The sequence below is a fragment of the Lactuca virosa genome, chromosome 9 (assembly GCF_052849685.1).
Source record: "Lactuca virosa cultivar CGN04683 chromosome 9, Lactuca_virosa_CGN04683_v6, whole genome shotgun sequence".
NCBI classification, from domain to species: Eukaryota; Viridiplantae; Streptophyta; class Magnoliopsida; order Asterales; family Asteraceae; genus Lactuca; species Lactuca virosa.
Window position 1 is genome coordinate 247,633,454 of NC_136434.1, and position 72,089 is coordinate 247,705,542.

The 72,089-nt window shown below is 36.1% G+C and overlaps 1 protein-coding gene and 1 pseudogene across 1 annotated transcript; one reads left to right on the forward strand and one right to left on the reverse strand.

Moving 5' to 3' along the window:
* Window positions 1–24,490: 24,490 nt before the first annotated feature.
* LOC145140449 (acetolactate synthase small subunit 1, chloroplastic-like) lies at window positions 24,491–33,387 on the reverse strand (annotated as a pseudogene).
* A 9,625-nt stretch (window positions 33,388–43,012) lies between these two features.
* On the forward strand, window positions 43,013–43,797 carry LOC145140451 (uncharacterized). Its single transcript, XM_079073940.1, has 2 exons — window positions 43,013–43,262; window positions 43,331–43,797. The coding sequence occupies exons 1-2, from the start codon at window positions 43,013–43,015 to the stop codon at window positions 43,795–43,797; spliced, it is 717 nt and encodes a 238-aa protein (XP_078930066.1).
* The last annotated feature ends 28,292 nt before the right edge of the window (window positions 43,798–72,089 follow it).

A 72,089-nucleotide genomic window follows, 5' to 3' on the forward strand; every position in this document is an offset into this window, starting at 1 on the left:
AGAATTACCACTCGTCCAACAGGTCAAGTTCAAGCACAGAGGCTAAGGACAAATACGGTTAACCTATCACTACTAAGTGTATACACAAGAGTAGTATATAATTAAGATTCTGCGGACTAAGAATGTGTGCTTCTGCCCTATCTCCTGTTCCTTGTTTGGTTGTGGACCTGGGGCATAGTCGCACATCCGAACGTCTTACTAATCTTAATTATATACGACTTGTATACACGAGGTGATGATAGATGGACCAGGTATGAATCCTATCATGAACTTCAGGGCAAACTTGCCCAGGACTAAGAGTGGATATTCTGCTATTCAGAGAGGCTCAACCCCTGAATCGCACTCAGAAAGCTAATTTCGGGACGAAATTCCATCTAACGGGGGGATGATGTCACAACCCGAAAATTTTATTCTTATAAAGTCAACTTTGGTAAAACTTACTTCTTCCATTATCTTAAATTAGATGGATTATTGGTTTATAAGTTTTGAAGCCTTGTCACTAAGTGTGTTATAGTTTGGAAGGGAAAAGCCTTAGGAATCGAGAATCCTCGCATGGACCACAAAACCCTCGCGGCCATGAACCTCCGAAGCCGTGAACACTGAGCCGTGATCTTCGGACAGTGAACTCCTCGGCCGCAAACACCCCCTTATATATATGAGATGGATTCATTTTTCATTCATTTCTCTTCTTCTGGCCATGATCCTCCCATTCTCTCTCAAGTATCATCCTCAAGAAACACTCTTTTCTTCCCTTAAACACCCCTTTTCTTTTGTATCTTCTTGGAATACAACAAAGGGCCTTCAAACACTTGCCAAACGACAAGATCTTCAAGTGTTCTTCACACCTTTGGGTCGTGAACCCCTCATAGGGTCGTGAACCCTTCAACATGGGCCATGAACACTCATGTGTTCTTGGGCCATGATCAGTCCTTATGGCCGTGAACACCATTTCAGCTTCCTAACTTGCTTCTAACACTCCTTTGGTGAGTTATTCTTGCATCCTAGGTTGTTTCCCAATCTCCTTTGTAGTTAGATTCACTAATTTCATGCCTATATGTATCATTATATGTCATTTAGGACTCGTTTGTGCTTCGGGACTTCATTCGTGGAACTTATCATCCTATATCAAATCTTCAATTGAATCACCCACATAAGGTGAGTTCATACCCCCATATCTTTTCCAACTTTTTAATGTTTTTAGCGGGGGGGGGTGGGGGGGGGGATACAAGTTTAACATAAGAAATCTTGTGTTGAAAAATATAAATTGCTTAATATGTCTTTCTTACCTTTAAAATGCATTGAGGACATGAAACTTGATAAAGCTAGCAAATAAACTTAGAAGCTATAAATTAGTTTATGAAATCAAAGAAAATCTTTTTACAAACTTATCTGTTATTTAACAAAAAGGGTTTTTCCGCACCATTACTTGTAAAGTCGTTAATCTAGCTTGTGAGATACGTCTTCGAGTACTCATATAAGTACCAACAGAAGTCTACCCTTATGACCAGAGTCTCCTGGAGGGAGAGCGTGAGTTTGTGTATAGATCTATACAGGATTGACAATCCCGCACCTCGCTGTTAGCTACAGCCGGACCGGCAGGTCTGCGGGTGACAAATGTCATATTTTTCAATGCCTACAATACGTCGTGTTTTACACTAGTCAAATTTAGTATGGTCATAAAACTCACAAATAGATAAAAACGATATATTTACGTAGTAATATACTTTTCATGATCAGTCTCAAGGGATATTAACTATGTGCTTACTTAGTATGTACCACAGGGTTAGATAAAACTGAAATCCGGTAGACAGTGGGATGTGTGATTTCCGCCTCATTTCCTGTTCCTTGTTTGGTTGTGGGCTTAGGGAAGATTCACCCATTCAACTGTATGTTCGATCTCGGTTATATGCAACTCGTATGTATTAGGTAATCATAGGAGGGTAGTATCGTCGTATCAAGATTCCAGAACAACCAAGTCTTCAGATAGTCTAACTTATCAACAAAACTAGATAACATTACAGTAAGTACAATATTTGTACTTATGCTTTTCAATCTTGGAACAACATAGACAACCAGTCAGTTTTATAGAAAATATAGGATTTTCTATGCTAAACATCGTTCTTTTAAGGTAATCAGTTTTGATAGAACTTTCTGAAAACAATAACACTTATTACCGAAAACAATGTTTCACAATTGAGTTAGTGAAACTAGAAACTTATCTATAAAAGCTTTAATGCGTATTATTAAACTAGTATAACTTAAAGGACCTTAAATGGTTAATTCTATAATTCTTTAGTTTATACATCAGGGTTATGTATAATTAATATCCGATAGGCAGTGGAATGTGTGTTTTCCGCCTTATTTCCTGTTCCTTCTTTGGTTGTGGGCTTAGGGCAGATTCATACATTTAACTGTCCGTTCGATATTAGATTATATATAGCTTGTATAAACAAAGTGATTATAGAAGGAACTATTGCGGTTACAATTTTACTAAAGAAAATATATGATTTACTTAAGGAATATTTTCATCAAATATAATAGAACTATTACAGTTAACTCCGTAAGCACCTGGTGAATACGACATGGTTATATACAATAGGGATCCAACAAACAATGGGATGTGTGACTTCCGCCTCATTTCCTGTTCCTTGTTTGGTTGTGGGCTTAGGGCAGATTCACACAACCGATTGTCTGTTTGATCTAGATTGTATATAAATTGTATTCATTAAGTACTCATAGAAGAAATTGTAGAGTCATTTTTACTTATCATGTTATCACATCAGAAAATATATGATTTTCTGGAGGTACAGGCGAACTTTTCTAAAGAACTTAGAGTATACTTTTTATAACATAAACACTTATGAACTCACCAACTTAAATGCTGATCTACTCTTTCAAAATAACTTGTATTCTCAGGAAACTAGTAGACAGGTATGTACACCGGGATTCAAAAGATGGAGCATAGTAGCTTCGTGTCTTTGTTTTGTTATTTACTTTTGAGTCAATCTTTTGTGAATCTAATACATTGTAAACACTTTTATTTTAATGCAATGGTTTTTTGTTATTTTGATTACTATGGTACATGTGTTGTGATACTGAGCATGACGTCCTCCGCCCCAGAACGTTTCCGCCGTTCCGGTTTGGGGGTGTGATAGAGCAAGATTGACAACATGGCATGCGAGTGAAGCTTCTCAAATGCAAGGCGATCCATTGTTTCTTTAATTTTTTTTATAGATTATAAATTTATATTCATTGATAATTATGATTTTACTAGTAATAATCTCTCAAAAAATTAGGTCAAAATTTCATTTTCCATTGTAGTAAGGTGACTTTGGCCTCTTTGATTCTTGATACTTTTTAGCCTATTACTGAGCTTGTATAAATTTTCAAGGACATATAAAAGCCTTTCCAATCCAAAAATCTACCACTTTTATCCTTGTGTTCAACCAGTAAACAATAATTCACAATCTACATATACATTTTCTTAACAACAACTTGAACATGACTATAAGTGTGTAGTGATTCACATGTAAATAACAAGTGATTCACATGTAAATCACAAGTGATTCATATGTAAATTACATGTGATTCACATGTGAATCACATGTGAATCACATATGAATTACATGTGATTCACATGTAATTCACATATGAATCACATGTGATTCACATGTAAATCACAATTAACCGTGATTCACATGTAAATCACAATTACACGTGACTCACATGTAAATCACATGTAATTCACATATGAATCACATGTAAATCACAATTATACGTGATTCACATGTAATTCACATATGAATAAGATGTAATTCATATGTAAATCACAAGCTGGTCATATATGAATTACATATGATTCACATGTAAATTACAATTACACGTAATTCACATGTAATTCACATATGAATCAAATGTGATTCACATGTAAATCACAATTACATATGATTCACATATAATTCACATATGAATCACATATGATTAACATGCAAATCACAATTACACGTGATTCACATGTAAATCACATGTAATTCACATGTGAATAAGATATAATTCACATATTTATTTTTGTGAGTGTTCTTGCATTAATCATTTTTTTGAAATTTTCTTGTAGATTTGGAAGAATTTTTAGAAAATATTGAAGATGTGAAAAAGTGATAAATTGAAGAAATTATGGAAATCTTGACACGAAGACATGAAAACGCATTGAACATTTGTAGCATTTTCTGGTTTTTTATATTTTATTTTGGATCAAATAAAAATAATTGTACTATTGTGTTTATAGATTAGTAAATAAAAATGAGTTTTTTTTTATGATTTACTTACGAATATTATAGTATAAGAAATATGGATATATGCACTTGAAAAATATGCATATATGCACCTAAAACGTTGATTTTTTTGGTTAAAAAAAGAGTAGTTTTTTTTATATTCCAGTTTTTTTTTTAATATTCCAGTTTTTTTTCTAAATTGCTGATCTTTAAAAAAGTTGCAGTTTTTTTAAAAAGTATTTGTTTTATTTTTTTAAATTCATGTTTTCTAAAAAAATTAAAAAGTCTGCATTTTTAAAAAAAAATCAAAGATATTATTTTTATAAAAAAATTTGGAAAATTTGATTTATAATGTTAATTTTTAAACATTTTTATTAATATTTCCAATAACGTAAAAAAAATAAACATTAAATGCGACTGATAAGATGACGATCATGCCCTTAATGAGTTAATTTTGATCTAACGCTCCACCTTTAGTTCTCGGGTTCTCGGGAAACTATGAGTTCTCAACCGATCTCACCTTATATATATATATATATATATATATATATATATATATATATATATATATATATATATATATAGTCTGGTTCCGGTGAATACTAAAAAAATGGTGGGGACTGCGATGACAATTTTTCAGCACACATTTCGTCAAGGATACAAACGTCAAACATAATACTTGGATATTGTGTGTTCACATGTGACCCATGTCCGTGATAATTAATACAGATTCAAGAGTTTAATCATGTATGACGAACGTTTATGGAACGTTATTTAAGTGAGTTTTGTTATTTATTTCGTTTTTTTAAATTAATTTCTTTTCTTTTTTTCATTTTTTTTTTGTGTTAGGGGGAATTTGTTTTCTCTTTCCTTTAACCTATTTAACCTCCAAACAACTATTCTTTGCCGAAAATTACCTATAATTACAAAAACGTCATATGATCTCGCGAGATTTAAACGAAAAATAAAATGAAAATCTCCATCTTTTATTTTTTTTCAATCTTACACCAATGATATGTCCTCGCAATCCTCATTTATATTTGAGTTCTCATCCTATGCAACTTTTATATATATATATATATATATATATATATATATATATATATATATATATATAACACGAGTTTATAAGGTAGACAATAAAAGTAAATTTATAGAAAAAAAATCGAAATTTTCAATACTAAATGAGATTAGATATTAAGTGTGGTAGGTAATTGTAAATGAGAATGACTAATTTTTAAAGTACGCAATAGCTGGATGTTTTTGGATGAAAAAGAAAACCTGACATAAAATGATAAAACCCAATTCCGTTTTCCCATAAAAAAATGAAGTTTAGTTGGATATAGAATGATCGTTGGGGGCAAAGTGACGGCGGTTATGCGGTGTGTTTGGTCCCGTGGCGCACGTAAGAAGCGCAATGGGTTTCATGAACCCTCCACTCCTCCAAACAATGATTCAAATGATGATATGAACACCTTCAACTTATCATAATAATTCTTTTAATCAATTTTAGCACTTATCATAATCCACTTTCATCATTTAAAAGAAAATAGTTTAAAATAAGTTTTGGCATGTTCTTAAAAATAATACAATGTGTAGGTGATTTTAATTGAATGATCGTTTAAAATCACAACGAAAACATCAAACAGAAAATCAATATGAGAATTAAATAAACATGTTTAAGTCTCCCTATTAACATGACAAAATGGAAATATTAATATGAGAAAGAAGATAAATTTCCTGAGTTTGTATTCAACGGTAGTAGTTCTATAAAATAATTATCAGAGTAGTGTGTTTACAGATTTATTTATCGAAGTATGACAATAAATATTGTAAACTGTCCCCATCTCTTATATATATATATATATATATATATATATATATATATATATATATATATATATATATATATATATATATATATATATATATATATATATATATATATATATATATTAGGTTATAACTCGTGGAAACCACGGTTAAAAATTAAACGAATATTGATAGTTCAAAATCATAATCACTAATTAATTATTTTAAACAATTACTACCTCCGTCCCAAATTAATTGTCCACGTTTGACTTTTGAAGTCTTTATTCTTCAAATTTGACTTTAAATATTTTTATTTTTGATAGATAATATTTGATGCAAAATATATGAATGGATTGTATTTTAAATGTCTTTTCATTCTTATAAGTTTCATCAAGTAATATATAACACAAATAAAAATATTTAAGGTCAAATTTGAAGAAAAAAGACTTTAAAAACTAAAAGTGGACAATTAATTTAGAACGGAGGGAGTATTAGTTTTCATATTTATATGATTTGTGTGTAACTTATAATGGTTGATTCAATTTAATATGTAAAATGTTTTGAAGATATGGTGACGTTCTTTATGTGTAAATTAATGAAAAAAAAATAAGGATATTGTATAATGAAATATAAAATTGAATAGACTAAAAAAATAACCACAATCGATCACCAAATGCAATTGTTATATGAAAAATTAAAATTTAGGGTTTATGTAAAAAATCTCATTATTTTGGGAAATTTTTTTGATAAAAACCCAACATTTTTTAACAGACGAGTCATGATTATTTAATATTTTGCATAAACTAACGAAAAAGTTTTTATTTTTATTTAACAGATTATCCTGTAAATTAAATAATTGGCACTTTTTTATTCAAAAAAAAATTTAGAACTTTATCATAAAATTTGCTAAAATGATATGACTTTTGTATAAAACCCTTAAAATTTAAGTTGTTGAAAGAAACATATATGAAAACATATAATTAATTGCGAATAAATCTTTATTCAATGAAAAATATTATTACCTTAGAAAATAAAATAAAATAAAAACTTATTTTCGAAATACCCCACTGACCCACTTATCATTGCAACACCTGGATTACGCCCAATTCGCATACATTGATTCAACGCTCAAAGGTTGGTAATCCACAAGCTAAATTACCATTTTATCATCTATTTTATAAAAAAATATTGGTGGTTCCTAATTTGTTAAAAGGCCCGTTGTTTGATGGCCATAAAACGAACTGTATGTCACATTATATTTGTTTTGAATGACAAATTTAATCTATTCCTAAAACTACTTAATTTCACCTATGTTTACGAATGAATTTGAACCCTCAACCTTAAGTAGGTTGGGGGGACACCTGATACTGTTGGACTAGAATCTCGTTGGTACTATATGTCACATTACATAGGTCATATAATCCATGTATGCCCATATTGATACTGATGTAATTATTTTAAAATTACAACCTCCTAATTTCATTTATCGTAGAATGTTATAACACAAAGAAATGAAGTACAATGTTATAATGAACACGAGTTTAAAGTAAATCGTTATTTAGTGTTACAATAATGTAAAATTAAAACTAAATATTATAATAAATAAAATTAAGAGTATAATGTTATAATAAGAAAAAAAATACAAAATACAATGTTACATCTTGCATATAGCTCATCAAAATATCTATAGCTAATGACTTTAGGAAGACACCATCCTTTGGTAAGTTTATTTTTAATATTTTCATGTGTAGTTCTATATTTCTCCACATCCTTGGATAAAATGCGAACAACCTCTTCTAAAAGCTGAAACCAAAAACCATAAAGAGAATATTAGACATACCGATGTTCTAAAATATGTCTACTAAAGTTGATGATTTGAAATGACTAAAAAATGTCTATTAAAAAAGTATTATATAAAATAACCAGTCCATTTTTATCAAACGGCCCAAACAAATTAATCATCTTTCTTTTATGGTTTTATAAAGAAATTATAATCTTTTCTTTGCCATACCAGATCATGAAATGTCATGTTGCATCTCTTTTTGATTCACTGCACATTTATTTCCATATCTTTCATCTCAAAAATAGCTCACTTAGCTAAATCTGTAAAGACATTAAAAAACCAATATGATAAGCAACCCATCCCTTCCTATTTTACCTCTATTTATAACCAGCCATTTTACCCCTGTTTATAAACAACCTATTTAAAAATAATTGATAAAATTTCTTTTGATATCTTTCTTTTTTACTTTTAAGTGTGCATAACCATGGAAAAGTGGGATGCTACATATAATAAATAAATCAAGAAAACCAAATAACACAACTACAATCGTGCATCAATCAGACTTGAATTATTTGACTTTTGAAGAGAAAAGTCATAGAAAATTTGAAGAGCAATTTAAACATTTTTTAAAAGTCAAACAATATATCAACCAAAACTCAGGAACTACAAATCATAATGATTAGACAGAAATGCTTGATCAATAGTCAAACTTCACACACAAAAATCCATAAAAGCAAAAGTTCTTTCCCTTTGTACATCTTCATTTACCTTACCTCTGTTATAGATAAAAAGAAGTTCAAAATCTTCTACAAAAGACATCAAGCTTATAATTAATAAAACAAAAGACCAAAAACATAAATAGAATCCCTAAAACCAACCATTAAGTACTATCGTTCTAAGCTCTCATGCCATGAATCATCTGACTCACTCACTGAGAACCAAAAAGCTACAAACAAAGATTGTTAGGAAGCAAATCAACAGCCTTCATCAATCAATATATAATATAGAAATAGTCATTGTTGCTAGGTTTTTATGGCTAGCTATTTTAATAAAACTACATTGTTGATTAGAGGAAAATAAAATACATGTCTTCCATATATGTCCGTCGTAAGACGAATGTTTTTGGAGATGAAGATTACATGGAATAAAATTAAGAGGTGAATCTGACTTACTTCGAGTTATGAAGTTTGAAGAAGCCTTTTCTTATCTTAGACATGGATGCAAGTGGTGGCGTTGATGATGGGAGATGATGAGAGATGTGTTTTAACTTTTAAGAGAGAAAATGATTGGGTGATCGGAAACCATTTTCAGGAAGGCATACGAAGGTGGTGATTTTATGAGATTTAGGGCACAGATAAAATTGAATGGAATTCAAAATGATTAGTGCAGACATTAAGGATGGATGACTATCAAAAGAATGGAATTCAAAATGATTATAAGTTTATAAAAGTTAATACTTTGCTGATTTATTGGGATTATATAAATAACTTCTAATTTTAAGGGTTGATTTTAAGGGACGAATCTTGGTTGAAGAATTGGCAGGAATAAGTAAAAGGTTTAGGAGAAACTGTCATGTGACAATGAAGGTGTATAAGAATGCCATGTCATTTTAAGAATTCTTTTATTAGAAACTAGGCGAATACATGTGTGTTGCGCAGAAGACAACAATATATTTGAAATATTTACAAATATATGTTTTCTAAATATCTCAATGACGTTGTGGTTAGCTCTTATATATATAATAAGTTGGTATAAATATTGTTTGTTTTGAATTATATGATAATGTAGACATTTTTTAAGATTCTATAATCTCATCTGTCTCAATTATCTATACCTGCAGATTACTCATGAATAAAATTAAATATAAATATTGTTTAATGATATTTATAGTTGTTGTTATGATTAATTAATTTTAAAAAAGTTTATTTGCTTAAAATTTTAATTTCAATCATTGTAATTATTAAAAACATCAAACATTGTTTTTATTTTTAAAAAATAACAATATTATGTTTGTATATAATGTTACTTTTAACTATTGTTGCTGTAAGTTATTTAAAATAATGAATTTTGAAATTCTAAATTATTTTAATTTGGTTTTAGAAATTTAACTTTTTTAAAATTTATTTGATGAATATTGTTAGTTTCTTTGATTGTAATTATTTAAACAACAAACATTGTTTTTTTTATGATAACACTATAATTTTTTATATAATATAACTTTTAACAATTCTTATTGTAAGTTATTTTTCAACTACTTATTTGAAAATTCTTAATGATTATAAAAAATAGTTTCATGGCTCTTTTTTTTTTTTTTTTTTTTTTTTTTGTAAATTTAGGATTACGATTTAGGTTTATCACTATAATTTATAAAATTTAACTATTTATAAAATATTCTATCGAGTTTTTTCAAATTTACCTGAATATTTAATTTAAGTTAAAAGTTTAACTTTATATTGAAATTAATAATTTAACTATATTGCATAAAATCCTAAATTATACAAAAGTTGCGACTTTAAAATGACAATTGTACACATACAACAACATATTTAAAATAATAAGTTAACTATAGTATGTTAAAAGTTAAAGTCATAATTTTATAAATAGAAGTAAAATATGATATTTTAATATTGTAGTTTAGTTAATTTATGATTAGAATATATTTTTTTACATTAATTTAATATTATTAACCAATTTATAATAATTATTAGAAAGAAATTGAAAATCATGGAAGTTTCAAATGCATGTGGTGCAAGTAAAAATGTCTCTTTTATAAGTATACTAAACGAATTCACGCACGTTGCGCGACGCAGATTAAAAATATATTGTTAAGATATTGAAAAATATATGTTTAAAATGGTTATTTATCGACATTAACTTTGACATAATATTTTTACACTAATTTATATATGTAAAATCTCAACTATTTTGAACAATTTTATTTATTGATATCAACCCACCTTCCTCATTAATAGAATTAAATATAATTATCTATTTAGTATTATTTATAACAAATGTTATGATTGATTAATTTAAATTTTTTTACTTATGCAATTATTTTCTAATTTCAATAATGATGATCATTTTAGAGTACAATTTATTTCTAGCTAACGTTACATACTTTTTAATTTGATGTTATTATCATTTAAAATTATTGTTTATTATTTTTAAACCACTTATTATTATTAATAATTTAAAGAAAACTTTTAAGAAACACTTAATATTATTATTCAAATATGAAACATATACTAAATAATAAATTGATAAGATTGACAATTTGCATTTTAAAAAAGACTTTAATGGATATTATAAAATATCCATGATTTTAGAATTTACAAATTATTATTATTATTATTAATTGAAAGAAAACTTTAAAAAAAACACTTACTATTATAATTAAAATGTTAAACATATACTAAAATATAAAGTGATAAGATAGACAATTTGCATTTTAGATGAGACTTACATGGATAATATGACATATCCATGATTTTTTTAATTAATTATTTCTTTGAAAGAACACAAATATACAAACATATATACAATATCTAATTAAATACTATTTATATCATATTCCATAACATATGATCGATAATATGAATCTAATATTATTTACATTAAAATTTCAACCACAACATACAATGATTGTTTTAAAAGAATACTTAAACCAAGAATATATATATATATATATATATATATATATATATATATATATATATATATATATATATAACAAACTTACAAATTAAAAACTTTAACATAATAGCGTGGCTCGAAAATGGTCCAAAACCCTCAAACAAACACAAAAACCTTTAAACTTTTTTTTTTTTAATTTTGTATGTGATTTGTATTTGTGTGTCTACTCAAAGAGATTGACTTTTTTATAGTAGACTATCCATTAATTGCTTATTAAACATATTATATAAGTTATAAAACATTTGAATAGTTAATCATTATTAAGAGAATTTTGATGATATTCATTCAAATAGGAGGTTTCAAATGAATATGGTTTGAGTAAAAATATAAGTTGAATAGCCTTGGGAGTTTCAAATGCATGAGGTTCAAGGAAAACTGCTAGCTTTATAAGATATATAGATCGAGATGTTAAATATATATACTAAAATATAAAGTGTAAATAGAAAATTTGCATTTTAAAAGAGACTTACATGGATAATATGACATATCCATGATTTTTAATTAATTATTGCTTTGAAGCAACACAAACATACAAACATATATACAGTATTTAATAAAATATTATCTATATCACATTCCATAACATATGATCGATAACATGAATCTAATATAATTTATATTAAAATTTCAACCACAACATACAATGACTGTCTTAAAAGAATACTTAAACCAAGAAAAAAATTAGTATATAACAAACTTACAAATAAAAAAATTTAACATAATAACACGGTTCGAAAAATGGTTCAAAGCCCTCAAACCAACACAAAAACTTTTAGACTTGTTTTATTTGTGAATTTTGTATGTGATTGGTATTTGTGTGTCTACTCAAAAAGATTGGCCTTTTATAGTAGACTATCCATTAACTGTTTATTAAACATATTATATAAGTTATAAAACTTTTAAATGGTTAATCATTATTAAGAGACTTTTAAGTGGTATTAATTCAAATAGGAGATTTTAAATGAATTTGGTTTGAGTAAAAATGTCCCATGTGAGTTTCGAATGAATGTGGTGAAAGAAAAAATGTTTCCTTTATAAGTATATATAGATTATCAACCACTGTTTGTAATGTAACATAAATTAAATTATAACTTTATGTTATTTTTAATTATTATTATAAATTAATTAAAAAACAACTTAATTGTGTTTTAGTTATTATAAAAAATAGTTTTTGGACATCTTTTAGTTAATTCGACTTTTAGATTTAAGAGTTTTATATTTATCGTATCTAATATTTGATGGGTTTTGAGCATCCTAACACTCCTATGGTGTACATGCAACCCTAGAAACCTTGGATCTATGTTTTACTATGAATATATGCAAATTTGTTTTTCCAAGGTTCATAACCTATCTAGCATGGCATGGGGAACTTTAAACATAAAGGCTAGAAGAATTACATACCTTTTTGATAGTGAGTTGATTCCTTGGAGTTTGAGAGCCAAGCACCAATAATGTGGATGCCTCAAATGGAAATCACAAATCACCACAAACTTGGAAAAAACTATGAGTGTATGTTTGCTTTGTTGAAATCGGCCACCTTCTTACATACACACACCTAGTGCCATTTCAAGCATCACTAGCTCCTTTATATAGTGTGGAGGATTAGGGTTACATCCATGTAAACCCTAATACCCATGACTCTTCCTTTCCAAGGATCCATGGGTTAAAAGCTCCATGGACTATTCATGGACTCCCATGCATGCCAAGCCCATTCCAAATGAGTATTAGCCCACACTCATATAATACAAGAGCCCATATTTAATTAGTCACCTTTTTTATCACCAATTTAATTCTAAATTAATTTATGATCAACACTAATTAAATAATATGATTTCATATTAATATATTATAACTTATAATATATTAACAAATCCTGAACATCCAATTCTCAAAGGTTTGACCATACAAATAGTTCGGGTGAAGTGCAACCCAAATGGACCATGCCAGGTCGGGTCAAGTATATACCAAATAAAGTTATGGACTTAGACACCTTATCCAACAGTCTCCCACTTGGATAAGTCTAATAACTATATTTGCCTATATTACTTCAGGAACCAACCGACAATCGTAGCTCTTAAAACTCTGTTGAACTATGAAGCGCCATTTTAGATAAGTGATCATATAATCCTCTGTTCTCAAGATATCAGCCGGACAAATACATGGAACAACGTCGTACTTATTGTCCAGTAGTTTGTTTCCCGATTTCCGATTTGTTTGACATAGAACTTAATTGAACACATCAACTTAGTTTTGACCGGGCCCGGTACATAGGTCAAAACAAAATCATTAAGGGGCCCAGATATCGCTTCTAATCCTCCAAGGACTAGAATGAACAGAAAAACTTCGACTCATATACTTGTTTCTACTACTTGTTGAATTATACACAAAGGCACGTTTTATAACATCAAGTTATTGATGCGTTTTTGTGCAATCAATGCACAACCAACTCATAGGCAACACCTAATATCTCTAGGTTTGAAGACTTATATGATATTACCGTCTCACGATCACTCGAGATAAATTCCATGAAGTGATGCAAGTGAGCGTGGGTTTATTCCAATACTCAGAACTTATGAGCACTCATGAATGTTGTAGCAACCATTGCTATGGCTAAACACCTTTAGTCATCTACAAGCCCAATTCATGACAGTCTTAATTCATACCTACTTCCGACGTATGACCGACTGTGGAAGTTTGAATAAAGTAATTTATTCTGGAAGTCAAAACATGCAAAGCTGAAACAATAGTAAATAATTGACAAAAGACAGTAACACCTTAATCATAAATAAACACACCTTTTATTCATCATCAAATGTCGATTACATTTTACAAGTTTCAGAAATAGCTATCTAATCTGTAAAACTAATATCATCCTTCAGCCTGATGCGCCTCACATGCTGTAAATGCCTAACCCTCGTCAGTCCCTTCGTGAGGGGATCTGCATGATTCTCTTCTGATGATACCCTCTTTGCCACGAGGAGTCCTTCTTCTATCTTGTGTCTTATGAAGTGATATTTTCTGTCAATGTGTCTGGATCTGCCATGATCTCTCTGTTCCTTGGCTAAGGCAACCGCACTATTTCTGTCACAGAAAATCTCCATAGGCTCCTTAATAGCTGGTACAACTCCAAGGTCTCCGATGAAGTTCTTCAGCCATATCGCCTCCTTTGCCGCTTCACTCGCTGCTATGTACTCTGATTCACAAGTCGAATCAGCTACCATCTCCTGCTTGGAACTCTTCCAAGTGATTGACCCTCCATTTAGAGTAAAGGCCCAACCCGACTGAGAGCGGAAGTTATCCCTATCAGTCTGAAAGCTAGCATCATTATACCCTACTACTGTCAAGTCATCACTCCCACCAAGGGTAAGGATCCAATCCTTAGTCCTCCGCAGGTACTTGAGAATATTCTTTACCGCAGTCCAGTGAGCCTTGCTAGGGTTCCCCTGATATCTGCTGACCATGCTCAAAGCGAAGGCCACATCAGGGCGGGTACAAGTCATAGCATACATGATCGAGCCAATAGCGGAAGCATATGGTAATTGACTCATCTCAGCTATCTCAACCTCTGTACTCGGGCTCTGAGCCTTGCTCAGTTTGGCATTGCTTTGGATCGGTAATTCTCCTTTCTTGGAATTCTGCATGTTGAACCTTTTCAACACCTTATCTAAGTAGGTACTCTGACTAAGTCCAATTAGTCTTTTACTCCTGTCTCTTAATATCCTTATCCCTAGGATATAGGCAGCCTCTCCAAGGTCCTTCATAGCAAAACACTTCCCAAGCCAGGTCTTCACCTCCTGCAAAGTTGGGATGTCGTTTCCTATGAGCAGTATGTCATCCACATACAGCACCAAGAAGCTAACTATACTCCTACTAGCTCTGACATATACATAGGACGCATCTTCACTTCTCGAAAAACCAAACTCTATGACTTTCTCATCAAAACAAAGATTCCATCTGCGAGGTGCTTGTTTCAATCCATAGATGGATTTCTCAAGCTTACACACTCTATTCGGGTGCTCTGTACTGAAAAAACCCTCTGGCTGACTCATGTAAACATCCTCAGCCAACTTCCCATTAAGGAAAGCGGTTTTGACATCCATTTGCCATATTTCATAGTCATGAAATGCAGCAATGGCTAACATAACCCTAATAGACTTAATCTTTGCTACCGGTGAAAAGGTCTCATCATAATCAACTTCCGGAGTTTGAGAAAAGCCCTTTGCAACCAGCCGCGCCTTATAAGTGTGTACATTACCATCCATGTCGGTCTTCTTCTTGAAGATCCATTTGCACCCAACTGTCTTACGACCTGGTACATTGTCAACCAAGTTCCAAACTTGATTGTTATACATGGACTGTATCTCGCTGTCCATAGACTCTTTCCATTTAGCAGCCTCAGGGCATGCCATGACTTCCGTGTAGCTGTTAGGTTCATCCAGATTTACTAGTGTACTATCATTGATAAGTGTATCACCTTCCGCAGTAATATGGAAACCATAGTAATGCTCAGGTGTATTCCTAACTCTCGTGGAACGCCTCAGAGGTACAAACTCGTCAGTCGGATCAACAGGAGTTTCCTCCTTAGGTTGATTGCTAGTGTTTGAGGTTCCTTCACCACTTGACTCTTGAAGTTCTTCAAGGTCAATTTGCCTCCCACTGTTTCCTTGGCTCATGAAATCTCTCTCACGAAAGACCCCTCTCCTTTACACAAAGACCACTTTCTCACTGGGTCTGTAGAAGAGGTAACCAAAGGATTTCTGTGGGTAGCCGATGAAAATACACCTCTCGCTTTGAGGTTCGAGCTTATTGTGAGTCTCGCGCCTCACAAAAGCCTCGCAACCCCAAATCTTGATGTGGTCCAAGTTGGGAATTTTCCCAGTCTACATCTCATGAGGTGTTTTGACAACCTTCTTTGTAGGGACTAGATTAAGGATATGGGCGGCAGTCTCTAAGGCATACCCCCAAAAAGAGATTGGTAGCGAAGCTCGACTCATCATGGAGCGAACCATGTCCAACAAGGTCTGATTACGCCTCTCAGCCACACCATTTAGATGTGGTGTCCTGGGAGGTGTCAATTGTGAGACAATCCCACACTCCTTAAGATAGTCGAGGAACTCTGTGCTAAGATACTCACCACCTCGATTGGATTGAAGCATCTTAACTTTCCTGCCCAATTGATTTTCTACTTCATGTTTAAACTCTTTAAACCTTTCAAAAGTCTCTGACTTATGCTTGATTAAGTAGACATAATCATATCTACTATAATCATCAGTAAAAGTCAGATAATAGCGATTAGCATCCCTAGTGGCGGTTTTCAAGGGTCCACATACATCAGTATGTATAAGGTCCAACAAACCCTCAACCCTTTCACAAGTACCAGTGAAGGGTGATTTTGTCATTTTCCCAAGCAAACAAGATTCACAACTATCATCTGACTTTAGGTCAAATGACTCCAAGACTTCATCCTTTTGGAGTTGGCCTATGCGTTTCTTGCTTACATGTCCAAGACGACAATGCCACAATGATGCTTTATCCAAGCTAGTAGAGGAATCAATACACAACACATTATTTCCTAGGTTATCTACAACCGACATAGTTTCATACACACCATCACAAGGTAATGCTTTAAAATAAAGAGCATTATTAAAGAAAGCATTAATACCACCACATTCATTATCAAACGAAAAGGTAAACCCTTGTTTGTACAAACCATGAAAAGAAATAATATTCCTCGCCATTTCGGACGAGTAAACACATTTATTCAAATCTAACTTTAACCCACTACTTAGCAACAAAGTATAAACTCCAATCTTGGTAACAGGTGAAGCCTTCCTATTCCCCATGATTAAGTTTATCTTCCCGTGCTCCACATCCTCACTTCTTCTTAGGCCTTGCAAATCACAACATATGTGAACACCACAACCTGTATCAAGGACCCAATAGTTAGAATATGGTGAGTTATTAGACAATATAGTGTAAATACCTGCATGGGATGGTTTCACTTTCCCATCCTTGACATCCTGCAAGTACTTTGGGCAGTTTCGCTTCCAGTGCCCCTTATTCTGGCAATAGAAGCAATCAGCATCCATAGGGATGGCAGAAGGAGTAGCAGAACCACCTTTGGTTCCACTTGATGAGGAGCCATCAAGAGAATTTCCCTTGGTACCCTTCGAACGGGTCTTCCTCTTCTTCCCTTTGCCTTGCCCGATAGCCAAAACAGGGTTAGCTGTAGGAGTAGGAGTAGTAACAACCGACTTACCTTTAAGACCACTTTCGGCAGTCTTCAGAAGTCCTTGAACCTTGCTGAGTGTAACTTCCTCCTTGTTCATGTGGTATGTCATGCGGAATTGATCATAACACGAGGGTAGGGAGTGCAAAATGATGTCTATTGCCAACTCCTTAGGGAAGTTCACATTTAATTTCTGCAAACGGTCCACATACCTTTGCATTTTCTGCATGTGGCCCGTGATGGGTTCACCATCCTTCATTCGGGTTGTTATCATGGAGGAGATTATGTCATACCGCTCTTGACGATCACTCTGATGGTACCTTTCCATCAAGTCCTGGTGCATCTCAAAAGGGTAATAGTCCTCATAGGACTTTTGGAGTTCGGCTGTCATCATGGCCATTATGATGCATGCCACTTTGGTGGCATCTCTCTCATGTGTCCTGTATTCAGCGATCTCCTCGGGAGTAGCAGTAGTTTCATCGAGTTCCTTTAGCTCCTTGTCGAGGATATATTCCTTGTCCTCATAACGAGTGACCATCCTGATGTTCCGGATCCAATCCATAAAGTTGGAACCATCGAAGATGACTCTCCCACAAAGGTTCATGAGAGAGAAGGAGCCGGTAGGGTTAGAACCCGAAGCATTGTTGGAAGACATCTGAAAAGAAGAAAGACAAGTTTAGATTAGATATATAGTCCTTAATAAGACACCCAAATGTAATATTAAGGCTAGGACCCAACACAATATATTATAACTTAGAAGAGGGATGCCGTAATCTAAGCTATAACATATTTGAAGGTAGGTGAATGACGATTCACCAATTTCCACCATGAAAACAAAATGAATTATTAGGTTTAATTGGTTTTGAAATTCCTAGATTTTTTTGAGATTCATTGAACTTTTCAATGGCATGTTTCAATCTCGATTGTGCCCTTCAAGTTTTGTGACTGGGATGCCGAGGATCACAAAACAAGGTGTGAATAACCATGCAAATTCACTTGGTACCCTTAATATTATCACCTAATCGATGTGCCGGTTAACCACACACGCTCTACCGATCTATGATAAACATTAAGTCACCCTTTGTAATCCTTACTAGTCCAAGTTAGTGTGTCGGTTAACCACACACGCTCCACCAACGACTTGGTAAGGTACAAAGTGTGAATTTCATGGGTTAGCACCATTTTCACATTTTCCTAAAGTAACTAAGATTGTGAATTTATAAAAACATTTAGTTACTTTATAATAATCATTATACTTTTAATGAGAATTAAAGTCATTGTCCTACCCGTTCGGCTAACGACCCTCCACCGATCAAAGAAACCATGGGTGAGAGTGGACACCCATTAAGCTGCCATTTTATAGGCAACAACCTTATACCCCCCTTATAGACCGTCTTCGTGAATGAGGCTTACTAACGGTAAAACGACTTTGATCTTATACATATATATAAATATTAACCATTAATCTTATAATAGTATAAGGGTTGAATTTTAACTTTTAAAATCCTAAGGGTTGGAATTAAAGTGTGTGTGACTTTACAAATTCCAAAACTCGAGGGCAAGTTTTGAAACTATTCAAAACTTTTCATTTCATAACTTATGAGTTAATGGTTCATAAAAGTGAAGACTCTTCATTTTTATGTAACTTATGTGTTTTAAATGTATATTAAAGAAAGTGACCTTTGAAAATCCATAACTTGAGGACAAATTATGGATTCCATTAAAAGACATAATTGATCAAGAATTAATCATTAAACAATTTAACAAGTAATTCCTATGATCTAACAATAACTCATAAGAACATGAATATCATACCAAAATTTCAATAATAATATGAACACATATAAAACATGGAATTTTGATATAGGCCATTGTAAATGGATTAGCACAACCAATACACCATCTAAAACAAGTTTTAAAACACCAAAACAGTTTAGGGTAATGTTTCTAGTCCATTTCCAGCAGCAAAAGTCGAAAAACTGCAGTCCGTGCCTCCTACTCATCGAGTGCAGGAACCTACTCGACGAGTAGGATGAATTTGTGCTTGGACTCGTCAAGTCCCCCCATGGACTCGGCGAGTCCACTGTCCAGACAGCTCAATTTTTTTGATTTTTTCACAGTTTGCATCAAGTATTCAAGAAAACAATCCTAGGCTCTGATACCACTAATGGGGTTTTGAGCATCCTAACACTCCTATGGTGTACATGCAACCCTATAAACCTTGGATCTATGTTTTACTATGAATACATGCAAATTTGTTTTTCCAAGGTTCATAACCTATCTAGCATGGCATGGGGAACTTTAAACATAAAGGCTAGAAGAATTACATACCTTTTTGATAGTGAGTTGATTCCTTGGAGTTTGAGAGCCAAACACGAATAATGTGGATGCCTCAAATGGAAATCACAAATCACCACAAACTTGGAAAAACTTTGAGAGTGTATGTTTGCTTTGTAGAAATCGGCCACCTTCTTACACACATACACCTAGTGCCATTTCAAGCATCACTAGCTCCTTTATATAGTGTGGAGGATTAGGGTTACATCCATGTAAACCCTAATACCCATGACTCTTCCTTTCCAAGGATCCATGGGCTAAAAGCTCCATGGACTATCCATGGACTCCCATGCATGCCAAGCCCATTCCAAATGAGTATTAGCCCACACTTATATAATACAGGAGCCCATATTTAATTAGTCACCTTTTTGATAACCAAATTAATTGTATATTAATTTATGATCAACACTAATTAAATAATATGATTTCATATTAATATATTATAACTTATAATATATTAACAACTCCTGAACATACAATTCTCAAAGGTTTAACCATACAAATAGTTCGGGTGAAGTGCAACCCAAATGGACCATGCCGGGTCGGGTCAAGTATATACCAAATAAAGTTATGGACTTAGACACCTTATCCAACAATATATTCCTTTTAACTATTTAAAAAAATATATGTTGAATTTTTTACACTGTATTTGATATTTTAGTTTAGGTTTTAATTTTTATACTATATTTTAAAGTTTATTTAATATATTAATTTAGGTTATGTATTTAACACTATATTGAAGTCAACAAATTTAGTGTATCATATTGATAATTCAAGAAGTCTTTCATTTATGATAATGTTTATAAGTAACAACATATTTAAGTTAATAAATTAAGTAAATTATATGGAAATATGAAGAGTTGGGAGTTTCAAATTGATGTGGTAAAAGGAAAAATGCTTCCTTTATAGTATAGTATGATATGATGATATATATATATATATATATATATATATATATATATATATATATATATATATATATATATATATATATACACACACACACAATAGTTCAACAACAAACCATTTTAAACCATAGAACCAATGAACCATTACTTTTTCAAGTTTTAGATCATATTATTTATCGAAAAAAATTCTAAAAATATATAAATTCATAACTTTTTATCTTCTTTTCATTGATATCAAATTTGATATATTTTTGAATTTTTTTTTATCTGTTTAGATTTACATTGCGAATCTGCACTATAAATCATTAATTTTGTATAAATCCACTATATGAATCTGCACAGATTTCACAGTGTGAATCTGCACAAATCAATTTTTTTTATCATATTTGATATCAATGGATGGTGTATAAAAAGTTATGAATATCTATATTTTTAGTTTTTTTTTTATGAAAAATTTGCTCTAAAAGTTGATAAAAGATTGGTTCCTTGGTTCTTAGGTTTAAAATGTTTCCTTATTGAACTCAACCATATATATATATATATATATATATATATATATATATATATATATATATATATATATATATCATACTATATTATAAATGAAACATTTTTACTTGCACCACATTCATTTGAAACCTCCATGATTTTTCTATTTCTTATTAATAATTATTATAAATTGGTTAATAATGTTAAATTAATGTAAAAACTAAATTCTAATTATAAATTAACTTATTAGTTTAAATATGTTGTCGTATATAAACAATTGTCATTTTAAAGTCACAAATTTTTTATAATTTATAATTTTATGCAAAATAGTTAAATTATTAATTTTAATATAATGTTAAACGGTTAACTTAAATCAAAATTTTAGTTAAATTTGAAAAAAAAATCGAGATGCTATTTTATAAATAGTTAAAAGTTATAAATTATAGTGTTAAACCTAAACTATAATCCTAAATTAACAAAAAAAACCATGAAACTATTTTTTATTATCATTAAGAATTTTCAAATAAGTAGCTTAAAAATAACTTAAAATAAGAATAGTTAAAAGTAATATTATATAAAAAATTATAGTGTTATCTTTAAAAATAAAATCAATGTTTGTTGTTTTAAATAATTACAATAAAAAAAACTAACAATATTCATCAAATAAATTTTAAAAAAGTTAAAATTTGTGAAATCAAATTAAAATATTTATGAGTTTCCAAATACGTTATTTTAAATAACTTAGAAGAACAATAGTTAAAAATAAAATTATATACAAAAATTATATTATTACCTTTAAAAACAAAAACTATATTTGATGTTTTAAATAATTAAAATGATAGAAATTAAAATCTTAGGCAAATAAACTTTTTAAAATTAATTAATCATAAAAACAACTATAAATATCATTAAACTATATATTATATTTTATTTTTTTCATGAGTAATCTGCAGCTAGAGGCCATTGAGACAATTGACATTATAAATTTTAAAAAAAGACTATATTATCATATAATTCAAAACAAACAATGTGTATACTAACGTATTATAAGATTTATTATATAAGAGTTAACAACAATGTTATTGATATATTTAAAAAACATATATTTGTAAATATTTCAAATATATTGTTGTATTTTGGGTAACGCGCAGGTATTCGGGTGAGGTTCAATAGAGAACCATAATTAACCAAGAAACCAATCTTTTTTTCAACATTTAGAGTTTGTTTATATATATATATATATATATATATATATATATATATATATATATATATATATATATATATATATATATATATATATATATATATATATAACTATAGAAATTCATAACTTTTTATCATTTTTCCAATGATATCAAATTTGATAAAAAAAGTCTTCATCGGTGTAGTTTGCGAAATCCTTGTCAACAATTGTTCCATTTTCGAGTGTAGTCGTGATTCTAACAGGACCCTCTAGAATACTTTGCCATATTTTGAAGTCCTTCATCTTGATGTACTTTTCCATCTGGTATTTCCATTATGGGAAACCTTCAGCTGACAGTAAGCGAGGAATTCGAGTAGTGGTTCCCATGATAGAGTCCAATTCATGATGAACTGTTAAATTTTGTGAATGAATTTTTGTTGTTTTTTTTACTTTCTTGATTAAATGAAAATAAGCTTGAAAAGAAAGGTTTTTAACAAAAAGTTTTCACGATCAAGATTAGTTCACGGCCGTAATCAGTTCACGGCCGTACACGCTTTCACGATCCAATCAATTCACGTCTCACGGTCAGTTCACGGTTCATGGTCCAATTGATTCATGGTCTAAAAAAGATTAACGGTCAATAAATGGTTTACTGCCAATGAGTGGATCATGGTCAACTGAGAAATTAACGGTCAATGAAGATGAGTTGTTCACGGCCGTACACAGAGTTCACGGCCGTAAACGATTCAAGAGATGAAACCGTAAACAGCCAGAAACAGTTGAAAACAAATGATTTTGAGATGATTTTGATTCCCTTGGCCTTGAACTTCACGATCCAATGCAGAAAACCCGGTAACCACTTGAACAAACACGAAACCGAAGAGAATCTCCAACCGTAAACACCAATTGAGTGAGTTTAACACCGGATTAGCTCTGATACCAATTATAAGTCCCACAAACGCGAACCAACCGGTGATCAAACACAATCAAGATGCAAAACAGTAAGGAGTAGAAGGAGTAGAAGTAAAGAAGTTCCAAAAATGCACACGTTATATTCAAGCCGTACACGTCTGGTACACTTGGAACACACACATACGATTACTGTTAATCTGACACATATGACACTATATATATGGACCAACCGACCGTGAACCCGTCCACGACCGTACACACGTTGACGTCCGTGAACCCTACTCGGCCGTAAACACAACCGCAAACACACATAACATGACCAAAACCCTATCAAGTCCTATACAGATAGATGTCTAGCACAAACCAACAAAATGTGACCTAACAAGACGACACGCTTTTGCACGGAAAACTTACGACACACATTTACGACACGCATAGATGACACACAATGCGTATCAAGGAAGCCCCTGTCATAAAGGAAGATGACATGCATTTGCGTGTCGTAACCTTATGACACGCATTTACGACACACATTGTGTGTCATAATTTTAAAATTTTTAAAAAATATATATAATTTTTTTTTTAAGATTTAGTAATTTTCAAATTAAATGACAATTAATATATCATAACAAAACATAAAATACATTATATAACAAAAAATGTATTTCATACACTAAATGTACCAACATTCATTCATCTAATCTACTTTGTGTTTCATACAAAAAATTAATTTCAAACAATAAATATACTATCAAAAGAAAACATTTCCTTAATTCATCTTTGCAACCTAGGCATAACATAAGATAGTAAACCGGCCTTGTGTATTTGATCTTTAAATAAGCGAAGCTTTCTTGACATCTGAACACCTTTTTATACCTAACCATAATGGCACAACAGATACAAAAGAAAACAAAAGAAATATAAATATCACTTGATTAATGTAACATAATTGTACTTGAAAAAATATACTAAATTGTAGCAATGCCATCCAAAAACAAATACAATTGGATAGATTAGGAAATAACATGCTAATGCTTTCATCTGTTTGTTTCAAACAGTTCTCAAGACAGCAACCTAGAGGGTAAATTTGTAATTTGGGATGATAGACTCTAACATGATTTACCCTTTGTGATGTATTATCCTGCAAAATGATTTGTAAGGATGGAATAAGAGTGGCAACTGGTACAGTTGAAGTTGGAGGACTAGACATGCCAACTGGCGTCTGAAACTCAATGCTTACAAAGTCATTGAATAAAAAAGATACAATCCAATTGTTGATCAGTAAATAGTAAATAATTATATACCTTTGGGGTAAAATCAAATTTAGTCACTTTAAAACGTCCCTTGAGTTGAACCACGACTCTTGGTACATCTTCTACAAGATTTTGTCATTTAAAAAAAATAGAATAGTTAAGGATCAAACTTTAATACTAACCTCACAAATCCCATACAACTCCAATAACCTTTGCAGTGAAAGCATCTTATTAAAATCTCCAGTGAGTTGGAATATGAAAAATAGAAAATATCAATATAAAGAAAAGTAGAAAACGGGATTACCGAATTATGAAATTTTATTTTATTTTAAAAGAAAAACCACCTCTAATGTGATAGTGTGATCAGAATCATCAAGAGGTTTAGCTTGAAAGACGCAGGCAATGTCAAGACATCCCTTCGAGAAGAAGCATTTGCAACAACTTTGATCAACATCAGCTCACGTTCTACAAATGGCAAATACGTAATATCTTTCACCTCATGAACATCCACAAGTTTGTAAAACTATTAAACCAATTTGTCAATGGATTCATCTATTCCAGGAATCACAGTTGTAATCCGAGCTAGACCCTCCATTTCTACAGGACCTGCAGCCAGACTCTGTACACATTACACAACACAGTTTTTTTAAATACTGTTATAAAAAAAATTATATTCAGAAGAATATAATTTTTATTAAAATTTCAAATCTCAGTTATACCCCATACACTATTTGCTCAATAATGGTTGATAAGACATTAATGAAAATGAGAAATTGATGCGTATCTTACATCTTCTTCATAAAGCACACCCCAATGGGGGTCAAGGAATTGATTCATTGAGAACCTATCGTAGTACTCCATAGGATAAACATCTCCCTTCATTCAAACAAATGTATATCATAACTCAAATTAATAATAAAAAAGAAGTAATTATCACAGAAGCTCCAAAATGGAGCACTTTCGCCCATTTTTTCTCTTCTTAAAGCAATCTACAATTTGCAACATACACAGTTAGTGTGTGTGTGTGTTGCATGAAAAAGGACATTTAAGACACATCTCACCTTCCTTGTTCTTGTGAGCTCTTTTATTCAAAAATTGGCTAAGTTTCTCTGAACAGTAAAAATCTTCCCTAGATCCCCAGTGACATGATTAACAAGAGGATCTCTATGATTACATACTTGGCTAAATTACTATTAACATCTTCTACAAGATTTTGTTAATAAAAAAAAGTTAAGGAACAAACTTTAATACTAACCTCACAAATCCCGTACGACTCCAAAAACCTTTGTAGTGCAAGATTTGGTCATTGGACAGCAAAGAAACTATGTTAATATTAGGAAAGACAAACAAAGGGCAATTTAGTCATTTAAAGATGTCTTACTCATATTGTTCTTCTGAAGATGTTGTAATGGACCACTGCAATTTCTCTATATATACAATGGAAAAAAAATGTGAAATAAAAATGATGTGCCTGAGTTGATGAAATAGAGTAAAATAATGTAGTACTTTCTTCGGGTTCAGGTGTAGGAGGATCATGCTACAAGATTTCCTATAATGCCAACAATTTCTTGTTATTTATTACCCAAAAAAAAGTTAAATTAAATGGTCACATAATGGGTAAATCCCTTTGGTCAAAAGTTCATAAGTAACCTAAATCACATAAAATCTGCAACAATCAAGAAAAAGATGACATAAATGAACTTATAATCAAGATTCTAATATGACATGTACTCATGATAAATAAAGGAAATGAAGGGTGAAGGGAAAAAGTTTCTAAATAAACAGGTGAACCCAGATTTAGATAGCAATGTCTTATTTAATTACCTTCTTTGGTAACTTTCTGTTAGTGTAATAAAAGCCCCACATGAAAAACATACTGCTCGGTAAATGGTATCTTCCATGGTTATCTGATCTTGGATGCCCTTTAATTCAAACAAAGGCGTTCTTAAATTTCATTCAATGAAATAACCTAATTTCCTCTATTAAAAACATCTGGAGAATATGATTACAGAACCATTGATTTAATTAACCCAATTTTAGGGGCCTAATTTGGTATTAACGAAAGCATACAAGTAGGGGATAAGGGTTTCTCCTTTTGTAAATCGACATTTCAAGTCAAATCGATCAATAATGGTGAAGATTCTAAGATTTGAAGAGTTTTTTCAGAGCATAACATAATATTGATGGGTTTTGAGCATTACATCAATCCTATGGTGCACATGCACACCCTAAAGCTTTGGATCTAGGTTTCTCTAATTGTACATGCAAATCATCCAAAGCTTGTAAACCCTAATTCTAGCATACAAAATCGAAAATCATAACTATACCAAGGTTAGGAAATTACCTTTCAATTGTAGCTTGAAGATCTTGAGCTTTGAGAACCTAACATGTAACACTCATAAAAATCATGCCAAATTTAAACTTTTTCAAAACATTTCAAAACCATCAAACATTACAAAACTTGTTTTCAAAATAGTATAATATTAGAGTATCCCAAAAACAAATCATAAACATGAGGAGCTGTACGATCATGCCTTTTCCTTTCCGCGATCATCGGATGTACCTGAAACAAAAACTGAAACTGTAAGCCCAAAGCTTAGTGAGTTCCCCAAAAATACCAATACACTGCAAATAACACATATACAAATAACAACATGTACTGGGTCCACAGCTTTACAGACTGGATTACCCCTGGGCCCACAGTGTGAGTCTGGATTGCCTTCCGGGCCCACAGCTGACATTTGGATTGCCACCGAGCCCACAGTACGAGTCTGTCATGCCCTACCCGACCCTCAACTCGTATCTGGAATGCGCCCGAGTCCTCAGTATGAGTCTGGCATGCCCTACCCGGCCCTCAGCTCATATCTGGAATACTCTAGGGTTTGTTGGCTATCGCACGGAGCAGTATAACCTCAACCCAACCCACCTCATAATATGTCGACATATAACACAACTAATGCACATACAAATAATCACATAATAATACAGCTAGTCCTACAGATCTACCAAACTCGCATAGCAACTAGCATGCAACATTGGTCAAAGTCCAAGTTAATGGTCAAGGTCAACAATCGATGTTGACCCGACTTGCTGAGTGCAGTTCACTGACTCGTCGAGTCCTTCCTGAACTCGAGAAGTCGTAAAACCCCCAGTTGACTCATCGAGTTTCCCTGAAACTCGCCGAGTTCATGCATGTCCAAATGTCGGGAAAACCCTAGCTGACTCGCCGAGTCACCCTACTGCCTCGCCGACTCCATGCAGAAGTCCTTACACGACAATCTTCATCGGACACGTCGAGTTGGCCATGCAACTCGTCGAGTCCCTTCAGTCCTTTCTCCATACAGACGATTTTTAAGTCACTTTAAGCTCCATAATGCAGATCTAAGCTCCTAAGGCATACTTCTTACGTAAAGTTGCAAAATTTACGTACATGCAAGGTGATAATGGCCCAAATCAAGCTAAAGAAAGGTTCTAAGGGAGGAAGAAGGTATTAACTCACTAAAGGCTGAAACTTTATGATCTTACAGACCAAGATAAGCTTAGATCTGAAGTTGCAACTTCAGATCACGCCTAATACCCACAATAACATATCAACATTGCCAAAATGGCCCTAAACCCATACATACATAGATCTAGATAGAAGAAGGTCAAGGTAACAACTTGTTACCTCAAAAACGATGCTAAGATGAAGAAGAACTCGAATCTACCACCTTCCTCTTGCTCCAAGCTTAAGTACTTCAAGATCTTCCTTCCATAATCCACCACAAAGCTTAATATCACACAAAAAGAGGGAAAACGGAGATTTAGGGTTTCTTGACTCACAAGGGGCCTAAGGGAGGATAATGACCTTTTAAACAGGGTGCAAAATCCCAAAAATTAGGGTTTCATCCTCCAGCTCCAACTCGTCGAGTCATGTCTCCAACTCGGCGAGTTTGTCATTTAAACACGCGGCCCCGAAAGTTCCTACTCGACGAGTTAGGGCATTCAACTTGTCGAGTTGACCTTACAATATGAAAAATAAAGCTGTAAAATTAATACCTGAGAGTCGGGGCGTTATAATTCTCCCCCACTTGAACTAGACTTCGTCCTCGTAGTCCGCTGCGGTGAACAAATCCGGGTAGTGCTCCTGCATCTCAGCCTCCGGCTCCCACGTCCACTCAGACCCTCTACGGTGCTCCCACTGTACATTTACCAAGGGTATCTCCTTGTTCTGCAAAACCTTCACATTCCTCTCTAGGGTGGCTACGGGCCTCTCCACATGATTCAGGCACTCATCGACCTGAATGTCATCCAATGATACTACTGCCTCCTCATCCGGAATGCACTTTCGCAATTACGAAACGTGAAAAGTGTTGTGGGTCTGACTGAGCTCCTCAGGAAGATCTAGTTTGTAAGCTACCTTGCCAACCCTGGCAATGACCCTGAACGACCCGATGTATCGGGGACCCAATTTCCCCCTCTTCCTGAAGCGGATCACACCCTTCCAGGGCGAGACCTTCAGGAGTACCATGTCACCGACCTGGAACTCTAACTCTGATCGGCGTCGGTCGGTGTAGCTCTTCTGTCTACTCTGTACAGTCTGTAACCACTGTCTAATCTGCTGAATCTTCTCAGTAGTTTGTAAAACTACCTCTGTCCCCCCATCACTCTGTGACCAACCTCACCCCAACAGACCGGGGTGTGCCATTTCCGCCCGTACAACAGCTCAAAAGGTGGGGCACAAATACTGGAATGATAGTTCTTGTTGTAGGCGAACTCTGCTAGGGGTAGTGGGAATCCCAGCTCCCACCGAAGTCGATGACACAAGCCCTCAACATGTCCTCGAGGGTATGTATAGTCCGCTTGCTCTGGCCGTCTGTCTGCGGATGATATGTTGTGCTAAAATGCAGCCGCGTGCCCAGCTTCTCGTGGAACTTCTGCCAGAAGCGGGAGATGAATCTAACATCTCGGTCGGAAACAATAGAGACCGAAACTCCGTGGCGAGCAACAATCTCGCGGACATACACGTTGGCCAGCTTCTCGGCCGACGAACTCTCCCGTATGGCCAGGAAATGGGCACTCTTGGTCAATCGATCAATGATGACCCATATAGCATCATATTCCTTCGCCGTCCTCGGCAACTTGGTAATGAAGTCCATCGTGATCTTTTCCCATTTCCACATGGGAATATCTAGAGGCTGCAGCTTGCCATGCGGCCTCTGATGGTCGGTCTTGAACATCCTGCAGGTCAAGCACCTCTCGACGTACCAAACGATTTCTCGCTTCATGCACGGCCACCAGTAGCTCAAACTCAAATCCCGGTACATCTTGGTGGGTCCCGGGTGAATAGAGAAGTGAGACTTATGAGCCTCCTCCATAACCATTTTCCTGACCCCACCGGACATCAGAACCCATACCCGACAGCATCGAGTCAACAATCCCCGGCTATCCTGCACAAATCGGGCGTTCTCGCCCCTGATCCTCTCCAGTTTCCAGTTTGCAGGTCGCATGCCGTCAGCCTGAGCGTCTCTAATCAAACTCACGAGTGGAGAATCCACTGATATCCTCATACATTTCGCTAGTATGGAAGACCCAACTAACTTACGGCTTAGAGCGTCCGCCACCACGTTCGCTTTACCTGGGTGGTAAAGGATCTTATAGTCGTAGTCCTAGACTACATCTAGCCACCTGCGCTGTCTCATGTTCAGGTTCGACTGATCCATGATGTGTCTCAGGCTCTTGTTATCCGTGTACATGGTACAACGGACCCCATAGAGGTAATGTCTCCAAATATTGAGAGCGAATACCACCGCTCCCAACTCCAGATCATGAGTAGGGTATCTCGTCTCGTGAGGCTTTAGCTGCCGCGATGCGTAGGCTATCACCCGTCCTCTCTGCATGAGGACCGTCCCCAGTCCCATGATGGATGCATCACAGAACACTACAAAATCCTCGACTTCCTCAAGGAGAGTCAAGACTGGAGCCTCGCATAGTCGTTGTCGAAGGGCCTCAAACGCCCTCTGCTGCTCGGGGCCCCACCAGAAATCCACCCCCTTCCTCTTCAGACGAGTGAGGGGTACTGCAATCTTGGAGAAATCCAGTATGAATCTCTGATAGTACACTGCCAATCCCATAAAACTCCTGATATCCGAAGGAGATTTCGGAACCTCCCACTGCATAACCGCCTCGATTTTGGCCGGATCGACCAAAATCCCCTCCTGGTTAACGAGGTGTCCGAGGAACTAAACCTCTCGTAACCAAAACTCACACTTTGAGAACTTGGCATAAAGCCGTTCCCGCCTCAGGGCTCCCAATAACTTCCGTAGATGCTCCTCATGCTGCTCTCGGGTCTTGGAATACACCAAGATATCGTCTATGAACACGATGACCGAGCGATCGAGCATCGGTCTGCAAACCCAATTCATCAGGTCCATGAATACTGATGGAGTGTTGGTGAGCCCAAACGACATCACCACGAACTCGTAGTGTCAATAACGAGTCGAAAGGCGGTCTTCTCCACGTCCTCCTCTCTAACCCTGACCTAATGGTACCCAGACCTCAGGTCTATCTTGGAGAACCAAGACGCTCCTTGCAACTGATCAAAGAGATCATCTATCCTCGGGAGTGGATAACGGTTTTTCACCGTCAGCTTGTTCAACTCCCGGTAATCAATGCATATCCGGTGTGAACCATCCGTCTTCCTGACAAAAAGGATCGATGCTCCCCATGGAGAACTGCTCGGACGAATGAACTGCTTGCCCAGCATCTCCTACAGCTGTGATGACAGCTCCTGCATCTCTGGTGGCGCCAATCGGTACGACGCCTTGGTGATAGGGGCCGCACCTGGCACCAAGTCGATCTGAAACTCGACCTGCCTCTCTGGAGGTATCCCTGGTAACTCCTCCGGGAACACGTCCGCAAACTTCCTGACCACTGGGACCTCTGAAAATGAAATATGATCTTTGTCTCGCGTATCCACCACATACGCTAGGTACCCCGCACACCCGTGCTGAATATACTGTGTTGCCCTAACAGCTGAACAAAACCCTAATCTCACTCTGGTACCTCTCCATAGACAATCAACTCTCCCCCACTTGGGGTTCGAACCACTACCCGCTGACCCTCACAGTAGATCATGGCACCGAATCGACTAAGTCAACCCATCGCCACAATCACACACACATCCCTCACGGGGATCGGAATCAAGTCAATCGGAAAAGATACCCCGAAGATCTCTAACTCACATCCCCGGTAGACCGAAGAAGTGGAAACCCCATGTTCGTTAGTGATAGAGACTCTCAACGGACACTCTAGCTCTCCTACTGGCACACTGAACTCCCTACTAAACATCTGAGATACAAATGACCAACTCGCCCCCGAGTCGAACAAAACCAATGCAGGCAAGGAGTTCACTAAAAACGTACCTAATCACAGGTATAAACAGATAAGCATAAAACATATACAATCAATAAGATAAGGGGCAGAAACATACCAGCAACCACATCTGGTGCCGCTTTGGTCTCCTCTGCTGTGAGCTGGAAGGCGCGTCCCTGAGCCTTTGGGGGCTCTACTCTACCTGGTCTCCCGTCCGTAATCCTCAGTGTAACTGGTGCGGGAGCCTGCGCCGGCTTGGCGGCAAGTAATGGACAGTTGGACTTGAAGTGGCCAACCTGATCACATTGATAACACCATCTCATACTCAGAACCGAGGAGGGCTGGCAACATTCCTTTACATAATGCCCATCCTTGCCACACCTGTGGCACCCACTACTAGCTCGACAAACCCCAGAATGACCCTTGCCGCACTTTCCACAAGTGCGGCTCTGCTGACTCCCGGTCCTAGAATCAGCGGTCTTAGACCGCTTCGGCGCCGACTGTGACTATGCTGGGGCCTACCGCTGCTCCCTCAACTGTAGCTCAATCTCCAACTCATGCTGCCTAGCGGCCTCCTGTAACTCCAGTAAAGTATCACATCGCTGGGTAGACACAAACTAACGAATGTCAGTCTTGAACATGCTCAGATAATGTGTCATCTGAGCTTGCTTGGAAGTAAACTCCGGGCAGAACATCGCCCTCTCTGTGAACATGCGGGTGATGTCCGTCACCGACTCCCCATTTTGTCTCAATACCAAAAACTCCTGAGCCAATCGTTCATGCTCAACCCGTGGAATGTAACGAGCACAGAACATATCCCTGAACTGCTCCCAAGTAACAGCAGCTCTCTGATCATCAGTGTACAACCCAGTCGTCAATCTCCACCAGTCCTTGGCCCGGACCTTAGCAGGTTCAGGGCACATCTGACCTTCTGGTCAGTAGGACACGAGCAAGTAAAGAAACACCCCTCCACATCAGAAACCCACCTCATGGCTTTGATGGGCTCCTGAGTCCCATCAAAATAAGGGGGATTCGTGTTATCGAAGTCCCTGTACTGGAAACCCGACTAGCTCCTCCCCTTGCCGCCGTTACAGCGGATGCGGCTGCGACAACAGCTGTCTCTGCAAGGGCTGCGTAACGTTCTTCGAAGTACTCGACCATGGCGGTATTAATAGACCCAAAAATCTATGGAAGCTGTGCCCGGAACAAAGTGGCAACTCTTGAATCCTGACGTCTAGCTCATCTGCCCCCATCTGTATCACAACTTCGGGTGCTGCCGTCCCTTCGTGGCCGCCATCTCCTGATCCTGATCTCGATCCTGATCCGGATCCTACCACAAAGCGTCTCGTAACCACCATTCTGAAAATATACCAGAAAGATATCAGATAATCAACATAATAACAGGGAACCAACTCCCAACTAAACCCTAGGGGTTGTGACTTCCTTGCTACGCATATAGGTCCTGTGCTTTCAGTAGTACGAGCCCATACTACCTTCCACACCAACCCATATTTGTTTCAAGTATCATCACAACACCCTAACAATATACATATGAATGGTGGTCGCTCATTCCTCACTCCTAGAGGAAATCTAACTATCTCATAATTGACCTACCAGCCTCACACAACCCACCCATAAAACTTCCACCGAGCCTGCAGCACTCGTGTATGCTAACCATACATAATGCTGGACCTTACAGACTTTCAAAACCATTAAACATTACAAAACTTGTTTTCAAAATAGTTTAATATTAGAGTATCCCAGAAACAAGTCATAAAACATGAGGAGCTATACGATAACGCCTTTGCCTTTCTGCGATCATCTGATGTACCTGAAACAAAAACTGAATCTGTAAGCCCAAAGCTTAGTGAGTTCCCCCAAAATACCGATACACTGCAAATAACACATATATAAATAACAGCATGTACTGGGTCCACAACTTTACAGACTAGATTACCCCTGGGCCCACAGTGTGAGTCTGGATTGCCTTCCGGTCCCACAACTCACATCTGGATTGCTACTGAGCCCACAGTACGAGTCTGGCATGCCCTACCCGACCCTCAGCTCGTATCTGGAATACTCCCGAGTCCTCACTATGAGTCTGGCATGCCCCACCCTGCCCTCAGCTCATATCTGGAATACTCTAGGGTTTGTTGGCTACCGCACAGAGCAGTATAACCTCAACCCAACCCACCTCATAATATGTCGACATATAACACAATTAATGCACATACAAATAATCACATAATAATACAGGCAGTCCTACAGATCTACCAAACTGGCATAGCATCTAGCATGCAACACTAACTCATACTCAACATACTTCCAACTGCTAGGATAACTTATCTAATGGGCCGACATTGGTGCCTTCGACCCCTTAGTATAGTGAGGATAACTCACCTCTCAACTATCGAATCGAAGTGATCAAATCAAACTCTCGAACCACGGCCACGAACTCCACCACCTATATTTTCCATAAGACAATTTCCATGAATTTCCAATTTACAAAAATACCCCAGCAGTCAACTAGTCAACCCTTGGTCAAAGTCCAAGTCAATGGTCAAGGTCAACAGTCCATGTTGACCCGACTCGCCGAATGTAGTTCACCGACTCATCGAGTCCTTCCTGAACTCGAGAAGTCGTGAAACCCCCAGATGACTCGTCGAGTTTCCCTGAAACTCGCCGAGTTCATGCATGTCCAAATGTCGGGAAAACCCTAGCTGACTCGCCGAGTCACCCTACGACAATCTTCATCGGACTCGCCGAGTTGGCCATGATGCAACACGTCGAGTCCCTTCAGTCCTTTCTCCATGCAGACGATTTTTAAGTCTCTTTAAGCTCCATAATGAAGATCTAAGCTCCTAAGGCATACTTCTTACGTAAAGTTGCAAACTTTACGTACATGCAAGGTGATAATTGCCCAAATCAAGCTAAAGAAAGGTTCTAAGGGATGAAGAAGGTATTATCTCACTAAAGGCTGAAACTTTATGATCTTACAGACCAAGATAAGCCTAGATATGAAGTTGCAACTTCAGATCACGCCTTATACCCACAATAACATATCAACATTGCGAAAAATGGCCCTAAACCCATACATACATAGATCTAGATAGAAGAAGATCAAGGTAACAACTTGTTACCTCAAAAACGATGCTAAGAGGAAGAAGAACTCGGATCTACTGCCTTCCTCTTGCTCCAAGCTTGATTACTTCAAGATCTTCCTTCCACAATCCACCACAAAGCTTAATATCACATAAAAAAGGGAAAACGGTGATTTAGGGTTTCTGGACTCACAAGGGGTTGTAAGGGAGGCTAAGGAGGCTAATGACCCTTTAAATAGGGTGCAAAACCCCAGAAATTAGGGTTTCATCCTTCAGCTCCAACTCGTCAAGTCATGTCTCCGACTTGGTGAGTTGGTCATTTAAACACGCGGCCCCGAAAGTTCCTACTCGACGAGTCAGGGCATCCAACTCGTCGAGTAGACCTTCCAATGTGAAAAATAAGCTGTAAAATTAATACCTAAGAGTCGGGGCGTTACATAGCACCTCAAATGCGATGCTTGTAATGAATCAAAAACACCAAAGCAAGTTGGATGATCTTGGAGAGAGGGAAAGGAGGCTCAAAATCGGCTTTATGACCTCTAAGGTTCAAGTGGTAGCCGAATTGTGAAGCCTAGGGTCCTTTTTATAGGTGAGCTGGTAGGGTTTCAGTCAAAACCCTAATTGGACTGCTTAGGCCTTAAGAAGTCTACATGATCCTTCCAGAAGCAAGGCTTGGACGAATTCAATGTGGGCTTCCCCTTTGATTTCGTCCATCCCTTTCTAAGGGATCCACATCCCAAAATCCAATTATCTTATATTTGCGATTCAGGTCCCCTAGGTTCAATTAATATCTTTTGACCATGAAATTAATTCTTAATTAATTATTGACCAATATTAATTAACCAATATGATTTCTCTTTTAATATATTATTCATATAATATATTAATAAATCATAATAACCTCTTTCTCTATTATTCATCCAGTCCAGTTGTTCTGGTGAAGGCAACCCAAAAGGACCATGCTACAACCGGGTCAAGTACATACCAAATATAGTTATGGGCTTAGACACCTAATCCAATAGTCTCCCACTTGGATAATTCTAATAACTTTAGATGCAAGTACGACTTCAAAATCCGATTAGCAATCGTAGCTCTCAAAAGCTGCTGTCGAACTCTATGTCACACCCCCAAACCGGAATGGCAGAAACGTTCGGGGGTGGATGACGTCATATGTAGTATCACAGCAATTGCATCATACTAATCAAAGTAAACACAACCATTACATTGAATATATAAAAAGGTATTTACATATGTTTGCTTCATATTTATATACATCAAAAGTAGCAAAAAGAAAGACGAGACTCTATACGCCCCGTCTTCTCAAAAGTCTGCCGTGGTACCTGTCTACTGATTTCCTGAGAATACAAGCAATTTTGAAAAGAGTATCAGCATAAAGCTGGTGAGTTCATAAGCATGTTTTTGTAATGAAAACTTGTCATTAAATCTTTAAAATGTTTGTATGCCTTCCAAGAAAATCCAATATTTTCTAACATATACGTTTTTTACTGTGTTCTGTAGTAGTATATAATGTGTTAGCTTCTATGTCTAATTACCACCAATTGTATTGTATAACGTTGTTTTGAATGAAAAACCCTTTTGTATGAAAACCCTGGCTATCACCAGTAAGGTATAAATTGTTCAGTTTGAAAACCCTGGTTACACCAATATGGTTAGTAGTTTCATTACTTAAAATAAAACTATGAGTTTGAAATCCCTGAAATCCTCCAGCTGTATTATGAACTACTTTTATTAATAAAATAAAACTAAAGAAGAATGAAATCCCGTAAAACAATAAGGTTAGTTTATTCTATTGTGAGTCATATAACCTGGAGGGAGAACGATATGATATTTTTCACCCCAGGCATGCCTGCCTAACTGTAGCTAGCAGTTTAGGTGTGGGATTGTCAATCCCGAATAGATCTATTCACAAATCTCTTGCTCTCCCTCCAGGAAACTCTGGTTATACTATGATAGGATTTAACCTGGACCCCGAAGGGTACAATTGAAGTGTTGTCTCACAATCCTGTATAAACTAGTTTACGTGTAGCTCTGTATTGTTCTCTTGTATTTGAATCCGTTGTATACTTGTAGTGTAACAATAATTATACTTAAATAATTATTTAATGTAGTACTCTCGAATTCATAAAGTAGTAAAGTATATCATGTAACATAAACTAAGGTTGTCATAGTTTATATGTTTGTTAATGTGTGACTCTGAATTTGTAAACTCGTGTATTGAAATCCCAAACTATACCTATTATAGTTTGCATGTATGTTGTGTAATTGGTTCATGTATTGATCTGAAAATTATGCAATTTTGAATGTACATTGAAAACGTCCCTTATGCTCAGCATGTTACAAAAGGGATAAAATATCTAAATATTTTATAAAACATGGAAATCTTTTGGTTGTATCAATTGCATAAGTTTTAAACCTGTTGAAATCCTTTTAAATAAGTTCACAAAAATCATTTGTGTTTGGCTTGTATTCCCCCCTGAAAACATTAAAAATAGTAAAAGCATAGGGGTATGAACTCACTGTTAGTCGTGTGAATAGTCGGACATCGAGAACTGGGAGTGAAGACCCTCGAGTTGATGTATACGACACTTAACGAGATCCTAATACAATTAATACATATATACATTTTATCAGCGAAACCATTATTTATAGTGTCGGGAAAACACTTGCTTTCAGTTTAGGAGTGTTACCGGGACTCGATTGAATCAGAAAAATGGGTTTGCGGCCAAAGTTCACGGTATGAAGGAGTTTGCGGCCGTGAATGGAGTTTACGGCCGTGAATGGAGTTTATGGCTGTGAATGGAGTTTACGGCCGTGAACTGTCTACGGCTGTGAACAGCCTCTTTGAAAGGTTTACGGCCTTTGAAGGTTTGAAGTGTGTACGGCCGTAAACTCAAGAACAAGTATGTCGGATTCGATGAAAAACGTGTTTTAGATGCTCCAGAACAACCTCCGATGGTAATTCTCGATGATTTTTAGAAGAATAAGGGTGTTTTTGGTGTTTACGGTCAAGAGTTTAGAGAGAGAATGAGAGAGTTTTTGGCCAGAAAAGTGTAAATGAGGGGTAGAGGCTCGTATTTATAGGGGGTTTGCATGGTCGGTGGTGGGGTCCAACTGTCTTTGGCCGTAAACGGGTGTACGGCCGTAAACATATCACTTCAGCCGAAAACTTTGATTTTTCAAAAGAAACTCAGGTTTTTCGCACGATTTTTGGTTCCGACTCATATATATATAACTTAATTATATAATCTAAATCATTTTCCACACCAAAGGAATTTGACGGAACTTAATAAAATACGAATTTTATTAATGGAAATTGGCTAACAGTAACGGAAAAAGTTTCGGGTTGTCACACTCTAACACGTCCTTTAGATAAGGGATCGTATAGTCCTTTGTTCTCAAGATATCGTGTGGACAATCACATGGAACATAGTCATACTTATTGTCCAGCAGTTTGTTTCTCGACTTCTGATTCGTCTGACATAGAACTTAATTGAACACATCAATTCGGTCCTGACTGGGCCCGACACATAAGTCAAACCAAATCATCGAGGGGCCCAAGATATCACTTTTACCCTCGTAGGATAAAAGGAGCAGATAAACTTCGAGTTATATGCTTTTACTATTTACTCATCAAATCATACACAACAATGCGTTTTATAACATCAAGTTACTAATGCGTTTACACATTATCAATGCACAAACAACTTGAAAACAATAAACAATATATCTAGGTTTAAAGACTATATGATATTATCGTCTCACAATTACTCGTGATTAATTCCATGAAGTGATTCAAGTGAGCGCGGGTTTAATCCAATACTCAAATCTTATTTCAAGAGCACTCATGAACGTTACAGCAAACCTTTGCTATGTCTAAACACTTAGACAATCTACAAGCAAATTCATGACAGTCTTCTTTCATACCTACTTCCAAAGTATGATCGACTGTGGACAGTTTAAATAATCTTGTTATTTAGGAAGTCAAAACATGCAAAGTGAAACAATAGTAAATAATTAACACATGTCAGTACCTTTACGTATAAATAAAACACCTTTATTTAATCATCAAATGTTAATTACAATTTATCTATTACAAGTTTCTAAAAGCTATCTAATTACTAAAACTAATATCGTCTTTCAGCCCAATGCTCCCAGCGTGCTGCAAGTGCTTAACCCTACTCAGTCCCTTCGTAAGGGGATCTGCTGCGTTCTCCTCTGACGATACCCTCTTTACTGCGAGGAGTCCCTCTTCTACCCGATGTCTAATGAAGTGCTATTTTCTGTCGATATGTTTGGATCTGCAATGATCCCTCAGTTCCTTGGTTAAGGCAACCGCACCTTCGTTATCACAGAACATATCCATAGGCTCCTTTATGGCTGGCACAACGCCAAGGTCTCCCATGAAGTTCTTCAACCATATTGCCTCCTTCGACGCTTCGCTTGCTGCTATGTACTCTGATTTGCACGTTGAATCAGCTACGGTCTCCTGCTTGGAACTTTTCCAAGTCACTGCTCCTCCATTAAGAGTAAAGACCCAGCCCGACTGAGAGCGGAAGTTGTCTTGGTCGGTCTGAAAACTGGCGTCACTATACCCTCGCACCCTTAAGTCATCACTCCCACCGAGGATAAGAAAGCATTCCTTAGTCCTCCGAAGGTACTTAAGAGTATTCTTTACTGTGGTCCAATGTGCTCTACCGGGGTTCCCTTGAAATCTGCAGACCATGCTCAAAGCGAAGGCCACATCAGGGCGAGTACAAGTCATAGCATACATGATCGAGCCAACTGCATAAGCGTAAGGTACTCGACTCATCTCCTCTATCTCAGCTTCGGTACTCGGGCTTTGAGTCTTACTCAACTTGGTATTGCTTTGGATTGGTAACTCCCCTTTCTTGGAATTTTCCATACTAAAACGCTTTAGTACTTTATCCAAGTAAGTACTTTGACTAAGTCCTATTAGGGGCTGTTTGATTTAAGCTGACCGGGTCCGGTCAGTGCTGACTGCTGACTCGGTCAACAATCGGATGTTTGGTAATTACAAATTAAAGCTGATTCGGTTAGCCAATTTCACTTACCCGGTAAGCAAAAAAAACCCTCCTGAATGGAAATTAAAGATACGCGTTTTGTTGCCCTTTGCCCTTGCTCGCCTCCTTCGCCATTACCCTAGACAAAACTGCTCCCCTCCATCGCCAAGACCTGCTGATCGCCTCCTTCCCCATCTTCTCCAGCGACGACGCACACAACCCCTCTTCTCCGGCGACGACGCACACAGGCGGCGACTTCTCCTCTTCATCAGCGACGAGCAGGTAACTCTGTGAATTTTTTTTGCGTTTTTTTATCTGAAATCACAAAACCCTTCATGTCTTTGTCAAATTACCCTTCATGTCTTTGTCAAATTTCTGATTTCAACAAGTTTAGTCCCGTATTGTTTTGAACAAAATGTATGTATTGTTTTGAACAAATTTATATGGTTGTTAAATCGAACGAATTGTGTACTGTGTGTATATGATATGTTTATGTGTATGTCTAATGTATATCAATGCTACATAGGTATATGTGTGTAAGATCAAAATGCTCAAGACAATGATCAATATCTGTTACATAGGTATATGTGTATTAGCAAACTCATATATGATATGTTTATGTGTATTATCTGTATTTGATATGTTAGTACACTAAAACACATGAATTTTTATATTACATTTATTCAGTGATACCATATAGTTGTAGTAAGATCAAAGTTGAATCTCCCAAGTCTTGTCTTCAAGTTGTTTTATCTTTAGGTTAAACAAAAAAAATATATGTTTTATCTTATTGACATCAAGCACATAGTGTTAGCTATTTGTAAATGTGTGTTATGTGGATGATTAGCTTATCACATTTATGCTTGATTTATTTGTAAATGTGTGTTATGTGGATGATTAGCTATTTTTTTTCCTTTTTACAATAGACATGACAGATAAAAGAATTAGGGTTAGTTGGAAGTCGGAATTGGTGGACAAAACTTTTTTGGAAGCATGTATACAAGAATTAACAAGCAATGGCCGGGAGGGTAGTGGCCTAAAAGCAAGCTCATGGGCTGTGGTCGCGGAGAAATTGAAAACAGATCATAATTTTATTGTCGAGAAAAAACAAATGAAAAACCGATACGACTATTTAAAAGCAAAGTATGCAGTGTGGTTAAAACTTAAAAAAAAAGGAAATATTTATAATCCCATAACGAATTCTTTTAACATGACTAATGAAGAATGGGAAGCGGAAGCGAAGGTACATATATACATATTTTTAAACTAGATTATTTTTTTACTACTTTAATAATATTTATTAAATTGTCAAACAGTTGAACAAGTATGTAGATAAGCTGAGAAATGCACCCCTCCCCTGCCCTGAACTTTGTACCCAACTATTTGATGGGGCGAACTCGACCGGTGTTCACAGTTGGGGGCCATCTTCGACACTATCTTATCCCAATGAAACCTTCAGTACACATGATTTTGAGGATACAGAGATGGATGAGCCAGCACCTCATGCAGATACCCCAAGCTCAACTGTACCTCAACCTACTAGTGAGGAATCATCTGGGCGGTCAAAAAACAAGGGGGGCAAACGAAATGGTCTTAAAGAAACCACACTTGATGATGAGTTGAAAGAAGTTGGAAAAGAAATTATCAAGGCTGCCCAAGGATTCACGGAAGCAAATAATATTGAGAAGGAGATGGATGCTTGTATGGCGAAGTTGACAAGCTTGGAGTGGGGAGAATATGATCCGAAATACACCACTGCTCTTATGTTATTTGCTGAAAGCGCTGGTAATAGGAAAATTTGGTTGCGCCTTAACTTGTTAACTTGTGAGTCGTGGGTAACAAATGCGGGAAGAAAGTTTGGATTAGTTGGTTGACTTTAGTATTTACATGTTACATTTGACTTTAGTATGTTATGGTTCATTGTTTGACTTTAGTATGTTATGCTTCATTGTTTGACTTTAGTATGTTATGGTTCATTGTTTGACATTAGTATTCTATGGTTTAGTTATGTTATGGATTGTTTTCTTAGGTGCGGTTATTTTATATGAATTTATATGTTATGGAATGTTATGCTTTTAGTATTTACATGTTACGGTTTGTTATGTTATGGATTGTTATGTTATTGATTGTTATGTTATTGATTAAAATGTAATTTGTATTTGACATCTAACAGGACACATGGATAAAGAAGGTGACTTTTTATATTTTCTTATATTCTCGTGGTATTGGTTGATGTTGGTCCGACAAAGGCAAAGAATGATTAAAAGAATAAGAGCTAGCGAACAGGCAGCAAAGGGGTATGTGTATATGCAAGATTTGATACACGGATGTCCTATACAATGTTACGATATGATACGTCTTTCACAGGATGCATTTGTACTATTATGCAATCACTTTACACAACGAAATTGGTTGCAATCTAGTAGGACGATAAGTGTTGAAGAGAAGATGGCTATGTTTTTACATGTTATAGGACATAATGAACGTTTTCGAGCCGTTAAAGAAAGATTTCATCACTCCACACAAACGATTCATCAATGTTTTCATGAGGCCTTACGTGCAATGATGTGTTTTGCATGAGAAATTATAGTACCAACCTCGTCTAATTCAACAAGAAATACCTCAGAACGACATAGACGACTAATGCATATATTTCCCGGAGCAATATGTGCACTAGATGGAACACTTATACATGCAGTTGTGCCTGTTGATCAACAAACTCGTTATAGGGGAATAGGAAAAGGTGAATGTTATCAAAATGTAATTGGAATTTGTAATTTTGATATGATATTTACCTTTGTATGGGCTGGATGGGAGGGCATAGCACATGATTCTAAAGTTTTGAAAGAAGTTGCATTTAACCCGACTTGCGGATTTCCATTCCCTCCACCAGGTTTGTAACTTTACTATACGTTTTATTATCTATATTATTTATATGATAAATTTGTCATACATCTACAGATAAATATTACCTTTGTGATGCCGCATACACCAACACCCGTGGATTTATGGCTCCCTATCGCAATACTAGGTATTGGTTAGCCGATTTTCGAAGAAACAGAGCTTTAACTAAGGAAGAAAGGTTCAATCATGCTCATGCACAACTTAGAAATTACATTGAATGTGCTTATGGTGTATTGAAGGCGAAATTTCCAATTTTAAAACAAATGGCTCCTTATCCTTTTCCAGTGCAAAGAGACATAGTCATTGCTTGTGTTGCGGTCCATAACTTTATAAGGAAATATGATATTGAAGATGAATTATTTACGAACTTTGAACAAAACACTATGGTTACTCCTAATGTGGGTGGTGGAGGAAATGAGGGTCAAAACATAGAAGGCATAGAATGGGGTTCAGAAGCCGTTGACTATATGACTACTTTGTGTGACCAGATTGCTAATCAACTACTTTCAAATGATTCACGTTAAATGGTGTACTTTTTTTTATTATGTATGACAATTTGTATTTGGATTTTGTATTTGGATTTTAATTGATGTATGTTTAATTTGGATTTTATATGATAATTTGTGTTTTTATAATTTTTTTTATCCAGCACAAGAGACAACACAAGGGTAATATGGTCATTTTTTCATTCAACACAGCTATTCAGATAAATAATCAAACAGCATAAACTCAGTCAGATATGGACTCAGTCAACATTTCTAACCCAGTCAGCTCTAACCCAGTCAGCAACTCTCAAATGACCCCTTAATCTTTTACTCATGTTTCTCACTATCCTTATCCCTAGGATATAAGCAGCTTCTTCTAGGTCCTTCATAGCGAAGCACTTCCCAAGCTAGGACTTAACCTCCTGCAGGGTTGGGATGTCGTTTCTGATGAGCAGTATGTCATCGACATACAAAAAGAGAAAACTAATTATACTCCTACTGGCTTTGACATATACACATGACTCATCCTCGCTTCGCAAGAAACCAAACTCTTTGACTTTCTCATCGAAACAAAGATTCCATCTGCGAGACGCTTATTTCATTCCATAGATGGATTTCTCAAGCTTACACACTCTATTAGGGTGTTTTGCATCGACAAAACCCACTGGCTGACTCATGTAAACATCTACAGCCAAGTTCCTATTTAGGAAAGCGGTTTTGACATCCATCTGCAATATTTCATAATCATGAAATGCAGCTATAACTAGCATAACCCTTATATACATTATTTTCGCTACTGGTGAGAAGGTCTCATCATAGTCAACTCTGGGAGTTTGAGTAAAGCCCTTCGCAACCAATCGCGCCTTATAAGTGTGTAATTTCCCATCCATGTCGGTATTCTTCTTGAAGATCCATTTGCACCCGATCGTCTTACGACCCGGTACATTGTCAACCAAGTTCCAAACTTGATTGCCATACATGGACTGAATCTCACTGTCCATAGCCTCTTTCCACTTTGTAGACTCCGGGCCTGCCTTGGCTTCCTTGTAGCTGTTAGGTTCATCTGAATTTACTAGTGTACTATCACTAATAAACGTATCACCCTCACTTGTTATATGAAAACCATATAACACAGGTGGAACACTAACTCTACTGGAACGTCTAAGAGGTAAGGATTCGTCAATCAATTCAACAGGAGTTTCCTCCTCGGGTTGAACACCAGCGTTAGAGGTTCCTTCATCGCTTGACTCTTGAAGCTCTTCAAGGTCAATTTGCCTCCCACTATCCTCTTGGATTATGAGTTATCACCCTCGGAAAACCCCTCTCCTCGCAACGAAGAGAACATTATCACGCGGTCTATAGAAGAGATATCCAAAGGTATTCTGCGGATAGCCGATGAAAATATACCGCTCACTACGAGGTTCGAGTTTGTCGTGGGTCTCTCATCTTACGAAAGCCTCACAACCCCAAACCTTGATATGTGCCAGCGGGGGAGCTTTCCCTGTCTACATCTCATGAGGTGTTTTGACAACCTTCTTAGTAGGGACTCGATTAAGGATATGGGCGACAGTCTCTAAGGCATACCCGCAAAATGAGATAGGTAACGAAGCACGACTCATCATGGAACGAACCATGTCTAAAAAGGTTCGATTGCGCCTCTCAGCTACACCATTCAACTGTTGTGTCGTAGACGGCGTCAATTGCGAAACAATTCCGCATTCCTTGAGGTAGTCGTGGAATTCAAGACTAAGGTACTCACCACCTCGATCGGATCAGAGCATCTTAATTTTCCTGCCCAACTGATTCTCCACTTCTTGCTTAAACTCTTTGAACTTTTCAAAGGTTTCTGACTTGTGCTTTATTATGTACATATACCCATATCTGCTATAATCGTCGGTGAAAGTCACATAGAAGCGGCTTGAATCCCTTGTGGTGGATCTAAAGGGCCCACATACATCGGTATGTATGAGATCCATTAAACCCTCACCCCTTTCACAAGTACCAGTGAAGGGAAACTTGGTCATCTTTCCAAGTAAACAAGACTCGCACACGTCATCGTCCCTAAGTTCGAACGACTCTAACACTCCATCCTTTTGAAGTTGGGCTATTCACTTCTAGTTGACATGTTCAAGACAACAATGCCACAAGCATGATTTGTCCAAACTATTGGAGGAATCGATATGCAACACATCATTTCCTAAGTTGTCTATAACCATCACAGTTTCATATACTCCATTAGAAGGAAATGCTTCAAAATAGAAAGTACCATTAAAGAAAGCATTAATAGAACCTTTTTCATTATCAAACGAAAATCTAAAACCTTGTTTATACAAACCATGAAAAGAAATAATGTTTCGTGTCATCTCTGACGAGTAACAGCAAGTATTCAAATCTAAACCTAACCCACTACTAAGCACTAAAGAGTAAACTCCAATCTTGGTGACAAACGATGCTTTCCTATTCCCCATGATCAAGTTCATCTTCCCATGCTCCATATTCCTACTTCTTCTTAGACCTTGCAAATCAGAAAAAATGTGAAAACCACATCCTGTATCGAGGACCCAAGACATAGCATGTGATGAGTTGTTAGAATGAATAGTATAAATACCTGCGAAGGATGGATTTATCTTCCCATCATTGATATCTTGCAAGTACTTCGGGCAACTTCGTTTTCAATGCCCTTTCTCGTGGTAGTAGTATCACTATGCATCCTTCGGGTTGGAGGAGGGTGCATCGGGACTAACCTTGGTTCCACTAGAAGAGGTACCATCGTGGGACTTTCCCTTGTGGCTCTTAGAAGGAGCCTTCCTCTTCTTACCCTTCCCTTGCCCAAAAGCCAAGACGGGGGCGGTAGTAGGAGTTGATGCAACATATTTGTTTTTCAGACTACTCTCAGCAATCCTTAGCAGGCCTTGAAGCTTGCTTAGAGTGACCTCCTCCTTGTTCATGTGGTAGGTCATACGAAACTGGTTGTAACAAGGAGGTAAGGAGTCTAGAATGATATTTATGGCCAGCTCCTCATCGAAGCTAACATTTAACTTCAGCAAGCGGTCCACATATCGTTGCATTTTCTGCAGGTGGGCCATGATGGACTCTCCATCCTTCATCTTGGTAGTGATCATCACAGCGATGATCTCGTACCTTTCCTGCCTCGCGCTTTGATGGTACCTATCCATCAAATCTTGATGCATCTCGTATGGGTAGTAGTCCTCGTAGGAATTTTGGAGTTCAACAATCATTGTCGCGAGCATGATGCAATGAACTTTCGTAGCATCTCGCTCATGAGCCTCGTAGGCAGCGATTTCTTCGGGAGTAGCAGTGTTGACATTGACTTCTTTCAGCTCCTTTTCGAGAACATACTCCTTGTCCTCGTAACGGGTGACCATTCGAATGTTGTGGATCCAATCATTAAAGTTGGACCCATCGAATATCACCCTCCTACACAAGTTCATGAGTGAGAATGAGCCGGAAAGGGTCGAACCAGAAGCGTTGTTGTTGTTTGAAGTAGACATCTGAAATAGAAAAGGAACAAAGTTTAGATTAGATAAGAATCCCCAATTAAACACCCAAATGAGAAATTAGGGCTAGGATCCAACAACATTCTTTACAATTTAGAAGAGGGATGTCGTAATCCAAATTGCAAACAACTTGAAGGTAGGTAAATGACGATTTACTAATTTCCACTATGAAAAACGAAAACCAATTAAGTTTTAAATGTATTGAAACTCCTAGATCTTTTGAGATTTATTGAACTTTTCAATGGCATGTTTAAATCTCGATATGCCCTTCAAGTTTTTGACTGGGATACCAAGGATCACAAACAAGGTGTGAATAACCATGCAAATATACTTGGTACTCTCGATGTCATTTACCACCTAATCAATGTGTCAGTTGACCACACACGCTCCATTGATCTATGATAAACATCGAGCCACCCTTTGCCACCATTGCTAGTCCATATTAGTGTGTCGGTTATCCACGCACGCTCCACTAACGACTTGGCAGGGTGCAAAGTGTAATTTCATGGAATAGCATCATTTCACATTTTTCCAAAAGTAGTTAAGATTGGGAATTTATAAATGCATTTAGTTACTTTATTAATAATTATACTTGTAATGAGGAATTAATTGCCCTATCCTACCCGTTCGGCTAACGACCCTCCACTAGTCAAGGAAGTGGTGGGTGAGAGTGGACACTCATTAAACTGCCATTTTATAGGCAGCAACCTTATACCCCCTTATAGACCGGCTTCGTGAATGAGGCCTACTAACGGTAAGACTATCTTTATCTTATACATATATATAATCATTATTCTTATAATATTGTAATAGTATAAGGGTTGAATTTTAAACTTGTAAAATTCTAGGGTTTAGAATATAAATGTTTCAAAATTAAACTTTTAATCAAAATATTTAAATTCAAAAACTTGAGGGCAAGTCTTGAAACTTTTCAAAACTTCCTAGATCAAATTACAAATAATTTAATTAAACAATTAATTAGTGATTATCTAAATTTGACCTAATTCAATTTCATGGGAAGATAATACAATCAAATAATTCAAATAATTAAAGTTATCATATAAGGCAATAATTATCTAATTAATTGACAATTATCTTCTATTTGGATAAGGATAATTATATGAATTTAATAAAAATCGGATTTTATTAATCAAAAACGTTTTTGGTAATTATCCGAATCCAAAATAAGCCAAAATCCCGAAAGATTTGCTCTTTGACGCCCCGACTCGCCGAGTCACTGTCTGGACTCGTCGAGTTCATCTGTTAGGGGTAGAAATTTCGATTTTTAAAGAAATGAATGATCAAACAAGGCATCAAATAAAATAGAAAACAACCTAGGCTCTGACACCACTGATGAGTTTTGAGCATTACATCAATCCTATGGTGCACATGCAAACCCTAAAGCTTTGGACCTAGGTTTCTCTAATTGTACATGCACATCATCCAAAGCTTGTAAAGCCTAATTCTAGCATACAAAATCGAAAATCATAACTATACCAAGGCTAGGAAATTACCTTTCAATTGTAGCTTGAAGATCTTGAGCTTTGAGTACCTAGCACCTCAAATGCGATGCCTCTAATGAATCACAAACACCAAAGCAAGTTGGATGATCTTGGAGAGAGGGAAATGAGGCTCAAAATCGGCTATATGATCTCTAGGGTTTAAGTGGTAGCCGAATTGTGAAGCCTAGGGTCCTTTTTGTAGGTGAGCTGCTAGGATTTCAGTTAAAACCCTAATTGGACTGCTTAGGCCTTAAGCAGTCTACAGGATCCTTCCAGAAGCAAGGCTTGGACAAATTCAATGTAGGCTTCCCCTTTGATTTCGTCCATCCCTTTCAAAGGGATCCACAGCCCAAAATCCAATTATCTTATATTTGCAATTCAGGTCCCCTAGGTTCAATTAATATCTTTTGACCATGAAATTAATTCTTAATTAATTATTGACCAATATTAATTAACCAATATGATTTCTCTTTTAATATATTATTCATATAATATTTTAATAAATCATAATAACCTCTTTCTCTATTATTCATCCAATCAAGTTGCTCTGGTGAAGGCAACCCAAAAGGACCATGCTACAACCGGGTCAAGTACATACCAAATATAGTTATGGGCTTAGACACCTAATCCAACAAATATAACAACAAAAAATTAACATACCTCACTATGCATGCATCTCGGAACGCTTTTAAATCTAAATAAATTGAGATTGAAGCAGATGAGGTGAAATCAGTACATATCACTAGCAGGAGGAGCTTCGATTCTATTGCACAAGCCATTGAAACAAGGCAACAAGCAAAAATTAGGTTTCAACTTACACTCAAAACCTTCAACAATATATTCACAAATAGATATGATTACATGACTACAAACAAAACAATATATAGTGATAATAATCAAAGAAAAGCGACAAAATGCTATGAAACAATTCATGTTCATACCAAACAGAGAAAAACAAAACACAACGGCGACTTAAATCAGTTTTTTAAATAAAAAACTTAGATTAAAGTGTATGCACCTGAGGTTTTTTGAGAGAAAAAGTGTATGTACCTGAGGTTTCTTGAGAGAAAAAGTGGTCTGAGGGTTGCGGTTTGCCCTAATTGGCTGGAAATTACCAAAAAGGGTTTGGGTTATGGTATTTAATTGAGTCCACTGGTTTAAGAATGTTACAATTTACAACAATTTTGACAAAATGGGGAATAGCTTTGGAAATCTGATGAGAAGGGGGTTTTCAACCATGAAAAGGAGACGAGGGTTTTCAGCATAAGGCAGGGTTTTTAATTTTTGGGGATTTCATTTTCCCCCTAGCTATTAAAGGATGGAATGCACGTTCTATTAAAATTTGTAAAATGAAATCCTTAGATGACACACATTTTATTATAGGTGCCCTCCATGTTTTTTTTTGTTTAGACACTAATTTTAGGGCACGCAAAATTGTGTGTCCTAAATCCTTTAAGTTTTGGGAGAGATGACATTATTTTTATTTCACACCCCCGAACCGGAACGACGGAAACGTCCGAGGGTGGATGACATCATTTCACAATATCATAACAGTTAAATACAAATGAAACATAGTAACACAAACATTCATACATTGGGATTACAAGTATTACATTGTTTACAAATCTCTGTTTGTTTCAAAAGTTGAATACAAATAACTGAAAAGTAGAAAACATGAAATGATGACGCCGACCCTCAAGAAGGGTTGAATACCTGTCTACTGGTTTCCTGAGAATACAAGTGATTTTTAAAAGTGTCAACAATTAAGTTGGTGAGTTCATAAGCATTTTTTGCGAGAAGGATTTGTAACGTTTTCGTGTAAAAATGATTTTGTACACTTCTAGAAAATCCGATATTTTCTTTAATGTGAACTATAAATGTAGGTATTTTCTATGTATCTTTTCCATGTAAAATGATAATGTATGTGTCCAGAAAATCCAATATTTTCTTAGATATGAACTGTAGATGTATGTCTTTTTTTGTATAATGATAATGTATGTTTCCAGAAAATCCAATATTTTCTTAGATATGAACCGTAGATGTATGTATTTCTTTTGTATAATGATAATGTATGTTTCCAGAAAATCCAATATTTTCTTAAGTTTGAACTGTAGTCTTAGACCCTAAAACCAAAAATGTATAAGTATTACTGTACTGAAAAATAGTATGTAGTTATATCTTTTCATAAAACTAATGAAGTGTAAGTTTCCGTAAACCAAATCGTTTTGTTAATCCCTATGTGAGTTATTATAACCATGCTTAATATGACTGATATGCCTGAACAACATTCTTCAGGTGTCGGAGCTGGTAGACTTTTGTCACCCTATACTTACCGGTCTAACTGTAGCGAACAACTGAGGTGTAGGGTTGTCAATCCTGTATAGATCTGTACACAACTATCTCGCTCTCCCTCAAGGAGACTCTGTTTATAATGCATGACTTAAGGTGTACACTAGGTAGGTATGGTGAAGGAACGTCTCACAAGAGCATCAACAGATTTACATGGACTATGACTCCCTTTTTCTTGTAAAATGAAATAATTATACCTTTGAATAATTATATAGTTCTTCTGAAATGAAAGTGTGGTTTGTGACTTCCAAACTATACCAATTATAGTTTATCTTGTGTGTTTGTTGAGACTATTTATATAATATATTATATAAATATAAAGTGGTTATCTTGTCTAGTGTCAAAATATGAAATCAAAGCGTAATATTTTTGGGTTGTAACCCACCAAATTAGTAAATGACTATAATATAACCATTTTTTCTAGTAAAACTATCTTTTAGTAAAAGTTTCCATGTAGTCTTACAAATCATAAATTTTCTTAGGATTTTATAACATAGATTATGTTTGTTTGTTTGTTTTGCAATTCAAACTAATATATATCCCAAATAATTATGCAAAAACTAGTATTAACCATATGTTATACAAATAATATATTATCTTTAACATAAAGATGAAAACATGTAAATATTTGTGTGATAAACAAAGTTTTACTTATATTCCCCCCCTTAAAACATGAAAAAGCTTGAAGATATGGGGGTATGAACTCACCTTGAGTGGATTTATGGGTTGTTTGGAGTGATGGAGTGGAGATTTCAAGCCTAAACTCTTGAAAGAGATTGTTGAACTTCCTTAGAAAGAGTATTATCCTAAGTGTTTAACACATATTAATGTGTGAAAAGAGGATGAAACCAACATAAAATTATACATAAGCACTAGGGTATTATGAAAATACTTACCAAAATCTAAGGATGAATTTAAAGCTTAAAATACTTGGAATCTTGAAAATGAATCCTTGAGAGAAGAAGGGAAGTTAACTGGAAGTAAATGGAGAAATGGTGGGATTTGTGGAATGGGGTTCGTCCTTAACATAAGGAGTAGAATGATTTGATGTTTACTTGGGTGACTGTTGGTTAATACATGGGTATTCGTTGGGTATTGTTTTGCATGGGAAAAGATCACACTTTCAAATCATAAAGTCAAACCTTATCCTCTTAAATCCCACTGAATTCACTTTAGGATGGTACATGGTGGTGTTTTCGGCCATGCATGAACGAAATCTCCTCATTCCCTTAGAGATTTTGGTCCTAACTCCCTCACACAAGTAGTTTTCAGCCTTATTGTGGTCCATGGGGGTGTTTTTGGTTTTGGTATCACCCACTAAGGGTGTTTTCGGTCCTACATCCTTTTCAAATGGTGATTTCGGTCGTAGGTGCTTTTGGTTTATGTTGTTTTCGGTTTGGAGATCACCCACTAAAGGTTGATTTTGGTCTTGGGTCCCTCGTGGAAGGTTTTCGGTCCTAAGTGTATTCTTAGGCTTATGATTATAAATCAAGGTCTTATTTTATGACTTGTGTTCTTACCGTTTGAATTGTGTTGCCATGCTATCACTTGTTGAATTCTTAAAGGTTTTTTACGAATATGATCTTCAAGGTTAATTATGTCAAGGTTTTATAAGTATATATTATACTAACTTATACAACCAATGTCCTCTTGGTTTGTAATACTTTATTGCAACAAACTACGTTGTGAATTCACTTGCACAAGGTTACAATCTAGGCCTTGCTTGATCTATATCTTTCAGGTTGTCACATTTTAGGACACACACATTTGCGTATCATAAATCACTGCGTGTTATGGTTCGCGTGTCATTAAAGGCCTATATTCTAGTAGTGTAAACTATTCAAACTGATCTATCGAAATTAGTTTCGTTTCAAGCCCAATACTTTCAATTTCGATTCTTACTGCTTGATACAAACAACGACTCAAACAACCATTATGTATTCGAAATTAATTTCTCAATATCAACTCAAATTCAACAACATCAATTCTTGATTCAAACTACTCCAAAAACATGATACCAGTTTGACTCCAAGACTTCAACAATCAACATCCTACATTGAAATCTATTCCTCTATTCCATATATGAGTAAAAAGCATCACTCGTCGAAATCAACATTGACCATAAGACGTTTGATTTTCAATACCATAAACCATTTTGTTTTAACCCCAAATGGATTTCAACTTTTAATCATCACCAATTTCAAATCAAAATTCACTGATCGAAAGCTAAGAAATCAATTTTGACTTTTGGTTTGACTTTTCGATTTCAAGTAATCACCTTCACTTCCAATCTTGTGAATTCAAACCAATATATTTTTGATTATCAAGTAGTGTGACTTTCGAATTCAGTGAACAACAACTTAACTTTGACTATAAGAATCGATATTCACGTCTGATGCTCAAGAAAGAAATAGAGAAAAAATGGATTCTAATTAGGCTAAAGGAACAGACATCGAATTGGACAACTTGATGAATAGTAACAAATTCGAAATATGGGCTCAATGAACAGTGAAGCGAATGTAAATTGGTTTGGGCTTTGAAATCAAATGAACAGTAAAAATTGAGAATAATTTTGATTTTGGGGCTTGATTATTAAAAAAAAAAATATTGGATCAACAATGGGGTTTGAAACGAAATAGATCCAACAAATCAAAATGATCAAAAATGAAAAACAAAATGCACGATTAAAAAAATTGATTAAATTCGAGTCTTGAGAAAAACCTTGATCGTTCATCGTTGATGTCAACATGAATTTTTTGGAATCCACTTGAGAATTTGAGACACCTTCTTTACAATTCGTTTTCTTTTTGCAACACACAAATCAACCATTGAAGATCTTGGTTCTTTTGTTGGAACAAGAAAATCACTAATCTTCACATTGTACCACCCACGATGCGTGTTGTACAAACTGTTCTTTGTGTTCTTCAAGGATCTAACACCATCTTCATAAGAACCATTAACACTTTTGGGTTTTGAATTCAAATTCATTGCAACACTTGGTGATTGTTGCTTTGGAACCCAAATTTGCTTCATAGATTTCAGATTCACAACAACATTTGAAGATTTTTATGAAGAAACCCATTTGTTCTTGCTTTTGATCTTCTGCTTCTTTTTCTTCCACATCTTTTTGGATCTTGAAATTTTGAATTCAAGAATAACTTCATTCTTGAAAACTTCAACTTTGCAAGTTTGAATCAAATCTTTGGAGTTTGATATTTGTGAATCTCTTGGATTGATGGCTTTCGATAAGGAATCATTCCTTCAAACGAATCACAAGAACATAAAATATCATCGGTTTGAACTCCAATCGAGCAAAACACGTTTTCATCTTCATGAGAATCAACTTGAATCTTCTTATCATGAACTTCAAGAACATCAAGAACATCACATTGAATTCCATAGTCTTGAACTTCAACAAACTTAAGAGCATGAAGATCACATGGGTTTTCAACAAGAGAAATGTATTTCTTATCAAACAAATTTCTTTTTTTTTTCCTTCCTTTTGATTAGCGATCCAAGATAACATGTTCATGGAAATTTCAACCAAGCATCCAATCTTCGAAAGTGGTTAAAATATCAATCTTCCATGATCATCTTTCAATCCTCCATAAGAAACCAAAGTATCCCATGAAATCAACCCACCTTTCAACCACAATCCATAGAATTGATTTTCATTGAATTTATATTCGACATCTTTAATGATCACAATCCAAGAATTATGACGTAAGTATACCATCTTTGATCAATTGATAAGAACTTGGGCTTTTCTAGAGAGAGAAAATGATTTTGAATGGGTTTCTAGAGAGAGAAAGAAAAATCACTTGACTTCTAGTGAAGAAAATGGAATTATGAATCAAATCAAGGAACAATTCGATTTCTAGAATCCAAAAACTCTCTAAAACAAGAAGATCAAATAGCAATGAAGAATCACAAAATCAAAATGGTCATCACATATCAATTCTTGAGAACTTCAAGAACACCCGCTCTGATACCAATTGTAGTGATCCTATCTATGATGACGGATGCGGAATATGAAATGATTTAGTGAATCATATAAGAATGATGAACACGTAGAACACAAGGATGTAAATAATCTCGTTTTAAGCTCTCATTAGTCTAGAAAGTATTACAAAGTGGGTCATGCAAAAATACTCTCTCTAGACTAATCTCTCACAAGTTCTTACATAAATGAGTGTCACTCACTTCCTATTTATAGGAAAGACAACTCATTAAACACAAACAAAAGGGTAAGCTAGAAGAAGCATCCAAGCATGACTTTGCACCCTAATAATATCCATACCATCTCCTCTTTGTCTTGTGATTTGGTGTAAGATTTAAAGTTTTATATGTTGCTTCTCCTCAAGGCATATTTAGTATAAGTCTTAATGGCTTAAAACAACTTAATACAAGTGAATACTAGCATGTTTTAGTGGTTAATCTTTTTTGGATGGATACATTATAGAGAGTTTCTTCTTTAGAACTTCATGACATCTTTGGTGGGTTAAAATGGTGTAAATTTATTCTATTTTTAAAGCTTCCATTGCCATTTTTAGCATTTTTGGGAAACGATTTTGAATAAAACCCAACAATTGGTATCAAAGCCATTTTTTTAAAGCTTGGTTAGATTATTAAATTATTTGGTATAATCTTTTTTTTGGAAACATGGAGGGTTTTGTTGTTTTGTTTTTTTTAAGAAAATCTATACATATTTTCTATGGAAACACTAGAATTATTGTTTTTTAGTGACAAAAGTTTACATGTATATTTTTTCAACAAAGTTGTATTAGAAAAACAAAATGTTGTTATATATATATATATATATATATATATATATATATATATATATATATATATATATATATATATATATATATATATATAAACTAGCCATGGACTACTTGTGATGTTGATATGTTAAAATGGGTTGTACTATTTATCTATTCATATTGTAGAAAATAATTAAATAAATAGTTTCTATTTTTTTATTTTTGTAAGTAGCGTATTAGTTTTAGAAGTAATTTATTTTTATAAAAATATAACAAGAATGAAGATGGTGGCTATTTTGAAGATCAAAAGTTCAAAAACTTGATTTTATTAAGGTTTTATAAACTTAATAAAATTATTTTTATGAACTTTCTATAAAGTGTTAAAGCAAGTGGGAGAATGAAGACATTCCAAGAAGTTTTTGCCCCTTAGTGTCTCTTAGGAAAGGACTTGTCATTCTTTGTGATGGCTCACAAAATATCATTGGTTTATGGTTGGTTTATGCGCATATGTTTGGCATACATGTGTCGTTTATATTTATGTTGATATTATGTTATAATTGGTAACTTAGATTTCACATGTAAAATACTATTTTGAACATAAATAACATCACAAGGAGTTTGGTTTTAATGAAATTTATCTTTTAACATAATAGGGTAAAAAGCTTTAAAAATAAAATAAGTTTTATCGTTTAAAACTAGCTAACGGTAAATGTCACGATTAAAATTATTTATGTTTAAAATTGAGATTTTAGAGACTTACCAAACTACAAACCTTATTTAGTAAAAGGAAGTTTTATTAAAAGGTTTATAAATGTTTTTTAGCACTCAAACGTCCAAGCTTAATACTAGATATTATATTTAAAATTTGATCGCTTCGATTATATAAAATTTGATTTTATAAAAGAACATTGTTAAAATGTGATTTGAAATAAAAGAATACCATGGCTTATTAGATGCATGCAATAACAATGATATCAAATGTTTTTTAAACTATAATTTAACAAACTTTAAAAGACCTCTTATTAAACTCAAAGCTATGCACTCCTATTTGAATAACACTCACACGTCACTTGTATGCGCTAGTGGGATAAATTTCACCTAAACGCTAGTGTTATCTTTTGATGGTGGAGTAGTATTCACGTTTTTTGTATCCTAGTTATAAGACGATTATACAAGTTCTTCAAACTGGATGATTTATCGAAAAAATATTGTGATAAAGGTCACCTAAGCAATAGAGATCTGAGATATAGATAGGATCAAACATGTCTATAAAACTTTTGTTATTAGCGATCCCACAACACTAGGAATTATATAATAGAATGTAATTGATACTCGATATCTACCTAGTTGGTTTGAATAAATGGGATAAAGGATACCTGACCATTTATATGTTTTGCAACTCAGATCCTTGACTTGAATAATTAATGCTTTTGGAAACTTAACTGTATTAATTATTGAAGATTTAAATATCGATAATACTAAATTAATTTTGTTAAAATTTTGTAGATGAAAACAAAATCCAATCTTATAACCATTGGTAACCTTTCTATTGCTGATATACAAGAGTATATAACATTTGATAGATACGATCTCAATGAATGGGTTTATATCTTGAGAGTTAATCTCAAGAAAGATCAGAATTTGTACAATCTTAAAGGACTTATCCCTGAACAACCTGCTTTGAGCAGAAGACCTAAACATTATACGTGGTAGAAGTATCATTGTGCTCCTGACGATGTCTTTGACATCACCCTGGGAACAGTTATTCCTGACCTTCATAGGGACTTGGAAAACTTAGAAACATTTCATATGTTTCATCAGGTTAAACAAGTATTCCAAAAATACAATGATACTTAGTATGAACCCGTTCAAACATTGGAAGAGGCCTATAGTTAATGGAAAGGACACCCTTAGACCCAAGAAATCCAAAAAGGCCGATATATATATGGATCTTTTGCACCAATTTTTTCCTCGAGGAGGAAAATATTAGGTCCATTGTGAGTCTGTTACGCCCTGAGATGAAGGATGTCTTTCTTAAGTCTTTCATCCTAGAAATACCTTATAAGTCAATGTGAAACAACCTTGCATAGTCGTAATTTAATTTCCCATGATTAAGTAGGTCTCATTCATACAAGATTAGGAATATCATTATGCTTCCACTAGTTCTTTGTAAACACGGATGTTATCTTCATTTCATTGTTAAAACATACTTTATGTTTTCCTCATTAAAATGATGATTTCAACATTGAGATGTTTGTTATGTATCCATAAATGGATCTCTAAAACTTACACATTCGTTAGGAAATCTTGGATTAACAAAACCTCCAAGCTAAAGTATATAGACATATTCAAGTAGGTATCTACTAAGGAAAGCGATTTTCTTAAAATCAATTTCTCATATCTCATAATCATAATATGTTGTCATGGTAAATAATATCCTTGTTGATTTAATCATAGCTACTTGAGAAAAGGTATGGTCATAGTCATTCACATGAGCATGCGAAAAGCCTTTTACAATAAGTCTTGGTTAAGGTGTATAGATCTCCATCTTTGTATTCTTTTTGAAAAACTCACTTACTCCTTCTAGTCTCCTTATAGGGAGGAAAATTAATCAAGCCAATATTTGGTTAGGAAATCTTGGATTAACAAAACCTCCAAGCTAAAGTATATAGACATATTCAAATAGATGTCTACTAAGGAAAGCAGTTTTCTTAAAATCAATTCTCATATCTCATAATCATAATATGTTGTCATGGTAAATAATATCCTTGTTGATTTAATCATATCTACTTGAGAAAAGGTTTGGTCATAGTCATTCACATGAGCATGCGAAAATCCTTTTACAACAAGTCTTGGTTAATGTGTATAGATCTCCATCTTTGTATTCTTTTTGAAAAACTCACTTACTCCTTCTAGTCTCCTTATAGGGAGGAAAAATAATCAAGCCAATATTTGGTTATTACACATGGATTATATCTCAATGTTCATGGCCCTAAGTAATTTATCATATTTTAAGTCTGATTTATAGCATTTTGATATTTGAGGTAAATTCCATATTTCTCAGGTTAGATAATTTCTAGCATATATACGAACAATTTGTGTTTTTAAATCGCTATTATTAATATTCAACAGTTTCTTTTTTAAAACTAGTGCCAAAATTTTCTACATAAGACTATCATTCTTGAGCTACTTCAAATTCCATATGTCTCCCACTTGCTTTGTCATTAGTAGCTTGCTTTCTAACAACTCGGATTTCAAAATAATAAGTGTGACATCCCCTATTTTTGCGGCTAAATTAAACTTTTTATTTATGCTTATTTAAAACAGAGTATTCTTTTGAAGAATATAATAGTGCAGAATTTGTCCCAAAACATTTCTCTTTCTAAATAAGTCGGAGTCAAGACATTTTTAAAGAAACATTTTAATATTAAAAACCCCCGGATGTCATAACTAATATAGAAAACATAAGCATAAGGAATCATTACAGGCCTCACAACTTTTTATTATACTAATGGCCTTAATCTCCTTTATCACTTGGCAGATACAATCTCTCATTCCATAGCCTTCTTAACGCTACCTGTTATATAAATAAACTGAGTGAGTCAGGCTTGGGAGACCGGTGAGTACTCATGGTTTTCAAACTACTATAATATAATTAAAATCGTTTAAATATATTTTACATATCCTAAAGGATCACTGTAAGAAATGAGTAGACAATACCGCTTCGGGGATTCCTTAGCAATATATGTCATTAAGGGAACCATGAGGGAGATAGAGTACATCGAATGAACACACAGTTCATTAACACCTATAGGTAATGAGTCTGCCATTGCTCCACAAGAATGTCTAGAATAGTCAGTGGTCATCGTCTATACTTTTCTAGATGACTAGTTCATCAGTACAATAGTATTATATTGTTCATGACCTCACATCACTATAATTACCTTCACAACCCTTATTTACCCAATAATTACTGTAAATTAAATCATTTATTCCATCAACCAATTAAACAAGAAAAATCGTATCATGGTATTGTATCTAACATATATATTGAAAATACGGATAAATAGCACACATAACATTTAAGCATTTAAAATACTTTGTATTTATGTGTAAGATGAAAGTAACTATGCACTCACTTATTAAAGTAGATGATTTATGGTTAGTCAGCGCTTCGCCTAACACATTAGTTTTCATTTCAAAATACCTAGATATACATATCACTAAGTCTTAGTCTTTGTTTTATATTCCTTGAAACTATTATATCAATAGTTTAGATTACTAATTAATCCTAATGAATACTTCAAGTTCTAGTTGATAAGGAATAACCAAGTAAGATCATATTGGAGATAGGATATGTTTGGTATACAGAGTATACTATTTGAAAAATCCACTTTAAAAACCTCATTAGATCTATCCTAGACATCACTCTTATAAGTAGATCAATCAGTATTATGATAGGAATCACTGATAAATCTTATTTATAGGTTTATAATAATAACTATGAATATAAATATAAGTTATACTTAAAGCATAATAAGTGCAACTTAGCTTACAAAGTTTTCTAACAAAACCTCGGAAAGTTTGCAGGCAGAACTTCGACTCCGAAGGTGTCTTTTTGTTGGCCTGTCTAGCGACTCAGAGCTTCGCCAAAATAGTTAAAAACTCATAAAAATCGAATTTGGAAGTAGGAATTTTCCATAGGAACTAGTTTATAAGTTGTGAGAAAATGAGATGCATTGGCTGATTATACACTATGTACGAGGCAGGCGCCCTGCACATCTCCAAGGGTGTGTCGTACCTTTTCATATTAGTCAAGGCTTCCGCCATGGTGATGACACGTGGCACGTTCTGGCTGGCCAACGTCATAATTGTCAAGTAAAATCTTCAATCTTCTAAAAATCATATCATTTGCATGCGAACTCCGTTGTCGACGTTCTTTATATCTCCGGTTTCATATTGACGAGTACTACAACTTTCCGTTAGACTATGTCGGCTAATTCTCATTCTATTTTTAACTGTATAGTCTATGAAGATTACACTGTCAAATACCTTGCAAAATTCATAACTTCTTCATATGAACTCCGTTATCGATGTTCTCTCTATCGACAGTTTCGTATTTAAGAGAGTTCCAACTTTCCGTTAGAGTGTTTTAGCTAACGAAAAACTGAGCTCCATTTCACATTTTATGACACACATTGTTGTGTCGGATTAAACATCAAACTTAGAAAAATCATAACTTCTTGAGGTCAGACTTATTCGTTCTTTATACGCACAGGCTCGTGATTAAGGTCTCTACGACTTTCATTCATATTATTTATTCTAGATAATCTTTTAATTTTTATCATTTATTTAGCCCTATTTATTAAGTTTTCACTTACAGATATTATAGACACATAAAAATATATACAATCACTTTTATATTAACACATACATGATTTAATAAATCTCTTTCACTTATCCATATGAGCTTACAATTGTTAACCGACATAAATGCATATTTTAATAAAAATGCCTTAGTGAGAAACGTGGGAATTATAATAAGGGGCCACGACTAGAAAACAACCCTTTAATGACATGCATTGCATGTCATAAAAGGGTATAGATAACACAGAAATGTGTGTCATTAAAACCCCTATCATAATGGACTACGCCACGCATTTGTGTGTCATAAGTTTATGACACGCGTTTACATCACGTGTTTACGACATGCATTTCGTGTCATTAAACCCCTTGTAAAAAAGACATACGACACACATTTTTTCGTGTCATAATGTTAAATGTTTTAAAAAAATAGTTTTAATAGATTTACTAATTTTTATATTAAATTCCAATTAATATCTCATAATAAAATATAAATTACATATCTAGCAAAACAATCCATTTCATACAATAAATATAATAATATTCAAACTGAATCACATTCAGTAATTTCATTATACAAAGAATTATCATCTATCAATATAGTGCTTTCTATTAAGTTTATAGAAGCAACTAAGGTGACCACAGTAGCAGCGTCAATAGACAATGGACGATTGTCACTCTTAAATCCAATTTTGTACACTTTCTTTGAAGCTCTTGTTTAGTGTTGCTTAATATATATATTCGCTTCCATCTCTTTAATATAGCCAATGAACAACTGACAAGCATTACATCATTAAGAATGAATACATACAGCTTTGACAAAATATAAAAAATGATTACACACAAGGGGAAATTTGGTCCTTTTCCCAAAAAATATCTGAAATTAGAAATAAAGACTAAAATCCAAAATACAGTGACTCGAAAAAAAAGCTTTAAGATGACACAAATTCTTTTTTTTATATAGTTTTGGCTAATGTATACACAAATTGAAAGTAAAAACATGAAAAGTGTACCTTCATTTCAATTTCAATGGAGGCCATCAACTTTTCATCATAAATTTTTCTGAATCCAGTTGCTTGAATAAGTAGAATCTGTAGACATGAGATAATCATAACCACAAAACTAAAAATGGCAAGGGCTTAATGCAAGAAATAATAATGTCATTCTACTTCTATTCATTTGTGTATTGCTAATGCAACATCTTACATTCATTTCTTTCTATTACATAACCAAAAATGCCACGGGATAAATTAGTAGTGCCTTTATTTTTCTCAAGATTGTCACTGTTTTGCTTCCACTGAAAAGGGAAAAGTAAGATAAGTTGAAATACTATTTGTGTGAAAGACAGAGAAGACAAGATTCAACTTCTAACCATTAAATATCCCTTGTACAAGCCTAAAATACACAAACATACAAAAAATAATATAATCAATAAACTGGTGATTGAGGAAAAAAGTTAAGAAAGTTTACAAAGTGATCATTTCCACAAGTAAAAAGATGATCAAGCTGAAAAGGGTTGCAGTGAAGTCCCACAACTTTCATTCCTTTTTTATGGATTAGAAACAAATTTCCTTTTTATGAATTTGATCGTGTGTCCACCCTATATTTAGAAAACAAAATCTTGCATCAATGTATGCTAAATTTAGTACAATCATAATGAAGAAAAATGGGGTACTATATGAACATACATGTGTAAGAATCCAAATTTATCTAAAACAAGCATAAGACCTTTTTCGACATTTAAGTCCACACAATACAACATTACCCAACTAGCACCATACCTTTTTATGAATTCAAGTACATACCATAAAACATTTTCAAACATGGAGTTCTACTATCTTATTTCGCAACTAACTATTACTAATGACATACTCAAACAGTCTAAACCTAGTTTCATAAAAAATACAGTTGATGAAATGCTAGGTGTAGATCAAACCAGCAATGATGAAACTATGCCTAAGTATAAGAGTTATACCATATATAAAGAAGAACTTGAAATGTTGAAGGTGGTGGCATAGCTTTTGACACATTTAAAATACCAAATTTCACAATCGAAAGAGCCATCCTTCTTGAACAAACTCGCAAATATGCTAGCATGAATACACCATTTTCTAAGTATGCATCTACATGCAAGAAACATCAAGTTCAAGAATTGTATAAATTTATGTCAGATGGGCTTCTTGATGAGGAGGATTTAAGAAACCATTTTCCAAAACATCGAAATTTTGAATAACTTCTCTTTTTGGGTACTCCGTTTAATTGGGAATAAAAGAATTACTATTCATCTCCTATTGTTGTTAGAAATGTAACGACGAGAATTTCCAAAACAATTTTTCATTTTTAAAACATACTTTTATTAATAAGGTAATATCAAAACATAATGTATCCAATGTTATCATAACAAAACATATCCCAGAATCTCAAGACATAAAATCCATGAGTGTGTACGGATCATGCCGGCGCCTTCCCGCGATCCTCGCTAGTACCTGAAACACATAACACAACAACTGTAAGCATAAATGCTTAGTGAGTTCCCCAAAATACCACATACGCACATACGCCACTCAAGGCTATAAGACCTTCCGGTCACTGTGTCTCAGAGGACTTCCATCCCACAACCCTGGTAGACCTTCTGGTCCTACCCGTAATGACCTTCCGGTCCACATCATAATGACCTTCCGGTCCTTCTCATTCATAACATACATAACACATACATATCATATAACAGCATACAGCACATACATCTCATAGCATATAAGACCTTCCGGTCATACATAGGTACCATCCTAGGTACAGTATAGTGAGAAGACTCACCTCGTACGAAGTCGGATAAACTCTCGTGCTTGACGTCCCAACCTAGCCTCCTCCTATCATCCGAATAATATTCATGATCAATACCCTCTCATAGTCTCATCTCTAAAGATTGGGTAGAAGGCTATTCTACCCCTCCCTGAACTCTCCTGAATCAGCTTGACCAAAACCCTAAGGTTAACTGAAGTCAATGGTCAAACTTTGACCCAACTCGTCGAGTGCACATGGGCGACTCGACGAGTCCATGCGGGTCCTCTGAATCCTTCTAGCCTCACTTGGCACATCGAGTCATCCCTTCACTCGACGGGTTACTCCTGTCACGAATCGCGGGGCAACCCCGACTCGACTCGTCGAGTCCACTTATGAACTCGGCGAGTAGCGTCCATGACAACACTCAAATGACGTTTTGAGGTCAAATCCGCTTCTCTAACCTATAGATCTGACCTTTCCATACCCACTAATCATGTAAAGGTGAAACCTTTACACTCATGCAACACATATATGGTTCCTTTTGAAGAAATAGCCCCAAAAATGGCAACCTAAGTTCATTCCTTCCATAACACTTCATAAAGCAAGATGGGTAATGCTCTCTGGACCTCTATGGGTCCATATCTGAAGTCTAACACATAAAGGGACCATAAACTCATCAATTCAAGCCATAAAAAGGGTATTGAAAACCCTAGATTCATAGATCTTAACCAAAACAGAAGGAGAGTTCGATTTGCTACCTCAATACTGCAGATCCAAGCTTGAAAACCACGGATTAGCAATCCTCTTGACCTCCTCTAGCTGGAAACACCTTCTTCTTTGCAAAATAACACCAAAAAGGATTAAAATGGCTTGCTCTCACACACAACTCGCCCAAGCTCTCTAGGGTTTCTCTCTCTGGACTGGTAGCCGCAAATGAGGGCTATAAGGACCCTTAAATAGGTCCCAAACCCGGACAATCAGGGTTTTCATTAACAACGCTGACTCGGCGAGTCAGATACCCGACTCGTCGAGTCCCTTCATTAAACTGGTCACCGAGTCACGTTTCTACTCGATGAGTTGAGGCGTCAACTCGTCTAGTCACTCCTCATAACTCAAGAAGAAATACTCAAATTGTCATGCCTGGAAATCCGGATGTTACAATTCTCCCCCACTTGGAATAGATTTCGCCCTCGAAATCGCTCCTCAAATCACATAGATAGAAACCAAACACTCGAAAAGCACCACTGAGAGGTTCTTACACCAAAACGATATCTTCCTCCATGAATACCTGGATCCGACCAGGAATTTCAAATTTGGGACAAAACCGGCCCCTCTGTCGCTAAAATACCCCTTTCTGACCTTCCCATAACCGAGAAACTCTAGTGGCCTGGCCCGCCGTCAGACCGCCCACTCACGCTATTACCATGATATTCGCTCCTCGAACATCAAACCCTTATAATTCACTGCTCCTCTGATTCTCACAAGACTAAATCCGACAATCGGCTACCGATCACTCATACCAACGTACCAAAACAGTCTGAATCACGCCCCAAGGAACTAAAGGGTTCACATCCCACCAGGGCTCATCCACTGAACTACTATCAGAATCCATCCGAACAATAAACTTTCAACATCCTGTTTTCTGACACAAGAAAATCATGCTTGCTTAGAAGTCCTCAGACATCTAAAATCATAAGCCTCAGCTGCATCCCTCGTATCCATTTTTAACACTGAGTACCAGGTCTGATCTCGACCCAACAGTTGAACCTCCAGGGTCATCCGTTGCATTATCCCAACCGTCTCCATGGTTTCCTTCTTACTATAACCACATCGGCCCAATGTGACACACAAGTAACGAAGTTTGCTTAACCCTAAGCGAATGCTACCTTCCCAACTGGAGATTGACTCAACCCCGACCTCTGTCACCTGTTACTCATCGTTCCATGCAACTTGCGGTACCTCCCGTACCCGAGTACTGACCCACACAGTTGTAAGACATCAGATGACAAACAATACTCCTCAACATGGAACCCTCCTCAGAATCCAGAATCTCATCTCGCCTATCCAACGCACCACCAGAACCAAACTCAAACTCGAGAGTTTGGTCCAACCCAGAGTTGGAACCACTCGTCCCAACGAAGCACTCAACTCAGAACTCATTTCCCGCAACCCGTGCGTACCTCACTTATCCCATTCTTTTGGATTGCGATGACCACACCTTACTCAGAACATAATGACTCCCTATCATTGAGGAGACCTCGGTCCCGCCCCTGGTCCGACCACCAGGTTCCCAAAACTCATAAATTAGGGCCACCCCATGCCTAAAACTCTTCTGCGCCCTGCTCTGATCAAACAGTACTTTACCATAACAACTTCTCGCTGACTAGTGTGTGCTACGTCTTCCCGTAGCATCACATCAACCTCTCACTGACTGGTGATTACTATGGCTTCCCGCAGTATCACCACAACCTCTCACTGACTGGTGAGTACTACGGCTTCCCGCAATATCACCACACCTCTGACTAGTGAGTACTACGGCTTCCCGTAGCATCACAACAATCCTCTGACTAGTGAGTACTACGGCTTCCCGTAGCATCACAACAACCTCTGACTAGTGAGTACTATGGCTTCCCGTAGCATCACAACAACCTCTGACTAGTGAGTACTACAGCTTCCCGTAGCATCACAACAACCTCTGACTAGTGAGTACTACGGCTTCCCGTAGTATCACAACAACCTCTGACTAGTGAGTACTATGGCTTCCCGTAGCATCACAACAACCTCTGACTAGTGAGTACTACGGCTTCCCGTAGCATCACAACAACCTAAGACTAGTGAGTACTACGGCTTCCCGTAGCATCACAACAACCTCTGACTAGTGAGTACTACGGATTCCCGTAGCATCACAACAACCTCTGACTAGCTCACAATCTGCGGATCAATCATAGATAGGTGCATGCACTTACCCAAATTATGCATCCCTATATCTGGCGGCAAACGTCATAACAAAACACCCTTCCCTGCTACGATCCATATTCTTGGACAATCTCACTTGCTGTCATTAACCGAAAGGGCTCCCACTGGAATCATCGATGCTTGACCCACCACTTGCCGTCTCCACTCAAGAGTCAAAATTATCCGAAATCCAATGCATTAAATTCGGATACCTCGATACACCACATAGGACCTCACGACGTCTCGTCTCATTCACTGATCTTTCTGTTCCACGACCTGAAATTGGTTGTCTAATCAACTTCTGCCCTTTCCAAGCTGAATAACAGCCCCATCATTGAACCAGAATTTCTCATCCGCCGAACTCACCCTACAAGCCAACCATCTCGAATTCACCATTACGACCTTGAAGAATTCCCGTTCACCCCAAGGTCTCCGATCAACAGCCACTTGTCGTGGAGGCACTCATCCTTTTCAAACATAACACATGCATTATCTCGCTCTGCACCTCGTCTCAATCACCAACAACCTTGGGCTCAATGAATTCGCACCGCCTGTCTCTATATCCAGATCTCTAACCATTCTCGATCGAATCTCTGATCTACTCAATACAATACCCGGTTCTCCCCCACTTAGGGTTCGAACCATCCCCAATCGGCGCACCAACAATCTATCACACAGACTGTTCCCACCAGTAATCATCGCACCTACTCTTGGAAGGTGCTACGCAACGCTCGATGACCTCCCGACAGAGATCGAGCAACTCCAAATGCCCTGAAACTCAGATGAAATCCTCAGAACATCCCACCATGACTGCCTCTAGTCATTCAGGATCTCACACCATTCCATCACGTCACTTATCATAAGAGCAGAAACCATATTTCCACTCTTATTACCCATCAAAGTCAATAAGGGCCACCGCCCTGATATACTCCTCTTGATCGTCCGACGCTGCAGCTAACACATGCCCTACTATACTCAATTAGGGTGTATCCTGGTCCTTGACCAACTCAGTCCCCACTGACGACCTGTTCAAGCTATATCTTTACCTCGCGGCAGACCTACTGCCATATACTCTGGTTGTAGATCACCATCTGTGCAATCCCACAGGGCTCATCCCCAAACTCAAAAACCGAAATCTCTACACCTCTTATGTCTCCCACAGGAAACGGAAATGGCACCACTCGGGTCACAGAAAGTAACCTCTCCACAATCGGCCGGTTGCCCAGCCCAGAACGTATTCTCCCATAACGCACCATCCCTCCTCATCCCTGAGTCTTGCGACTCCAACTGGCATATCACCCACAATCCCTCGGAGCTCACTCTATTTCCCTTTTCAAGGGATGCTCCACTAAAAATTGTTCATCATGGCCTTCTGGACCCATACTCATTCACCTCTGATCTCAGTCTAGACAATCCCCACGGAATAACCAGAAACACTAACCGCCACATGTCAGGATACTAAAACCGTGTGGCCACCTCTCGATCTGCTATGGATCATGGTACCTGAACCATGTTATCTCCTCTTAATCTTCTACGAATCATGGTACTCAAACCATGTTCCCTCTTCTCAATCCACCTCACATCATGGCACTCGAACCATGACATCACCTCTTGACCTGCTACAACTCATGGTACTCGAACCATGACGTCACTTCTCAATCCGCTACTTATCATGGTACTCGAACTATGACATCACTTCTCAATCTGCTACTTATCATGGTACTCGAACCATGACATCACTTCTCAATCTGCTACTTATCATGGTACTCGAACCATGACATCACTTCTCAATCTGCTACTTATCATGGTACTCGAACCATGACATCACTTCTTAATCTGCTACTTATCATGGTACTCGAACCATGACATCACTTCTCAATCTGCTACTTATCATGGTACTCGAACCATGACATCACTTCTCAATCTGCTACTTATCATGGTACTCAAACTATGACATCACTTCTCAATCTGCTACTTATCATGGTACTCGAACCATGACATCACTTCTCAATCCGCTACCAATCATGGTACTCGTACCATGATATCGCCTCTTGCGGCTATCAGATCCAGTCCCATAAAACCCTGGTGACTTCATGTTGCTGAGCTCCCGATACAGCAACGAGTCACCCGTCGTGGCCTAGCAGTTGCGACAGCTTCGGTGGCTGCAGCAGTAGCAGCTTCCGAAACAGCAGCGTATTGCTCATCGAACGTCTTAATCAACGTGGTCTCGATAGACTCAAGCATCTCGTGTATGACCTCACGTATGGTCACGGCCACCTCATCACGAATCTCGTCATCGCTAACTCCGCTGCTCTCTGGTGTGTGACGTGTACCCACCATGATGTCTCTGAAACACAACACAAAGATACCAGAGACTAGATCAAGTATACTCGCACTCGATCACCCAACCCTACTTGTTCCCTGGTACCCTAAGGATTCTTACTTGGACTGCTCACTGATCCGGTGTTTCCAGTAATACGGGCCCTATACTACCTTTCACACCGCATCAGTATTCATCCCAAGTCCTCCTCCTAGGATCCCAGATCACAAGTACTCTACACCTTGCTAAGCATAGGCTACCCTTCGGTAGACCTCTCATAAGCTCCTCACTGCTACCTACTCACTCTCGAAGCATCACATAGCAGCAGTAATCCCCTAGGCTAAGGCATCACAAATCAGGCCACTCTAGTCCTAATATGAATACCTAGCCTACCCTAGCATGCATCACATATCATATCATATCTCATAGCACATAATGTAAGGGTATTTTGGGAAATCACCGTTCGGGCGTTGGCTGATCGTACACACTGCTTCTTTCTGCTTTCCTCAATTTCCTTTACTTTTTAGAAAAATTGTTCCTTTTATGAAAAACTTTCTCAAATCCTCAGTTTGAGTTCAAATACACCCGAAAGTGCATCGGAATCCCTCAAACCAAGGCTCTGATACCAACTTGTAACGACGAGAATTTCCAAAACATTTTTTCATTTCTAAAAGATACTTTTATTCATAAAAGATACCAACTTGTCACTGTGTCTCAGAGGACTTCCGTCCCACAACCCTGGTAGACCTTCTGGTCCTACCCGTAATGACCTTCCGGTCCATATCATCATGACCTTCCGGTCCACATCATAATGACCTTCCGGTCCTTCTCATTCATAACATACATAACACATACATATCATATAACAGCATACAACACATACATCTCATAGCATATAAGACCTTCCGGTCATACATAGGTACCATCCTAGGTACAGTATAGTGAGAAGACTCACCTCGTACGAAGTCGGATAAACTCTCGTGCTTGACGTCCCAACCTAGCCTCCTCCTATCATCCGAATAATATTCATGATCAATACCCTCTCATAGTCTCATCTCTAAAGATTGGGTAGAAGGCTATTCTACCCCTCCCTGAACTCTCCTGAATCAGCTTGACCAAAACCCTAAGGTTAACTGAAGTCAATGGTCAAACTTTGACCCAACTCGTCGAGTGCACATGGGCGACTCGACGAGTCCATGCGGGTCCTCTGAATCCTTCTAGCCTCACTTGGCACATCGAGTCATCCCTTCACTCGACGGGTTACTCCTGTCACGAATCGCGGGGCAACCCCGACTCGACTCGTCGAGTCCACTTATGAACTCGGCGAGTAGCGTCCATGACAACACTCAAATGACCTTTTGAGGTCAAATCCGCTTCTCTAACCTATAGATCTGACCTTTCCATACCCACTAATCATGTAAAGGTGAAACCTTTACACTCATGCAACACATATATGGTTCCTTTTGAAGAAATAGCCCCAAAAATGGCAACCTAAGTTCATTCCTTCCATAACACTTCATAAAGCAAGATGGGTAATGCTCTCTGGACCTCTATGGGTCCATATCTGAAGTCTAACACATAAAGGGACCATAAACTCATCAATTCAAGCCATAAAAAGGGTATTGAAAACCCTAGATTCATAGATCTTAACCAAAACAGAAGGAGAGTTCGATTTGCTACCTCAATACTGCAGATCCAAGCTTGAAAACCACGGATTAGCAATCCTCTTGACCTCCTCTAGCTGGAAACACCTTCTTCTTTGCAAAATAACACCAAAAAGGATTAAAATGGCTTGCTCTCACACACAACTCGCCCAAGCTCTCTAGGGTTTCTCTCTTTGGACTGGTAGCCGCAAATGAGGGCTATAAGGACCCTTAAATAGGTCCCAAACCCGGACAATTAGGGTTTTCCTTAACAGCGTTGACTCGGCGAGTCAGATACCCGAATCGTCGAGTCCCTTCATTAAATTGGTCATCGAGTCACGTTTCTACTCGACGAGTTGAGGCGTCAACTCGTCGAGTCACTCCTCATAACTCAAGAAGAAATACTCAAATTGTCATACCCGGAAATCTGGATGTTACAAGAAAGCTCTGGGACGGGTTATCATCAAGTTCAAGCGATTCAGAGAATCGATTAAGCTCAAATCTTGAACGTACTTACTTACTTCCCCGTCGAAGAAGATCCTAATAGTAATAAAGAAGGTGAAAATGATGAACTTCAAGAAAACATAACTTTAATAGCATCAAATGAAAAGAAAGTTCCAAGCACAAAGTCTATATAAATGGAAATTGTAACAACATAAAATGGTGATGAGATGGAGGCTATGGTTGGAAATGTTCCCTTGAAATATTGTGATAGATGTAGTTCAAATTTGTGAATATACAAGTCAATATCCCTACGAACCGTGATGATAAGTTAAAATACAAGTATGAATTTCATACGGGAGTTTGTCAGACCCCATCAATTTCCATATGTGCTAGTATTAGAAGGAATGCATCTCTTCGGACTCAAAATCGTAAAAATATGACAAGTCGAATGAAAAATCAACATGGAAACATCAAAATATTGTATCAAATATCAAATCATTTGTTTTAATTGTTAAAAAAAAACAGTTGTAGTTTGTCCAGGTTGGTAAAAAATATTTCTCCATCGTAAAGAGTGAAATATATCAAATATTAACCTTATGTTTGTTTGCTTTCAAATATTCATACCAAAATGATTAGAAAAATTAAGGAACTACCTGCCATCAATTAGGGTTGAGGTCCATTGATGGTGT

Bases quoted from the DNA above. Each gene is read 5' to 3' on its own strand.
- LOC145140451 (XM_079073940.1), top strand. From the start codon at position 43,013: ATGCATATATTTCCCGGAGCAATATGTGCACTAGATGGAACACTTATA. The intron at 43,263-43,330 runs GTTTGTAACTTT...ATACATCTACAG, and splicing joins ATTTCCATTCCCTCCACCAG to ATAAATATTACCTTTGTGAT.